General features: G+C 41.5%; 1 long non-coding RNA gene across 2 annotated transcripts; it reads right to left on the bottom strand.

The window, feature by feature from the left end:
* Positions 1–17,009: 17,009 nt before the first annotated feature.
* On the bottom strand, positions 17,010–59,873 carry LOC131480324 (uncharacterized). Of its 2 annotated transcripts, XR_009245414.1 has the most exons (5): positions 59,810–59,873; positions 59,235–59,421; positions 25,481–25,596; positions 23,534–23,667; positions 17,010–17,045 (listed from the first exon to the last, which is right to left on the bottom strand). It is a non-coding gene; the product is annotated as an uncharacterized LOC131480324 (long non-coding RNA). The 2 variants fall into 2 exon arrangements; XR_009245413.1 differs by lacking the exon at positions 25,481–25,596.
* Positions 59,874–72,089: the final 12,216 nt, after the last annotated feature.

Below are 72,089 nucleotides of genomic sequence, written 5' to 3'. Positions count from 1 at the left end.
ACTTATTTGTGGGAGCCATCCTGCAGAGTGTAAACTGGAACGTGGGAAGGGATTGAACAGATACTTTGTTGACATTAGAATGAACAAAATTTCAGCCCCTGAATGTATGAAGAACTTATGACCCCAAAATGTAAACAATAGAAAAATAGATAAATTGTTTGAATGAGCATCTCCCAAAGTGGAGGTGAAAGTATCAGATAAACATATATAAAATGCTTGGTGTTACTAATATTCATAAAAATAAAAAACGGGTTCAAAATAAAATAAACGTTTATAGCTCCTAAATGTCAATGTCAAGACATCTGATTGGTGAAGGAATAGGTTAATGGAATTCAAAAATTACTGATAAGGGTCTAAATTAAAAAATGATTTTGGAAGGTAATTTGTCATTCTTTATAAAATGGAGTATTTATAAAATAGAGTATTTTCATACTTGAAGAACACAATATTTTACTTTTAGATGTGAATTCAACAACAATACTTGTGTATGTGAGCTAGGAGACATGTAAAAATGCTGCGTGAACTCTTATGCATGATAGTAGAAACTGGAAATGCTTTTGGTGTATGTTAATAGATGCTTTCTCATGCCGTCTGTGCACTATGGAAGTGTCTGAAAGTGATTGACCAACAGCTCTATGAAGCAGTAGGAATCAATTTTAAGAATGTAATGTTCTGTGGAAAAAGTGAATTGCAGAAAAATTTGTGGTATGTTATGCCATTTTTATATCATTCAGAAGTTCACAAAATAAATTGCACAAACTTTTTAAAGATCTAAATATGTGTGCAATGAAATTACCAAAAAGGAAAGATTACAGCAATTGAATAATTAGTCTTTTCCTGAAAGTTAGGAAATAAGGCAGGAAGAAGTTCCCACAGGTATAAACTGAAGGATACTTTTTAAACAGTGTTTTGAAACTGAAGTGAGCACAGGATTTCGTTTTCTGCATGCACTTCACCACTTGCAAACCTTTGGAATGCATCAGACATCCGAGAGGACTTCACAAGCTTAACAAAAATTCAGGTTAGAAAAGAAAACCACACAATGGCTCTCAGACATTTTTGTGCTGAATTAAACTTACTTGCTAATATTTAGAGGTTGATATTTATTTGAAAGACAGCGTTCCAGACAGAGAGAAGGAAAGACGCAGTGAGAGATCCTCTGTCTGCTGGGTCCATGCCCAATATGGCTGCAAGAACCAGGGCTGAGACAGGTTGAAACCAACTTCTTCCAGGTCTCCTGCCTGGGTGGCAAGTGCCTAGGTACTTCTGCCATCTTGTTTTGCTTTGCTAAGCATATTAGCAAGGAGCTGGATAGAAAATCAGACAGCTGAACCTTGAACCAGCACCCATATGGAAGTCAGAGTGCAGTAGTGGCTTAGCCGCTGTGCCAGAGCACCAGGCCCTAAACTTACATTTTAATTCTATTTTTCTGTAAACTTGGCGTTTTTTTTTTTTTTGAGACTTGTTTATTTTTATTTGAAAAGCAGATTTTACAGAGAGAAGGAGAAACAGAAAAAGATCTTCCATCCACTGAATCATTCCCCAAGTGGCTACAACAGCTGGAGCTGAGCCAATCCAAAGGCAGGACTCAGGAGCTCTTCCAGATCTTCCAAGCAGGTGCAGGGTTCCAAGGTTTTGTGTTGTTCTCTATTGCTTTCCCAGGCCACAAGCAGGGAGCTGGATGGGAGGTGGTACAGTCTGAGCATGAAACGGTACCCATATGGGATCCTGGCACATTGGGCTATCAACTCTTGATTCAGTTACACTATTTGGTAAAGATTGCGGTATGTGAATCCCCTGATTATGTTGAATCGTTATGCGTCTCTGATTTACCAAACTGGAGACAGAAATTCTCGTGCTGGCCAAGAAACAGCAAAAACCATATGCTGTCAGCTGCATGAGGAATGTCAAGTTGTAGAAACTATGAGCAACCTCAAAGACTTGAGGACCATAAGCCACCAAAGACCTGGAGCTTCACTCCTGCTAACTCAAGCAAGGAATTCTGCCAGAACTCTGAGCAATCTTGAAAGTGTACTTTTTTTTTCTCTAGTTACGTACTTGGATGAAAAGGCAGCCATGGCAGAGACTCAGAGAGATGGTGCTAGAGCTCTTGACCTAGACACTGTGAAACAAAAATGTGTATTTTTTCAAAACCATTAGATTTGGAGCAGTTTGTTACATAGCAAAAGAAAACAAATACCTAGATATATCTATTTGTCTTTGTATTCCTACAACATAATGCTACTTAGAGAGAATGCAGTGAGAGTGATGTTTTGTGATTGGATAGTTGACTCGTCCCTTGGGATGCTGACCAGGTGTTCCTTGCAACAAGGGGAGCCTACTGTTTTGGGAGATTGGTAGGGAGGAAGTTAGACTCATGTTACACCCGGGGGGTGACAGGCAGGGAGGAAGTAGCATCTAGATCAGGGCTGATACCTGGTGAAGAAGCACAAATGGTAGAGCCTTATCCACAGCCGATGAACTGATGTTTCTACACTTGTCACTTGAATCTACTTCTTTTAGGATACTGGGGGGAAAAACCAAGTTTTCTACATACATTTTTCTATTTTGTAAAAGTTTCTGCAGAAGTGGAGTAGGGAGTGCTTTGTAGACCCCATAAGCTGAAATCTTGACAAAACCCAAATCCAAATCTGACAAATGATGGAGGAAGGGGATCACAGGAGTTAGCTGGTAGAGAATCCACAGGGAAGTTTGCAAAACAGGGGTGTTTTGTATTACATTCGTTGAATTGCTGAATGCCTGGGGTGTCACAGAAAATTGTTTCAGGTTTACATGTTTTTTTTTTTCATTCACTCCTTCATTCCTGCATTCATGCTTAACAGTTGTGAACAACTTGTATATTTCTGCCTGTGTGGTTAAACCTTCTCTATCAAATAAGCAATGTGAAATATTCATGGTTTCCTGTTTGTATTTTGTTCCATGGCTGCCTTGGGTTTGGTAATTCTTCCACGGATGCAGTACCGAGCCAGGGACTTCGACCATAGCATACGCTGAGATCCTTTCCAGGTTCAGAAGCATTTTATGGTTGTTTCCAAGATTTCTCAGTGGATAATTTTTTTGTGGCGGAAAAATATCTCTTGTTTGCCATGTTGGCATAATTTGATGACTAGAACAAGTTCAAGTAAAAGACAGAGAAGAAATCTGAGTCGTGAAGCTAGATAGAACTGTTAATAATGTTTTACTTGCTCCATAGTATTATTGGTAGGCTTCTTCCCTTCATTGCTTTGATTGAACTATTTTGACAGATTTGGGGGTCATAGGGAGTAGAGATTGTTTCAGTAGTTCTCATAAATACTGTTGGAAGTGATACCCAATTAAAGCCACCATTTCCTGACAATAATTTAGTGAAAACATGCGAGTAATATTGATTCTATGAAAACTATCCATCATTCCCTCCACTTTCCTTTTCAATCTGGAAGGACTGGAGAAAACAGACATATATGCATGGACTAGTTAAAGTTCCTTTGTTACTTATGTAAATGGAACACTTTCACGTGTTTCATACATGCAACTTGAAGAGCATAATGGTACTTCCTCCCTGACTCCCCCTTTCCCTCCCTTGCTCCCCACCCCTCCTCTTTCCTCTTACATGTTTCTTTTATTTTGACAATGTCATACTCTCCATATATTTTATAATTGAAAGTCTACCCTTTGCTAAATAAGGAATTCAACTAGTAGTAAGTAGAAATGACACTGTTCCTCAAGAATATAGAGGGCTATAAACACTAATCAAACCTGAAAATGTGGATTTACCTCATATACATTTCATATAAACATCTATACACATCCATACATATATTTAGTGAGTTTGTATATTATATAGTCTGTATATTAGTTGCCACAAATCAGAAAAAGTGTATGACATTTGTCTTTTTCAGACTAGCTTATTCCACTAACCCTGATGAGCTCTGATTACATACATTTCGTTATGGAAGACAGGATATGACTTCATTTGTTCACTAAGTCCTTTGTGCTGTAAATCACTCAGGATCTTAGATTTTTACCAGTCTATACTGTAGGCACTTGGGCTTTTGTTTTTCATGACTGCAGATATTTCTAACATGAAAAATTTGGCCACTACTGGCCTTCCTGTAATAGAAATGAATAGGTGCTGTTGTAATGTGGGGAAGCGGATTGGTAACATCCTGATAGGCGAGAGCTCTGCTTCCATCAGCACTGCCAGGATCCATCGGATTTTCTCTAAATGAATGGACATCACCATGGCCACTCAATTGTCATTATACATTCTTGATGTCCAGAGATGTTAACGTTCCAGTTACTGCTTTTTACATGCTCTAGACTTGGGGTGGAAAATGTCCTATCCATGCTACTTCAGTCTTGTTATTTGTAGTACACAGCAATTTTCAAATAAATCACATCATTGTAGAAATATCCTTTCTTGTTACAATACCACCCCTTCAGGGTATGCACTGATGCTCATAAGATCTTAAAATCTTCACTTGGCTCTTCCACCACTCTTGACCTGTATCAGAAATCATGATAGTGATTCACATCATCGTTGGGATCATGTTCACCATACTTGTGCCCTCCCTGTGCAAGCATATCAGAGGACTTCATTGTGCTAATTTCATCTATTCTTAGCTTCTTCCAAGCCTTTTGCTCAACAGGGCTATTTCTAAAAATGCAGCTGTGCCCACATGTCTGGGACTGCTGCTTTGTCTGCTTTGCAGGGAGAGGCTGAAAAGTTCAATACAGCAGTGGGATTTGACATTGCCAAATCCCCCACCCCAAATCTGCTAATGTACCCTAGAGCTGAAAGTCATAGGCCACAACTGCTCCACAGAGAATAGATAAACAAACCATAAATAACTCTGTGGGCACATCGTAAATGTGGGGCCAACATGTCTCTTCCAGCCCATTTGTCTCTAAAGACTAAAAGAGTAATGCAGGAGTCTTCCTCCTTCCCAAGGACTGTAGGCAATGTGAAGAAATCAAAACAAACCAGAGGTCCTTATGGTTGGAGTGCAGCAGCTGGTCTTCTTCTTTGCTAAACCTACGGCAGGAGGAAAGAAGCTGGTATATGTGAAGGAGGAAAAAACTATAGATCTGGGAAGAAGTGAATCAAGAGACCAGATTCTAAATTCTCTACCCTTAATACGGTATACATTAACATAAGGTTTTGGAGACCAAACCCCCTAACACATGGTCCTTTGGAGGGCATGTGCAAATTAATATCCAGCATGTCCTATAGGGGATCTTCTGTCTGTACAGAAAAGCTCAAAAAATGTTGTTTTTCAATATCAGAAGCCAGTACGAGGCTCTCAGCTACACAGATGTGCACATGCATTTCTGCAAAGTCTCTAGAGCCACTGAGTGTGTAAATCTCACATAGATCCTCCACTCTCTGCCAAGTGCCTTCTGGACACTAAAGATTTCAAGATGGATAGTGTCCAATTCCTAGACCAAATTTAGTTTTGCATCTCCTCATCTTTCTGTTATATTTCCATTATCTTAGTCTGTTGCTCATTACTTGTGGCTTAGACTATTGAAGAAATTTCTGCGACAGCACACAGACCTACTGTTGTAGGTCAAGACACAATTCCTCTCTGACAAGCCCCAGGGAAGTTAGCCTGTTGCACTTTTTATTTATTTAACTATGACCACTCCAATTCTTAGGATTATCCCCCTCCCCCTTTTTTAAGACTGTCTGTGAACCAGCACACAGATAACTCAGTTCTTTTTTCTTTCAGTTTTTTAGAAGGGATATGCATTGTGTTCTTGTAAGGGTTTCAGGCTCATTCTAAGGGTTTTAAATCTAAATGTTGTGCTGCAAGCAGGAAGGAGTAATATAACTTAGGAAACAGAGACTTTTATGTACCTTTCTTAAGATGCTTATACCATCTTTGAAAACCAATCTGATTTGGTTTATCTAGTGTGTGTTAAACAGAGGAGTTTTAATTTTAGGTTAGCAGTTGGCTCTTCTTTTAAGATACTCAGTCATTCTTAGAGCTTGCATTCCAATCAGCTGGCTGAGCAGTCCTAGAACTGTGCTCTGAGTTTGCTTTTTAGAATGAGATACCATTCTCTTTCGTCCCGTGAAATTCTTCCCCTACAGTGTCTCTTGTTCGGTTTCAGTAATTACACAGATCACTCTGCCAATTCCAATCTCTGACTGTTTTGTCTCTCCTGATTATCTCCAAGGGCCTTTGTCTGATTAACTGACTCAAATTCTGGAGGACAATTTTGCCAAGGTCCAAATGAATGTGTGTGGAAAAAGACAACTCAGTGGCACATCTGGCTTTTGCATATGAAGGACACATTTCCTGTGTGGGGCTGTAAACACCAGGATGACTGGGTGCCTGAATGGAAATTCAGCTGCAGAGCAAACTTTTTAATATGGACTCAATTTGTCATCTACAAGAATGAGCATCCGTCTCTTTAGAACTGCGTTTAGAACCAGTTCTTTTTGCTTCACTCTTGGTTCACACAATTAATGGAGTTTATTAAGTACCTTACAAGATTCAAAGCTTTCAGAGTACTTTTCAATATAAGTGCTAAAAAAAAAGAAGCATCTGACTCTCAGTTGTCATTCCAGAAATAATGACATTACTTTAATATTAGTAAACAGTGATACTGTCCCAGTCTTATCTTTTGTAAAGAGGGCAGTGATTGGGTTTCAATGAAAATATTAGAAATTCTTAGTTTCCCTGAACCTGTAAAACAGTGTATGTCTTCTGTTTTTGTCATTGCTTGCCCATTTGTAGCCTTCAAGTTCCCAGGTTTTGGGATTCTTACTATACTTCATTCGCGTATTCACCTGTAGATCTTCAGAACTAAGTCACTATTTAACTTCTGTCATATTTTTTGTTTTTTTCTTTTTTTTTCTTTTATTAATTACATTGCATTATGTGGTACATTTTTATATGCACTGGGATTCCCCCTTCCCCTCTCCAAACCCTCCCCCACCCCGGTGGATTGCTCCACCTTATGGCATTTCCATAGTTCAAATTCAGTTGAGATTCTTTCATTGGAGGTATTTACCAAGCATACAGTCCATAACTTCTGTCATATTTTTGTTTCCTCTTGTTTTCATAATCAGTATCTTCAATTTCTAAAATTACTCAGGCAAATCTTAATTCTATCATAATAGTGGAGGTTTATGCCAAGAGACTTAGCACCTAAAGCTATCAGGTAAGGATGGGGCTATTGCAAAACTGAGGTAGGTGAGTGACACACACCCCAGTTTCTGTTTCTGTGTAATGTATTTTCTGAGCACTCACAAAGCGCTTCTGAGTAGTACAAACTTGTTTAGACTTTGCCTTTAACCTTAATAACCATGGTCCAGGAGGACAAGAATGTCCATCTTTTGTTCCTCACCATCCAATGTTCAAAACACTTCACTTTCCCATTTGATTTAGTTTAATCTTTATATGTCTATTTATTTATTATTCATTTGGAAGGCAGAGTGTCAGACACACACACACACACACACACACACACACACACACGCACTTTTCCCATATGCTCTTTGAACGCTTGCAATAGCTGGGGCTCGGCCAGGCTGAAGTCAGGAGCTGGTAACTCACTCCAGCTCTCTCACCTAGATGACAGAGATGTAGGAGGTTCGAGAGCTGTCATTCACTGCCCCCAAGGATCATGCTGGCAGAACGTAGTAACCAGAAAGGCAGTCAAAACTGCAATTCAGGCAGAGATATCATATAGAGGCACCCAAGTGATATCATAGCCATTGTATCAAACACCTGAACCATCACTTATCTCCTTTCAGGTAGAAACCAGATTCCTCGTCCTTGTCACTTTCAGCCACAGCCACACATGTCTTTTATTTAAGCATAGCCAAAAACAGTTGGACTATGTCAAGAAAACGTTCACAAGGTTTTACCTTTATGGGATAATAAAAGAGAAAGGACTAATAAAGGCCACCACCTGTTCATGTAGCATATTTTGTCTATCATCCTCCCAATAGCAATGCTTTTTTGCTCTTCCGTCTGTGTCTGAAATCCTGCTCTCCTGAGATTTTGGTTCATTCAAGCCTGTGGAGTATTCAGTGTAGGTCTCGTGTGACCTGGATTTCACAACCAAGAGTGGATAGGTGAATCTCTACACAAAATCCTCTCCTCTCAAGAATGGACCTGTTCTAATTTTTTTTTAATTTCCAGTAATTGAGGTAACCAAAGTAAATCAAACTGACCCACTATTTAATAAAGAAGAGGAAGTCATACAGGACTCTAGAGGGCTTCTCCCTGCCATGAGGCATTTTGCAAACCCATTTGCACAGTGTTTATAGTTTAAATTCTATATAGTCTTTCAGAACAACATGGGATGCCAACTATTCCATGTGGCTTCTTTCCCTTTCCCTATACCATTCATATCACACTGTGGGTTTCCATTCTTTATCTACAGTATTCTCATGGTTCATTGTGATGAAGTTCAAGGTCAATGAAACACCATGTACCACTGCTATATATCCCCCCTAACAAGATGTATATTCCTTGGCACTAAGCACAGAACTTTGTTCATGTCATGCCCGATTCCAGCTTATGTCCCATAATGGAACCATTGATTCCATTTTACAACTGTTTGAAGTGAGCATGATAAATTAGCCTTATAGGAGTCTCACATCATTTTTTATTAGACTTACTGCACCCACGTGTATAAATACAGCAGTAAAATAAGGAATCAACATTCAACTTTCAAATAAAACTGCAGTTTCTTTTTTGCATGGGTTACTAACATTTTTCTTTTTTTCACAAAAATCTATTTGGAAGGATAATTCCTTTTAACTGTCTATAAAAGTCAGAATTTCAATGAAATCAGGAATCTTAAATAGTTCTAATTTGTGCTTTGCTTAGATCCCCTTTTTGTCTATAATTATTATTTTCAAATTATAAACACGTCATGGTTTTTTGTCATGAAAAAAATTGACAGAGACACTGTGGAAGGCCTGTGAGACATGAAATCACACTGTTAATTTATCTTATAAAATGTCCTCTGTGAGGTATGTGTCATGGGCTATACCTGGGGCTGCACATATTAAGCCAGGTTAAATGAATATGATAATTCATTCATGCATATACTTATTTTTCACTTTTAAAAAGTTTATAACAATAGTTCTAACTTAGAATCAGTTTATGAGATAGGAACCTATGAATGTATTTAACCCACAGATTAGTATGACCCTGAAGTGGTCTGCATCAGGCAGATGACACCTGGAAGAAGAGATTCTTCGCTGTATAGAGCATTATAGGAGGATTTTTGGGAGTGCAAAATGGAAAAGTGAGTATAGGTCAGTGCAGAACTGAAAGCCTTTGTAAGAGTTTAAGGGCCCAGGGATATGACCATTTTGAGAAGTAAAACATGGGAGCAAATTTGAGAAATGCTCACTAATGTTCAGAAGTCAAAAACTTTCAGAAGGGCTTTCATTTGGAGCAGGCTGTACTACTTTTTAAGACTAAATCAGGATGGCTGCACAAAAGCAGTGATGAGGCTAAAAGTAAAAATTTCTAAACAATTTTGTAGTGATTTATTTATTTACTAAAAGACACAGTTGTAGAGAAAGATAGACTTATATCTTCCTTCTGCTGGTTTACTCCCCAAATGGTCAGAATGGCTGTAACTGGGCTGTTCTGAAGCCAGGAGCCAGAATCCAGAAGCTTCTTCTAGTTCTTCTACATGTGTATAGGAGTCAAGACACTTGGGAATTTTTTCTGCTTTCCCAGGCACATTAGTAAGAAGCTGGATCAGAAGTAGAGCTGCTGAAACTTGAACTGGTTGATATGTTATACCGGTTTTGTGGACAGCCGACTTACCTGCTATACCACATGATGACTGCTAAACAAAGATCTCTACCTGGGTCCAAAGTGTGTCATGAGCCAGAAAGCTCCCCACTAACAGCAATGCTCCTGTAAAGGTTCTTTCGGACACTGCAGAAATGTGGTGCAAGGAGTTTGCTCTTTAGTGCTCAGGCGGGGGAGCGAGTGAAGCCTGGGGCTAAGTCAGCCCAAGTGGTACCTGTGACTGGGCTAGTAGTCCAGTTAGGCCCTGTACCAAGAACAGGAATGCAGGTAGTAACATGAGAAATGATGTGGATGGATGAAGATCCAGGTGTGTTGTGAGAGGATCATCAAACAAGAAGCACAGAATAGCTGGGAAGCAGCATGAGTACAGAGATGGAAATGAATGAGATCTTATTTCACGAACTGGACAGTGGCATTCTATTAGCATTCTATTAGCAACTTGAGTTGATGAAGGATTGCAGTATAATGGCAACCCTCTGCTCAAGCGAACCCCTCCTCCACTCTGTCACTCTGTCCACTATGTAGAAGAAGTGTTGTGGGATTATCACAGGCTTCTTCTCACTCTGTGACCCCAGCAAGCTTCAGGGCCTGAAGTAAGAAGTTGAGGAGCCACAGGTGATCTACAGTTGAGACTTGCTAACATCTTTAGGGAACTGCTTGTCATAGCCATGGAGGAATAAGAGGTGAGATGGGCTTTGCAGTACTACAAAAGAGTTGCTTCAAATACACTAATAACACATATTTTCTCTATTTCATACTTCAGCATATGCACAGAGTGACCTCAAAGCCCCTGTCTCTTCCTGGCACCCCAACACTGTACTTCCAGTAGATAATTACATGCTTTCTTTACTAAGTCTGATCAGTTTTCATGGGTTCATTGGAACCCCCTCTCCCTACCACCCCTTCTCCTGTTGTTGTTTCTCCCGGGGATTGCTGATTCCTTTCAGTATTGTCAATTCTGCTGGCACTACTTCTTCTCCTGCAAAGAATTGTCAGCTCTGCTCCTGGATGGCGTATTGCATTTAAGATCCTTTATGGCCTTTAATTTCAGGGCTGGGTCATTTGGCCAGACTTCTTGTTCCAACTCATCCATTTTGACGAGTTCTTTCTAGGGTGACTTTTTAGTACCTCCTGGAAATAGACTCTTGGTGAGCACAGCTTAATTTAATGTTGGGACTCAACCTAGATAAATATTATTTTCAACATGTATTATGCACATAAAATAAATGTGGCTAGGAATGAGGTGAGAGGAGGGAAGAGTAGGAGGGGAAGAGGGAGAGTTAAAGGGAAAGAGAAAGAGACCCATATCTTGGGGCTGAAGCCAAGAACCAAGAACTCAATCCAGATTTCCCACAAGGGAGACAGGACCCCAACCACTTGAGGGATCACCCACTGTACATTAGGAAGATACACATTAGCTGGTGTCGGTAGTGATGTCAGATATCAAGCTTGGGCCCTTTGACATAGGATATGATCTTAATTGGCAGACCAAGTGTCCACCTCAAGAAACAATCTTGATGCTCAATTAGAAAACAAGAATAGTGTGTGTTTTGTCTCCTGCATTTCCCTTACACTAATTCGTATGACCACATGGTACATGGAAAATGTGTTGGGAAATGGTGGATTATACTGAATTTGTTTCTTACAGTAATTGATGTATTGCCCTAATTTGATTACATTCTGTTTGAATTTCTATTCTGTTATTTTCCAGGATAGGTTATTTCAGTGACTTTTATTTTTTATTGAATGCTGCTAAATTTGATGCTATTATTTAGAATTCCTCACAAATTTTTACTCTCATGTCTCATGATGTATCCTGAACTCATTTCCTAATGAAAACCCAGTGAAAATGAAGAGTATCTGTTCCATGCCATGGACCCCGTGGACTTTCTAAATGTGTTTTTACCAATTAATTGGCTGGTTGTTATCCCCTGCATCTCAGCTGCTCCTACTTGGGAAAGTGAGGAATTAGTGTTACTAACACATTGCTTCCTAAATTGATTCCAGGAATTGATTCCAGTGCTAATAGAATATACAAAGAAAAAAGAAAAGCATTTACTAGCCCTTTAGCCTGAACGTGTTTCTTCCCTGGGCACTGTCCAATCTCTCATTTAAAATGTTCCAAGATGGTAGGCCTCCACAGAGGCTTGAGACAGCTCAACTCCTCCATATTTTGTTGGAGGATGTAAGTTGGAGAACGTAAGTGAGATAGAGAGAAGGACAAGGGCAGGGAGCTGTGAAAAAGCATCTTTAGTGTCAGGAAAAAAAAAACAATTGTGAAAAGGATGACAGAATACAGAACACTGGAGGATGGGATCAAGTCTCTAAGTATGCTTTTTCTTCTTTTTTTGTTGTTGTTGGTGAGGGAGGTAGACACTGATAGAAATGGATCTGAGACATCCATGGTTTGATGTCTCCAAATACCCTTAAGACACTTTACATAAACACAGAAGAGAGGGGAGAAATAGAAGTTGTAAAAGGGGACTTTCAAAATATGTGGAAAATGTGGTGGAAAGATAAATTAATTTTAGCTTTTTCATAATACATATTATGCAAGAACTTTTAAAAAAGATCTCCTTTTATGTATGGATTTCAAGTGCTCTCATACAATACGAATAGTTGACTTTTATTGTGCACTTACTACATGACAGGCTGTTGCTTGTTTGATCTCTTAATCCTATTACATTTGTCTGGGCCTGTACAAATGATAGAAACATAAGCTAGCTTAAACATATGTCTGGCTTTGGATAGTCTATGTCCCAATTCATGTATCAGTCAGTCTTGGTCTTCCTTTCCTTCCCTAGATTTAGCTTTCCCTGGGCCTCCTTTACTAGGTGGCACAGTGGACACCATTTTCCTGGGAAAGAAGTATAACTTTGCATGATTCTGACAAATTTCTGTCACAGAGCAGCATTAGCTATGACTTCATTCTGAGTCCAATCCTTGAACTCATTGATAAGCACAAGTGTGACATTCTATGTACCAGACCTTGGAGCTGGGAGAAGGAGGAAATGGTGGTGAAGTGAGCTTTCCTCAAATCACAGGGATCCGAGGGCTGCTTTCCACAGCAATGTGCAGTAGCAGAAAAAGAAGGAGGTGTCTACTGACATTTGTTCACTTTGTCTAAGGCTGGAGACCAAGTGTTCAAGAACCCATTTCCTATAGGGCACTGCTTTAGAGTTAGCCTAAATCAGAGGTGAACCTATAGGAACTTGGAGAAGGAGTATTGAGAGAAGTTGTAACTCTCTCCGGGTTGTCGTGGCCAGATAGTTTCCCAGCTTGGGCGTTATTTGTCCAGCTTGCCTTCCAGGTGACCAGCAGCCACCACCAGCTGACCCTTCCTACTACCAAACACTTGGACTGAGGATCAAACAACTCCATGGCTTCCAGGATTCCCCTCCTCAGGATCTGCCTATGGGTCTCCCTTCTGGTGCTCAGTGTGCTTGGCTTGCAATTCCTCTGGAAGCTCTGTATCTGGATTTTCCACTGACTCAGCCAGACACTGCTTAGTGACCTCTGCTTAGTGATCCATGCTCTATACTCTGGCATGAGCCATTATACTTCAGCTCCTCCTATGTTTCCAGATGAAAGAAATCCTTATTTACATACTGTTTACAGTGGCTCTATTTTCCTGCTGGAACCCAAGTGACACATTGGAGAAGTAAAAATGACATGCTCAGCATCCACTGTTCTCATTTTATACATGAGGAAACAAACTAAAGATGAAGATAATTACATTTCCCCCAACCAGTTACCAAATGAGAGGCCTGGGGCTTAAAGCCATGATTTAACCCAAGGTCTGTCTGGCCCCAAAGCTCCAGCTCTTAACTCCCAGCTTAACTGAACGGCCACATACTTTTTCTTGTTTGTTTGTTTCTGAATCATAGCAGATTCCAATTTGGCCTTTTAAAGGCCATAGGTACTCAGTGAGGTAGATTCCTTTGGTGTTCTGAGAAGGAAACTAAACAAGAGACTACAGATTTTGGTAAACAACTATTAAAAGATAACAAATGTGCAGGCATATATCACTGCTTAAGAGCTGTATAAAGAAAACAGTCACTCATTGGTTCTCATTTGCCAGAGTAATCCTTGGTATATGCCTTTTTGGGTTGTCCACCCTTTTGCAGCCTGTTTCTAACTCTGGATGGGGTTATCCCTAGAAATTTGCTGTAACAACTAGCCAAGCCATCATACATGTCTGTTCTGTACTTCCTCCATATCCATTTATATTTACTTTTTGTGCAGCTAACCAAACATGCACCTTATACTGAATTTTTTTTATAATTTGGGTTTTAAAAGTGAGAAAAACCCTATTCCCTTAGACATGCAGAGGAGGCACTCCAATTTTCCACAAGAATGGTTAGAATTGCTTCTTCCCACAATGCTTAATCAATTAGTATTAGGAGATTTTAATAGGAGGAAGAAAATTAAAGTGTACACATTTTAAAAAACATAGTTTTAATAAGATATTCATAAAATGAAAGAATGAATGGAGTTCCTTGGGAGATAACGAACCCCCTTGTTATATCAGCTGCAGAAGAATGCGGTTTCCATTACTTAGCAGGTGATCCTGGGTGGGCAAGGGCTATCCTTGGTGTGCCCATTCCCAGAAAGGTGCCTGAGAACAGTGTGTACTGAATGCAGGAGGGGGCTGAGAGAGTCTCGGATCTCATGGACCCAGTGAAACTAAGAATAATTATCAAAAGCATGATTGTGAATAGGTGGGAGTTGGAATGCTCTCTACTAATACTGTACCCTTGTCAGGAAAGCATAGCAAAAATAGCACGTGGAAGAACTGAAACTTCATACTCTAACTCCTAGGCTTTGACTGACTCAGTGGGATCCCAGGGATTTCACTACTTCTCTTCTCTGGCCCTCAGTTCTCCTCTTCAGTGAAATGGGATTGAATGGGGTGGTCTCTGAGAACCACTGAGCTGTGTAGGTAAGAGTTGGAAAAACCTGGAAAAGCTCAGTATCTGTGTGGGTGTTGGTGGTGGTTTGAGGATGTGTGAAGAAGGATGAAGCACTTGGGAATGACTCCCATCTGAGGCCTCCAACCTGCCCACCATTTTTCCTCTGCTCTCTACCCTCAAAAGCCTCTTTCTCTGGCTTCCGTGTTCCCGTGTCTTTGTACACCTTCTCCCTGGTGCCTGCCTTTCCTGGCGGTGCATTAGCAGGCTTGCATAGCAGCAGCACAGAGGGTCATCTCTGAGATCAGATGAGGACAAAGGGGCATGGACCTTGACATGGTACAGTGCTGTGCCAGTTCAGAGTCAGAGGGCAATCCATGTCCCAGCCAGAGTAAGGAGGTGGCAGAGCATGCCGACTGCACACCCTGGGTCATTCTGGACTCCAACCAGCACTGGAAATTTTCACAAATGCTCAGTTCACTTGCCACTTTACAGGAAAGGCTGAACCTCAAGCCATCTTTCCTTCAACAGCTCCAGTTTATTTTTCCAGTTGCTTCCTGCCTTAACCATCAAACCCAACTACGTTGGAGCCTGCAGGTCTTGTTAAATACTCAGAGAATCACAGTTCAGTTACACACATACACACAGACACACATACATGAAATCATGTGATCATAAACACCCATACTCACCCATAGGCCAAAACATATTTGTGTACTTCCTGGCTTGTTCTAAAAAAATAAATATTTGGCCCTTGAAATTTTAGAACCTGAAAAATTTCAAGGTGGAGTCCCTTGCAGTATAAATACCTAAATTCAAGCCTAATATTCCTTTCAGTTCATTTCTACCTTGATTCACTGTATAGAATAAATTCAGTAAATATCTGATAAGATCGTTTGAGCATTTTGGATTTCATTTTTCAAGGGATCCAGTCACTGAATGAGATTACCCAGCTGCCAGATCATCAGTTGTGATAAATACCAAGACTGAGGATCAATGAGAGAAGTGTAGAAGGAACACTGCACTGATTCCGAAAGCTCTTTCCCAAGTCCTTCTTTCCAGCAGGATGACCTTGAAACAGAAGAGGTAACCCCCAGACCTTCAGGGACCTCCTTGGGAAGACTCAGATTCCAAAATCTACCTGAGAGTCCATGGTATTGGAAAGGCTTATCATATGTCATAGTACCTAGAACATGTGCATATTCAGTCCACATCATTGAGAGTTGGTTAATCAGAAAGTTTTGAACCCTTCACTAACCACATTTTCCTGTTCAGGACTGTTGATGACTTGTTCCAAATGGCATCTGTGAGGCATTGCAAGCTTTTGTTGTGTTCTCTGAATCACCAAATAAAGTTGAAACCATGTGGTTTTATGTTACAGGGGTTTCTGATTTTCAGGAAATTAGCATACAATGCGATAATTTGTGTGTGAGGCAATGCTCAGATTTCAGATAACAAATACAGCCAATTAACTAGAATAATCCAGTCATACTGACACAATCATTTCCATGTAAGGAGCCACACCTGCCAAACTCAGGAAAAAAACTAGATGCTTTGTGATTTTTCCTGGACCTCTTGCACTGAGGAGCTGCCAGAGAGTAAATGAATGCCCTTTCAATCCTCTTTAATTCCTGAGACCTGTATTCATTAGGACACTGGTCATTCCCTCAAGAGGCAGGCCTCTCCTCCTGTACTGAGGGCATTGTGCTCCCTTACAGGTTAGTTAATGAGACATGATTATGTTCAGTTTTCCTTGAGCCACCAGCTAGGCTTTTCTTCAACACCCAAAAACATTTGTAGCCTTGGTTCTTTAGCCTCATGTTTAAAGTGATCGTTGAAACATGTTTTAAGGGTGTCTTGTCCTGGCTGCTGAGGTTTCTGATCATGCAGCCAACAAGGCACTTTGTGGCTGCCTCTTTGCCCTCCATGCAATATGGTTCCTTGTGGGATGAGGCTTTGACTTGGACCGACCACGGGTTGCCTAGAAGAATATGAGTGCGAAGCTTCTTCACAGTGTAAGGACAGTTTATACCTGAAGAATGGGGGGGGGTTGCTTTACCCTCCCAAGTCAGCAAAAAAGAGCTAGGTTTCTTGCTTCTTCCCCGTGGGCCCATTGTGGAAGACATGCACACACTCCTCATTCTCTCTCAGAGCTGTGTCTTAGTAGGAATCAGCAAGGGAGAACACATGAATTAGCTCTCAATCACTGAAGTTCTTTTCAAGGAAGTTCTTGAGTCTTTGCAGATAGACAAGAGATTGTAGCCTTCCAACAGAATTTTTAAAAATATTTTCAAGTTGCTATAGACAGTTTTAATCAGTATGCATTTTGTCCAGTTTCCTAGAAAATAATATGTTTTATCTAAAGTTGTTAAATTCGTGATTAATTTCTCTGCTTATGAAACACTACCCTACTATATTAGAGTAATTTTTTAAAAATGCAAGCATAAGGTATATTCAGACATCTTGGCAATGGCAAAATGGAGAGCTGGAAATTCAATACAGATTTCAGCCTGGCTGGCAAGCACCCAACCATTGGAGCCAGTACCTGGTACCTCCCAGCGTGTATACCAGCAGGAAGTTAGACTCCAAAGTAGAGCAGGACTCTGGCACTCCAGTGTGGCATGTAAGCTTTCACTGGGCCCCAGCCTGATCCTTCACTATATACATTTTTAAAAGCATCAGTTAGGGGTGAGTGTTTGGCATAGCAGTACAGATGCCTCTTGGGATGCCTATATCCTGTATCGCAATGCCTGGTTCAAATTCCAATTTCATCACCTCTTATTTAGCATCGTGCTAATAATGTGTACCCTAAGAGGCAGCCGATAATGGTGCAAGTGATTCACTTCCTGCCAACCATATGGAACACCTGGATTGAATTTTAAGCTTCAGTATGGTCCAATCTGGTTATTGTGAGCGTTTGGAGGGAAAACTATTTTAGAAAATGGATTTCTCTCTGTCTCAGTGAAATAAAATCAAAATTCTATAATCCAGCATAAGCAAATATAAATATTCAAACAGTATTTATTTTTAAATAAGTAAATATCTTACACAAATTGAAAGATTAATTTTACTCACTTTAGAAAAGATTATTTATGAAGAGCAACATTACAGACTGAGAGAGAAAGAGAAAGAATGAATCTTCCATCTTTTGTTTCACTTTCTGCAAGGGCCAGGGATGGGCCGATCCAAGAGCTTCATTCAGGTCTCCCATATAAGTGCAGGAACCCAAACATTTGGGCCATCTTCTACTGCTTTTTTAACAGGGAGGTGGATCCAAAGTAAGACATTAAGGAAATAAACTGGTGCTCATATAGAAAGCTGGCACACAGATGGCAGGCTTTATCTACCACAATGCTGGCCTCAATTTTTTTTTCTCTTTTTTTTGTTAATTCATTAATTACATTGTATTATGTGACACAGTTTCATAGGTACTGGGATTCTCCCCACCCCTCCCCAAACCCTCCCACCATGGTGGATTCCTCCACCTTGTTGCATAACCACAGTTCAAGTTCAGTTGAGATTCCCTCATTGCAAGCATATACCAAACATAGAGTCCAGCATCTTATTGTCCAGTCAAGTTCAATGGCTTCTTAGGTATACCCTTTCTGGTTTGAAGACAGAGCCAGCAGAGTATCATCCCGATCAATTAAAAGCTCCAACATACTATCAGCAAAAATTTACATCATTATGGAATTAATTGACATAGTAATGAGTAGCCAATATGTTACAAATAAATGCGAGTTCTTAACCATCTTCTGTGACCACCTCATTGACATTTCAATTTTAGTTTATACACAACATATAACATACATAACATAACATGTTATACATAACATCATATCATCTTAAATTAAGGCAAACATGTGGTATTTAACCTTTTGGGTTTGGCTCATTTCCCTTAGCATTATGGTTTCCAGTTTGGCCCATTTGGCCACAAAGAACTGTATTTTTTTTAATAGCTGAGTAGTATTCCATGGAGTAGATGAACCATAGCTTTCTTATCCAATCGTCTGCTGATGGGCATTTTGGCTGCTTCCATGTTTTTGCAATTACTGATTGTGCTGCTATGAACATAGGAGTGCATGTTGGTTTCTCATAAAACAAGTGTTCTGGATATATTCCTAGGAGTGCTATTGCTGGATCATACGGTATGTTGATTTTGAGTTGTTTGAATGTTCTCCATACTGATTTCCATAGAGGCTGTACCAGCCTGCAGCCCCACCAGCAGTGGAGTAGGGTTCCCTTTTCCCCGCAACCTCGCCAGCAAGTGTTGTTGGTGCTTTTATTCATGTGGGCCAGTCTTACTGGCGTTAGGTGGTACCTCATGTGGTACCTCATTGATGTTTTAATTTGGATTTCCCTTATTGCCAGGGAATTTGAGCATTTTTTCATATGTTTATTTGCCATTTAGGTTTGTTCCTTTGTGAAGTGTCTGCCCATTTCTTGAGTGGCTTGTTTGTTTTGACATTTTGGTTGTTTTGTAGCTCTTTGTATATTCTGGAGATTAGCCCTCTATCACCTACGTAGTGCGCAAAGATCTTCTCCCATTCTGTGGGTTGCCTTTTTACTTTGTTGATTATTTCCCTTGCTGTACAGAAGCTTCTTAGTTTGATGAGGTCCCATTTGTTTATTCTGGTCTTGATTGCTATTGCCTTGGGGTCCTTTTTAGGATGTCGGGACCTACCCCTGATCTTGCAGAATATTTCCAACATTTTCTTCCAAAAGTTTGAAGGTTTCTGGATGTAGTTTAGATCTGTTATCCATTTAGATTTGATCTTAGTGTATGGTGAGAGATGTGGGTCTATCTTTTTGTTTCTGCAGGCTATTAACCAGTTGTCCCAACAGCATTTATTGAACAGACCTTCCCATTTGCCTGGATTGTTGTTTGTCTTTTTGTCAAAGATTATTTGGCTGTATCTGTGTGGGTTCCCTTCTGGTGTTTGTATTCTGCTCCATTGATCTTCCTCTTTATCTTTGTGCCAGTACCAGGCTGTTTTGATAACCACTGCCCTATAGTATGTCCAGAGGTCCGGAACTGTGATTCCCCCTGCTAACCTCCTGTTCTTCAGGATGGTTCTAGCTATCCGTGGTTTTTTGTGTTTCCAGATGAACTTTTGAATCATTGTTTCCAGTTCCATGAAGAATGTTTTTGGCAATTTGATTGGGATTGCGTTAAATGTATATATTGCTTTTGGCAGTATAGACATTTTAATGATATTGATTTTACCTATCCAGGAGCATGGGATGTTACTCCATCTTTTGAGGTCTTGTTCAATTTCTTTTTTAAGTAGTTTGTAGTTTTCTTCAAATAGGTCTCCTACATTTTTGGTTAGATTTATTCCCAGATACTTCATACTTTTCTCTGTTATTTTGAATGGTATCTTGCTGGTTAAGTCTTTTTCCCTCTTGGGGCTGTTCGCATACACTATGGCTGTTGATTTTTGTTCATTAATTTTGTACCCTGCCACTCTACCAAACTCTCGTATAAGTTCTAGCAGTCTCTGTTTTGAGTCTCTTGGCTCTTCTACATAAAGAATCATGTCATCTGCGTATAGTGAAAGCTTGACTTCTTCGTTTCCCATTTGGATTCCTCTGATTTCTTTTTCTTGTCTTATGGCCTCAGCGAGTACCTCTAGGACTATGTTGAATAGTAGTGGAGAAAGTGGACATCCCTGTCTTGTTCCAGATCTCAGTGGGAAGGGTTCCAGTTTTTCTCCATTCAGTATGATGCTGGCGTTGGGCTTTTCATATATTGCTTTGATTATGTTGTGGATTTTTCCATCTATGCCTACCTTGGTTAGTGTTTTTAGCAGGAAGTGGTGTTGGATTTTGTAGAAAGCTTTTTCTGCGTCTATTGATACTATCATGTGATTCTTATTTTTCAGTTTTTGTATGTGATGTATCACATTTATGGATTTCCTTATGTTGAACCATCCCTGCATTCCAGGGATGAATCCTACTTGATCCGGATGAATGATCTGTCTGATGTGTTTTTGAATTCTATTGGCTAGGATTTTGTTGAGAATCTTAGCATCAATGTTCATCAAAGAGATAGGTCTGTAGTTTTCCTTCTCTGTTGGTTCTCTGTCTGGTTTTGGGATTAAGGTAATGTTGGTTTCATAGAATGAGTTTGGAAGGGTTGCTTCCTTTTCAATTGTTTTGAAGAGTTTGTAGAGGATTGGGGTTAGCTCTGTTCGGAATGTTTTTGTAGAATTCTGGAGTGAAGCCGTCTGGGCCTGGGCTTTTTTTGTTGGGAGATCTTTAATCACTGATTCAATCTCTGCTTTAGTTATGGGTTGGTTCAGGTCGTATGTTGCCTCTGGGCTAAGTTTTGGCAGGTGGTAGAAGTGTAAGAACTTTTCCATTTCTTGGTGGTCTTCTGATTTGTTGGAGTACAGTGCTTTGTAGTAATTTCTAATTGTGGCCTTAATGGATGCGGTGTCTGTTGTTATGTTGCCTTTTTCATCTTTCATGCTGTTAATTCTTGCTTTCTCTTGTTTTTTCTTTGTCAGTCGGGCCAGTCGGGTGTCTATTTTGTTTATCTTCTCAAAAAACCAGCTTTTTGATTCATTGATTTTGTGTATCTTTTTTTTTTATTTCTATCTGATTAATTTCCTGCCTTGTTTTGATGATTTCTTGTTTCCTATTGTGTGTGGGGCTCTTCTGCTGCTGTTTTTCCAATTCCTGGAGGTGTGTGTTTAGTTCCTGTGTTTGGCGCCTCTCTTGGGCCTTGACATGAGCTCTACTTGCAATGAGTTTACCCCGTAGCACTGCTTTGGCAGTGTCCCACAAGTTTTGGAATGTTGTGTCAGAGTTTTCATTGGTTTCCATAAATTTTTTTGATCTCATCTTTAATTTCTTCCCTGACCCATTGTTCGTTTAATAGCATATTGTTCAGCCTCCAAGAGTTTCTGTATTTCTGGGGCATTTTGAATTGCTGATTTCCAGTTTCATTCCGTGGTGGTCTGAGAGGGTACACGGTATTATTCCTATCTTTTTGAAGTTATTTAGATTTGCTTTGTGTCCTATCATGTGGTAGATCCTGGAGAAGGTGCCATGCACTGCTGAAAAAAATGTATAATCTGTGGCCTTAGGGTAAAAAGTTCTATAAATGTCTACCAAGTCCAGTTGTTCTATGGTTTGTATGAGCTCTGTTGTTTCTTTGTCGAGTTTTTGTTTTGTTGATCTGTCTATTGTTGTTAGTGGAGTGTTAAGATCACCCACAATTATTGTGTGCATATCTATGTCTCCCCTTAAGTCTGTAAGTAACTGCTTCACGTAGCTAGGCGCGTTGGGATTCGGTGCATATACGTTCACGATGGTAATTACTTCCTGATAGATCAGTCCCTTCACCAATATAATGACCTTCCCTGTCCTTTTTGATGCTTGTTAGATTGAAGTCTATATCATCTGAAATCAAGACAGCTACCCCTGCCTTTTTTTCTCGTCCATTGGCGTGATATATCGTTTTCCACCCCTTCACTTTCAGCTTCTTGGAGTCTCAAAATCTCTTTAGAATTATAAAAGTGCTTGCAATTTGTTGGACTTTTAAATCTGTGTTGGATCTGTAATATGTAACATATATGGAGCAAACTATTTAATGAGAACATACATGGCATTTTTCATATTGAATCCACAACTCTGAATGTACCTTAACACTACTATAAAAATATATGTTTGGTAAAATTATTTGACAAATTATAGATTTGAGAACTCTAATCTGGATCACGACCTATTTTTAGCTTGTGATTTCACTAAGTGAAATCATTGTTAGGTGAGCAAATTGTATGTGCTCATGCAACAAAGACTGGAAGGTAACGCAGGATTCTACAGACTGATAATTGGTCTTGTCATCACAAATCAGAGATGATCTCAACAGTTATATCCACTTCAAAACCAAAATAATTATTGTTGGCCAACCTTCCAGATTTCAATTAATTTTTATCAATCTGCTCTAAATTACAAAGTAGATTTTTATCTCTGGATTTTGTGGAACATTTTATAGCTATTTCAACCAGCTGAATTCCTCAGGAGTGCAGATACTCTGTATCAGTCAATTAATAGGAACGATATTAAGGCTTTCATTATGTTTTTAGTGTATAGACAGGTTGAGCAACTGGAATATTTTTCAAAGCTAAATCATGTTGGCAAAACTTCATAATGGGGCACTTTGAAAAATCCACTGACTCCTTTTGTGAGGTAGAATACGACCCACAATGCCTACTGGGGAGGCCACTATTTTGCAGATGGCAGGCAGCATGCCTGGGGGATAGAACTCAACTTCACATTTCCATGAAGATTTGGAGCTTATGGATCTACTCTTAAAAACTTCTGTAAACACCAACTATTCAGTACTCATCAGGGAATTCGTCTTTGGACTGTCTGCTATTCAACATTTTTCAATAACTTGGCTGACAAGGGAGATTTCAAATCCTATGTTTGCTTCAGGTTTTCTTGTCTGAAAAAAAGGCATTATCTGGCTTTCTTTGCTGTTTGCTTAGTTCGTAAGCATTATGTCCCTCTTAGAAACCCAGGAGCAAATTTGAACTCTTTTATATTTATGCTGGCCTTCATGGTCTGTCGATCTGTTTTCTTCCTTCTTAATGGTGTATATTTTCTAATTCTCTCTCCATGTAGCTTTGTTGTTAGTTATTCTTGATTTACCTGTATTTTTGCTGTAAATTGTATGAGTGTGGTGAAACATTTATTATCATCATAGTCAATGCTAAATAGATTCATAAACTAAATGTCAATTTCCTTGAGTCTGTTTGTAATCTCTTTGATCTCAAATAAATTAACACCATTTTTATTTATGTTAATACATACATGGAAATTCCTCTTGTGAGTGATTAAGAAGAAGTTCTGCAATTCTTATAGACCTTTAGCTCTCCTCATTCTTCTTTTTCCCTTTCTGATACAATTTGGTGTATATGTTCTGTGGTTTCTGCATCTGTTTATAACTGAAGAATAAGTTAGTTTAATTCCACTATTAGTCACAAAATTTGTGCTAATAACTTTATTTCTAAGATAGATATGTCAAAATGAATTAGATATTTGGGGTTAATTTTACTCCTAGTGTCCAGAGGTGTAAAGATTTCTGTTGATGATTGCAGAGGAAGAACAAAAAATAAAGGCAAAATTCTAGAACCTATAAGCCTTCTTTCCCCTGTGAATCTCTTAGACAAAGACTCTGCAGATGGGCGGGTAGGATACGGGTCAGCAGAAATTGAAGATGCTGTTCTGGTTGAGCCATTTTTCATGATGAAATATGGAGCATAAAATGTGATCCTTTGAACCCAGGTGTCAAAATAGACACGAGGAAAAGCTTTCCATTTCTTCTCAGTGTTCAACCACAGAGTGAAGGAGGGAGACCCATGGTGGTCTAGCAGGAGACCTGAGGAGTGCCATTCCCATGAGAGCACCTGTGGTGGCGATGGAGAGATACTTCCTGCAGACTCATGGTTCTCACTGCTCATGAGGAGACTGCAGTTGAGAAGGACTAGTTTCTGAGCATCAGTAAGATGCTGCCAATGCCTCAGAGAAAGTTGTGTGGGAAGGCTTTGTGAAGAGGTTGCTTTCTGGAATCTACTCTAGGTGTAGAGTCCATGTCATGTCAAATTTGAAGGTTCCTGGTATCCTACTGTTTTTCAGGGCTCTGGCCAATCATATACAATACACAATGGCTTGAATCAGATATACAAGATGGCCACTTGGGTTAGAAAATAGGTAAAATGGGAAGGAAATATTGGAATCCCTACTAGTCACTCTTTGAATGATAATGATTGGCCCCAGTGTGACATACAGCTCTGCTTTTTTTACCCAGGCACTTGTGGGAAGGCCAAGAGAGAGCCAAGAGCAGCTTGTCTACTCAAGTTGGAGAATAGACAGTACTAAAATTGAAATATCAATGAAGTAGTCAAAGGATGTGGTTAAGAACTTGCATTTTTTTTTTAACATACTGGTTACTCAATACTATGTCAACTAATTCCATAACGTTATAAATTGTTACTGATGTTATGTTGGGGATTTTAATTGATTGGGATGATACTCTGCCGGCTCTACCTTCAGACCAGAGATGGTCTCCCCAACAAGCCGTTGAACTTATCTGGACAATAGGATACTGGACTCTATGCTTGGTATATACTTGCAATGAAAGAATCTCAACTGAACTTGAACTGTGGCAATGCAGCAAGGTGGAGGAATCCACCATAGGTGGAGAGTTTGGGGAGGGGTGGGGGGAATCCCAGTACCTATAAAACTGTGCCACATAATGCAATGTAATTAATTTTAAAAAAGGAAAAACAAACAAACAAGCCTACCTCAGACCAAGAAAGTCCACAGAGACAGTTTATTGTTTTTGAAGCAAAGAGATCCTAACAAGTGGCCTTCATCAGTAAGATAAATCACTTCAGTTTAAACAGGAGTGCTGGTAAGAAGTGGAAGAGGCCATTAGGGCTAACAAACATTTATCTTTCCACAGGTTAAGGCATTAATTGGTTTGGAAAAAGAAGAATCTTACCTCATGTTTTTCAACCCATTGGCTGGTGGGACCTGGTAATAATGCCTAGGCAAAGGTAAGGCTTGTGCATAGATTGCCTACAAGTAAGTCTATGGAGGTGGTGTTCACCAGGTAAGTAAAGGGTCCAGGGCATGGTGGCTCGCTTAACCTTGAACAATGACCTCTGGGTGCCACAGCGCTAATCTGCTATTTTCAAGGTCACGGTGCTCACAACTGCATTGTTTGACATTAGCTCACCTTCTGTGAGTTGTCACCTTTCAGACTGAATCATCCCTCATGATGTAAGCTCTCTTAGTCATCAACACAGATATCTAAGGATTGCTTGTTACCCTGTTGAATTGATGATGAAGAAAAGTCTTCTGAGGTAACTCTGTCAACAAAAAGACGCAGAGGTATAAAGAAGCCAGTGATTGTGGATTGGGGAAAGGCTACATGTACAATAAAGTAGGCTCTGGATGGTTTTGAGATATACATGGAATCTTCTGAAAATTACCCAGTCTAAGTCAATGGATATGCATTTATTGTTCTCCAGAAGTTATGTAATGAAACCCTATTGATAAGTTTGTACCCTAGAGCTGATTCAAATATAATACCACAACAACACGCGAAAATTATCCTGAGTTGTTTGTGGGTGTCTAGTGAGTAGACATCACCTGACATTACAGATCTATGAATGAAAAGAATGGCCTATTAAATCTCCTTGTTAGAATAAAGAAATATAACAGGGGAAAAAGGGTAGCATGGAAGGATCAGCCAAAAGGATGTGTGAAGAAGTGGGCACGGAAAAGACATTAATTAATTCCTTTTTCCTGAGCAGTGACTTTATTCTGGAGACAGGGTGGAGTTAGCAGAGATCTTGAAACAGAGCTTGGAGAGGAATTAGTAGATCACCTGGTTGGCAGTGTGAGCAGAGTTCAACAGGAGTAAGTAAGGAGGAGAACTCAACAGGAAGAAGTGAAACACTTTAGGTATCTTAATGACTTAAATATATATCCTTCTTTCTCTTAAATGATGTACTATCCTTGTATATATACCAAGACAGTTGCTTGTGAAAAAATTAAATATAACAAACCAGCTAGTTGTTTTGCATGCTTGAAACCCAGGATAAACCTGGCTAAAATGGATCAGGTATTTATGTGACTGTTACTTTCATGGGCTGATCTTATTTCTGGTTTGTATTTATTTTTTGCCTGCTTTGGTTTTGTTTGGTTTGATTTTGTTTGCTGTTGGTGTTCAGGTTCAGAGATCATTTTCTGCAGTCTACTCCCTCCACCCATGGAATCTGTCCTGCCTAGGCCTGTTCCAGTTGCCAGTACAGGCCTGGCGCCCTGTCTCTGCACCTTGTACAACCTGTCTGCTCTTCAGGAGAGCTAAGCGTTAACATTGTCCTGAACATAATTTGCCTTTCAGGAAGATTAATGGAGTTCTCTGTGCAGCAGATAAGCCTGTCTGGGAGGAGCAGGCAAGAGCTAAGCTGTGTCAACATGGCCTAAGGGCAGGAGAAAACTCAATTGATTACTAAGATAATCTCCACCCTCCCCCCCATCCTTCTCCCATTTTCACTGCTAATACCATTTGAGATCTGTATAGTACATAAATGCAGAGATAGATAAAGATGAAAGTTTATGATGTGCCTGCTTGAAGTGCTAAGCCATGGAAAATGCTAAAAAGGACCCAGAAATGTAGCAAAAACAGTATAAAATTGCATTTCCCAGGGAGAGCACTCCAGGGAGCTGTCATGGATCCCCGTAACAGGCTGCACTCAGGGAAGGGATGCAGGTGCAGACTGTCAATGAGAGACACCCAAGGCGCCTTCCTGAGTACTAATAACTGCAAAAATGCCTTTCCAAGGAGGGGGAATCTATTGACATTGTCATTCATTTCCCTAAGAGAAGAGCAAGAAATTATTTTGCAAGGTCAGAGGCAAAGGGCCATCCTCCTCCATTTATTCTGAACCTACCAAGGAATATCACCTCTGAATACTTTAGAAAATAAGACTTTGAAGGAGGACACTGAAGTCCTAGCACGCCAGGGGTATGACTACTGAAGTGTATCTCCAGTGTCTTTTCCTCCTGGAGACCTTGTTGATTCTGAAGTGGATGGGGACAGCTTTCGCCTAGATCTGCTTTCACCTTCCCCATAGCAATGGCCTCTGAATAGTTATCAGGGATTCAGAACTTCTCCTTCCCCAGTTCTGGCTTTGGAAAAGGTTCTTCTCAATCATTTCCTGAAGGTTTTTACTTCATCTCAAGAGTCTTTTAAAATTACTCAGATGTATGGCAGGCTTCAGGGAGATTTCTTTCTCTGATGTAATAAAAATGAAAATAGCCATGTGCTAGTTGTGTGAATTGAAAGCAGTGCCTGAAGTCTTGAGGCTCCATGTTCACTGTTGCAAACACATCACTGCTGTGAGTTGTTAACCGCTAGTTTGTCAGTTGCTCAGTTTTGCAGGGTTGTCAAAAATAGAAATGTCAACTACTAATAGATGTTAGCCATTGTTAATCCCACTGCCACTACTAATATTGATAATGGGAAGAATAACAGCAGTCAGTTCTATTACGAGAGTTGTCAAACTTACACAGGACAACGATTACTAGCACATGATAGACTTCATCAGAAAATGGTTAAAAACGGATTTAATTAACTCATATCACGGTGCTTGGGCAAGAAAAAGGTACACCAGATGAAAGAATTTTTTGCTATTTTAGAAGAGAAATTTGTGCAAGATGAACTTGCAGCACAACCAAGGGTTTATCCTCTTGACAGCCTCATAGTTTGAATGACCGCCATAGATCAAATGTTTGTGTAGCTTCCCAAGATTTTACATTCCCAATGTGATGGATGGTTTGGGAGATGGACCCCTGCAGATGATAATCAGGTCATGAATGAGGAGCCCTCTTGATGAGATTTATGTCATTATAAGAAACAACCTGAGAGACTTGCTTCCTTGCTCTGCTTTCTGCCACCTGAGGATATGACGAGTTCTACCTGCAAAGTGGAAAGTGAGTCTTTGCCAGATACTGCATTTGCTGACCCCGATCTGAGTCTCCAGCCTCTGAAACTGTGAGGATAAACATTCGTGTTTGAGTCATTCCATGCTAGTTTTTTTAATAGTAGCCCAGATATACCAAATAGCAGCTCTATGCTATAAACATGCCACACAGACAGATATTCAGGCAGGTCTTGGGACCTGCAGCATGGGAGACTCAAAGAATCTCTTTCTCTCACTTCGCCTTCTCTCTGTCAGATATTCTGGGATCCAGATGCTCCTGGAAAGCAGATGTATGCAATTTGGCTTCTCTTTCTGTATATGAAGCCATGGGTATATGAGGGAAGATGAGGGATTGAGTGTTGTCACTTGTCAGATCTAGTGGACTGGGGTGTCCCCAGAGGATGGGAAAATCGGGCTCCCGAGGAAGAACTTACTGCAAGGGAAGGGTGAATCTAGATTTACTAACTGGGATCTCCCCTGTATTAGGATGAAGTGGTGAAAAGCAAACTCAAGTTGCCATCTAAGATAGAGGTTGCCCATACACAGATCATATAGTCACCTCAATACAGACACTGTCACATTTCAACTGAATCAGTGATGTGAAACACATAGAGAGGGCATTTTTCTTTTCACTGCTCCATACAAATGTGAGAGAGGCACATCTGGCTTTGTCATCTCAAGCTCACCATCATTCAACATAGTGGATCTCCTTGAAAACCCAGGCAGATTGCCTTAGGAAGTGGCACTCACATCTTTGCTTCAGTCGTGTCCTGAAGGGAGTATCTGAGATCTTTCTTTGCTTATTGGAGGTTGGGCAGAATGGACTCATAGCCATGGAGCATTGTCTGAAATGTTAGGGCAAATGAGCCCTGGAAAGACTCTGGAATTCTATCTGATAAAGAAGATGGTTCCAGGGCATTTTTTTTCTGGGGGTATAACTATACTTATGATGTAATTACTACTTGATGTTTGTGAAAGACTAGGTAGAGGATAACTACCTACCATGGATTACTCAGGACATAGGGTTTTCTGGGATACGAATTATTCATTTTAAGACTGAGAAAATAGCATCACTGCAACATAACATCTCTCTCAGTGTATACACGTAGATCAAATCACAACCATAAAAGCAACAAGACCACATAGAAAACCATATAATACCCAGGCCAGTCAGGCAATGTTCAACCCACTCTTTACACTGTCTTCTCTTGAACCCTATATGAGGACTTGATAAGGAAATACTCACCCCAATTCTCAAGTAGGTTGGTCCAGAGAATCATGCACAAAGAGAGGGACAGTTTGTGAGCCAACTCTGAAGAAAGATGCTTGCCAGCAGTAAAGAGCAAAGTGCATTTGCAAAGTTGCCAGCCCCTGGAGTGCTCCTCCCAGACTCCACACTGTTCCTTTTTCTCTAACCAGGATGTGGCAGAGTGGCTTCTGTCCAAAAAGAAGACAGAGCCCCCTAAAGAAACAGGTCTCCATTCAGGCAAATCTATGTGTTTAAAAATTTTCTACATTGCCCCATTCAGAAGCTCTTAAGAGGTTGGCTGATTCTCACCCTTGGGGAAGACAGAATCTAAAACACACACACACACACACACACACACACACACACTCCATTTCCAAATTGAACAGTTTGTCTTAAAGGAGGGATTTTGTTTTCTTTTCATGCTGGACCTAAATTTGGCAACCTATGGAAGCTTTATTGTGTAGCCTTACCTGAAAACTCTGCCAAATCTCCTAATTTCAGGAATGGCAGCTGGGGAAAGTTGAATGAATGGCTTATTTTTCCACCTTTCTTTAACTCCATATGTTTCTCAATTCTTGGCTCATAAATTTAATTAAATAAATATTTTTAACTTTAAAGATGGATAATGTGAGAACTTGATAAATATGAAACAAGCATCTAAATCTATGAGCATGACGTTTGTGGGCTTATGCTCTGTGTTTGAAGAGAGCTGCATTGCAAAGTCTTTGTAGGGATGATGCATTTGGATTTTTCTGGAAGAAAAGAAAAGTTTAATCTAGACATGAGAGGAGAGAAGCCGTGGGTATGGATGGTTCTAGGGGATAATAATACTCTTGCCATAAGCTATTAAATGTGTTTGTGGGATTGGGTATTCATATATTCTACAACTATTGGTTGGGTTAACTGCAGGGAAGGGAGACAAAACAAACTGGCAATGAGATTTTGGTCACAATTATATGTAGACATGTGTGGGCTCCAGTGGCAATAGTGGAGAAAACACCAGTAAAGAAACATTAGCCTATTTTGGAGATGGGTAAGATAGCGTTTAGGGCTGTGTCTCAAAGTACACCCAAGAAGGGGAAAAGGCTAGTGCTCTCATCATGTGCTAAAGGAAGAACCATCCCAAGTATTCTTTGACTATTTAGTTTCAAGCTAAATAATCCAAGTCACAATAATTATTATGCTGTGGAATGAGGCTTCCTTTCCCCAGAAGCATGGGGTATGGGTGGGGGCAGATTGCAACTTTGAAACTCTTCTGTGAATTTTAGTTTGAGTACATAAATACATTCCAGATAACAAATTTCAGAAAAGGCAGTTATAAACAAGGCAAGGAGAAAAGATAGACTGAAAGGTATAGCGAAAGATCAGTGTCTGTGGACGTACGTATAGAACTGAATGTAGGTGGCCCTGGCTTTGTACTCTGAGAAGGATTAAAACCATTGAACTCTAGTTGACAATAGGCATGGCTGGTATTCATATCGTGGTGTCTAAACACTATTCCCTGTTAAAGGGAACTAGGGATATTTAAAGAGGTTGGTTCTGTCATTGGGGGATGGAAAATAAAAGATGAACCTGGAATATAGAGTTTTGTTTTCCAAAGTAAGAAGATGTCCAAAAAATTATTGGGATATGTCAAAAAGACATGGAATTCAGCTCCTGGCAGCTTGCCTTGGCCAACCTTGGGATAGTTTGGACAACAGAATAAATCATGATTATAAAATATTGCAGCCCAGTTGTATAAAAAAGGAGTCCAATGATTTGACTAAATGAGGAGACAGGCCAGCTCTTCCTTACATGATCAGTCCAGCTGATAAATGTGGAAGGGATGACAGGATTGGAAATCACCCCTGGAGAACAAACTCAGGTCAGAATGTCGAGCATATCTCTGTTAGTAAGCCCTTTCATAGTAATTTCTAATGTCTTGTTGAGCTTGCTGACTGCTCTTTCAGAGGGAAAGTATATGGATCTTACAACACTAATTATATAAATCCAGATAGACACAAACATCTCATGATTTAATAGGACTGTATCAAAAGCCTGTCATCCAGGATGCTGTGCTGGGTGTGGGATAGAATCTGTTCCTATCCAGAATTTCACGCTGGTGATTTCACTCTGGGTTCACACTGGTCTTTGAAATAGAAGACAGACAGAAGAGCTCTTCTGCAGCTTAGTCAATTGTGAGGCAACAAACTGCATCATCAAATCTTCTACAAAAGGTTGAGCACTGTAAAAGACAAACTTGGTTCAAGTGTGGTGGCCTAGCAGCTAAAATCCTTGCCTTGAATGCGCTGGGGTATCATATGGGCGCCAGTTCTAATCCCAGCAGCCCTGCTTTCCATCCAGCTCCCTGATTGTGGCCTGGGAAAGCAGGATGGCCCAAAGCCTTGGGACCCTGCATCTGTGTGGGAGACCTGGAAAAGGCTCCTGGCTCCTACCTTCAAATTGGCTCAGCTCCAGCCATTGTGGCTACTTGTGGAGTGAACCATCAGATGGAAGATCTTCCTCTCTGTCTCTTCTCCTTTCTGTATATTCTGTATACGTCTAATAAAACTAAAATAAATCTTAAAAAAGAAGACAAACTTAATAAATATTTGTTGAATGAGTCTGTGAACAGATGGATGGGTAAAACTAGGAGTGTTACATTTGTCACAGGAAGATTAAAAAAGGAGAAAGGGTCTGTTTCAAGAAGATGACTATCTAAGTTTATTGTAAAAGTGAGTTTGCTTTCATAATCTGGAGGAATTCCTAAGTCTTGCATCTCAATTCTTCAATTCTGTGTTCTTTTGCATTTATGAATGACAGAAAACATTCTCTATGAAATGTGACCTGAAGTTGACTATTCTGTCGCTTTTTGTTTTGTGATTTCTTCCATTTGAGATTCTGAGTGACTCCAAGTGGATTTTCTGGGGATCTTAGGTAGCTGGAAAACTGAGGAAATGGGGCACGTGTGGCTCACAAGCACATGTACACCAACAACATAGATGGTTACATCTAACCAGAACCAGCTGTGCAGAGCTATTTGATAAAAGTTTGAGTAGCTGGAACCATCAGGAGATGATTGGAATGACTTCAGGTTCTGCCTATGAGGCCTTCCAAAGGCTTGGCATGGGCACAAGGACAAGTTCTGGACAGTGGGGAAATGGAATAGCTCATCCTGTCCTTAGCATCTTGATCCCAGTTGACTTTCTTCTTCTTCACACTTGCAAGGTTACACAGTTTTATTTATGTAAGATTCAGGCACAAAGCAGCTAGGAGCAATCTGGGAGTATTAACCAAACAGAAATACAAGCCAGATGAATAAACCTCAGACATCTGTACAAGAGGGATATTGTGTGCTCATTTACCTGGTTTCTTCTCTGCTTCAGAAACTCAATGTATAAATTAGTACATGCAGCATTCAAGTATGAGTTCTTGTCCTGAATTTATTGATTCTCCCCCGCCTCTTTGAATTATTCATTTTCAAAAGAGTCTGGTCTATGGCTAAAGAATAGCTACTGTCACTCCTATATCATTTCTCTTACCTGAAGGTGAGAAATTGAGTTTTTAGGTGAAATTGTCACTTCTAAGAAATAATATATTGCAAAATGATAGATTTCTACAACTTAAATGATCCTTGAAACCAGATGTTCCAAGCCCCCTCATTACGCAGAGGGAAAACCCAATTTGTGAACAGAGGAGATAATTTTTATCAAGGTCTCAGAAAGGCTAAGTAGAGTTATACTGTGAACAAGATTGAAAAATCCTTTAATAAAATGATAGGTGGCATGCATCACTTTGCCATTTGGCACATGTTCTTTTTGTTTCCTCAGATTTTACTTGTCACTCAAAATCATACAGCTTGTTTCCCACCTTATTTTGCCTGAAACATCCAAGGCAAATTCAATGCCCATGCAGCTGCCACTGGTAGAAGCTGTGCCTGTTTTAGCCAGTTGTCTCAGTGTTGCCAGAAAGTTATGGGCTCAACAAAAGGTGCTCCAGTGAAGCTTGGAACAATGGTGAAACTGTTGAAAGAGGTGTGGCGCTCCCAAAGTGCATGGACTGTAGTAGTATATTCTGGTGGTTTGAGTTTGGCGTTTGAATATTGTTTCTGTGACTGTGGAGCAAGATGAATTTGAACCAGTTGCTTACCGCATATTCCATGGGAGTCCATGAGATAAATACATAGTATATTTTTTTGCTTTCACTTAAAATGCACTGTTGCTTTTGTATCACTTCTGTTTCTAGAGGAAGTCTAAGGCAAATGTTGTTAACTTTTAATACTCATTATGCATGGCAGTTTGCCGTTCCTTGCTGCCTTCGCATCCTCTTCTCCAAGCCAAGTGGAAAAACTTTGGCTTGTCTGATCGGTACTGAGTCTGGATTCCATGTCTCTTACTGTCCTGATGCTGGTAGGACAGTACCTGCTAGATTATGTGAGTGGGACCATCCATTCTGAGTCAGCTGGTCCCAAACTGACCCTCTACTGATTCTAGATGTATCACCAAGCACAAGAAGTATAAGCTAGGCTGGACCAGAAGAACTGGTCAGCTGTTTCAAGAGAATTTGGAGTTGAGTAAATTATTGATGATTGAAGCCATCAGGTTTTGAGCCTGTTTTGTTGTTGTTGTTATATGCAGCCAAACTTAACTAATACATATATCCCTATGTGATCATATTCCAAGTGGATTTGAGAAATAGAATACATGGAAAAGATGTCAAGAACCCTTTTTAAAAGAATTCTTTTTTCAGAAGAGAGGATAGATTTGCCTGGACTTTATCCCCACACCCTCTCTTGACCCCTTCTTTTGTGACCAGGAGTTCAATTTGTGACCCTGGCAAGGAGACCTTTGGTTGGGTGTGGTGGGGAATCAGGATAGGAACCAGCCTCATTAACACCAGGATCTCTGCAGCTCAGCCAATTATCCTGTTTCTGACCTGGAAACTGTTACCACCAGCTGTCTCCCAGACAAGGGCACCCCACCCATCAATCTTTGAAACAAAGATGCATGTAAGCATGAAGTGGAAATGCCAGGCCATGCATCTGGCAGAAGCTTGTTCTCTGCCATGTGTGTTGGAGTTCCATGATGACAAGAGTCACAGGTGCCAGGAAGTTCTAAATCTACTCCAGTAGAAAGTCTTCTTCTCCTTTCTTGGAGGGAGTAAGGGATGGGAATGTTCATAATCCTGCTGTTGTTTCTTCCAATCTTCTCAGTCTGAGGCCATATCAGGTGCCAAAGAAATGCTCTTGCAATTTGAAGATGCAAGTCAAATTCTCTAATTCCATTCTTTTTTTTTTTTCAACATATGTTGGTAAGAGGACAGGTGTTACATGGTTTTGATTCCTTGCTGTGCATCCACCTACTTCTGCTCCCACTTCTCATGAGATACACAGCTCTTGCCTTCTTAAATGAAATGGTGTGCATCAATGAGGAAAGTTTGGAAATCCTCCCAGGATTGTATTTTCTGCCCTAACATTTTGGTGCCCACCTGGCTAACAATTACCCTTTTGGCTTTATTGGTTTTAGTTTTCTAACTGCTTCTAACCTCTGTTCTTCTCTCTTGTTTTAGTATTTTCCCTGAGCCAGATAAAAACCAAAATCCCATCATTAGTGTTTATACTTATTATATTAAATTGTCTTTGCTTTAAGTCAGGGACCAGAAAGCTTTCAATAAAGGGCCAGATAACAAATATTTTGAAATCTATATGCCACATATAATCTCTTATGTATTCTTCATTATTATTTCCTTTTTGTTTCAACTTTAAAAAGTACTAATGTCATTCTTTGCTTCTGAGAATGGGCATAAATAAATGAGGGTTGTGTTTGGGCACCATGTTTGATCATCTCTCTTTTAACGGGAAAGGAAAGTCTGTACAAAAACACAAATATCCCTGGAAATGAAAATGGAGGAACCAGTGTGATTAGCCACTTTTGTTTTATTCTAATTGGAGGAAACCAGGTTTTAGGGAAATGAAGAAGATGAGGGTGCTTCAAGTAAATTGAGTTGTACAATCAAAAGGAAGAATGCAAATTTGGGACAAGGAGGAAAGTAAATAGAGTATTCCACCCTGTGTTCATGACTGTGGCTTGGAACGATAGTCAAAGTACTTATCAATGGATAAGGGCTAGTTATGGACCGAGTCAAAAGGATACCAGGCAGCCTGCATATTGGATCAGAGTCTGGAGGTCACGGCTACACCAGGCATTTAATGCTTTTGTTACTGGATCATAGCGAGGCCTAGACTCAAGCTGGGGTTGGACTGTGAAGGAAGACATCAGTTACGATAAAGCCTAAAATTTGGTCTGGTGTAATGGCTCAGCAGCTAAATCCTCACCTTATAAGCCCTAGGATCCCATATGAGTGCCAGTTCCTGTTCTGGATGCTACACTTCCTATCCAGCTCCCTGCTTGTGACCTGGGAAGGCAGTTGAGGACAGCCCAAAGCCTTGGAACCCTGCACCCACATAAAAGACCTAGAAGAAGCTCTTGACTACTGGCTCCTGGCTTCGGATTGGCTCAGCTCCAGCTGTTATACGTGGGTAGTGAGCCAGCCCCTCTCTCTCCTTCTCTCTGTAAATCTGCATTTCCAATAAAAATAAATGAATAAATATTTTAAATTTCATGTATCACTTTGACATTGTTGAACTCCTCAGGGCCCCAGAAAGCCAACTGTGTATTCATCTGTCCTTGCTAGATATACTCCGCCCTACCAGGAGAGGCACTGCATGTGGTTATTTCTTCTATCAGGTATTCAAGTTGGTGGACTCCGGTTCCCTGTGCAGCCCATAAAAATGTTTAAATACATCAAGGGATTCTTTCTGTGGGAACTGGGGTCACCCCAGCCTCTTAAGTCAAAGTCTGCCTGCCCCCACCACCAAGTCCCTGCTTGTGTACCCTATTCCTAAATGAAACTTTCGAGCATTTTTCTGTGAGGCAAAAGGGATCTTCCTCCCTTGGACTGTGGGTCTTTGTGCCAAGTAAACTGTTGTCAGTGTCATCTTCTCAGTGCTGGGTGTGGTGTGTTCAGCCATCTGTTACTGTTAGGTGGAGAATCTCTATCAAAAATGGGATGAGGACCTGGCGCAATAGCGTAGTGGTTAAAGTTCTTGCCTTGCACACCCCGGGATCCCATATGGGTGCTGGGTTCTAATCCTGGCAGCCCTGCTTTCCCATCCAGCTCCCTGCTTGTGGCCTGGGAAAGCAGTCGAGGATGGCCCAAAAACCTGGGGACCCTGTACCCCCATGGGAGACCCAGAAGAGCTCCTGGATCTTGGCTTCTGATTGGCTCAGCTCTGGCTGTTGCGGCCGCTTGGAGAGTGAACCATTGGATGGAAGATCTTCCTCTCTGTCTCTCCTCCTCTCTGAATATCGGCCTTTCCAATAAAAATAAATAAATATTTAAAATAAATGAGATGAAGGGGAAGTGATCAGAAGGGAGGGGTACTCTGGATCCTTAGGACAGCGACTATTTATCAAGCAGCAGTGAAGTAGTTTAATGTTTTCTCCTACAGTTCACCTGCTTCTGACCAACTGGTATGATTGTGATGTAACTTGGATCCCTGCCACTCATGTGGTCTAGATTTCTCTTATCAGATGCCTCACTTGACAGTTAGGGAACCTGCAATAATCTCAGTATTTTGGCAGTTACCTGGATGGAACGGACTAGGGAGGCTATCACAGTTTGTTAAAAAGTGTACTGCTCTAGACATCTCTGCAAGGAAGAAACATTGAGGCTCACAACTCATTACAATGATAGTCCTTGTATTACTGGGGATGGGAGGGAATATCAAATTAATGATGCATAAGTTCATCATGGAATGTTAGGGTCAGAAGTAAACTTGCAAGTATTCCAGCACAGTCTCTTCATTATGCAAAAAACAATGGGGCCTAGGGGAGGGGAAGTGATTTGATCAAGGTCATATAGGAGCAAAGGTGCTAGAAAGAAACATCAAGGAGAAAGGGGAGAAGAGGGAAGTTATGAAGGAGCATGCGGGGAAAGTTGTATGATGCTTAGTTTGTCCAAGAATGTGGAAGTGAAGTCAAAGCCTTTAGAATGCAAGTTTTGAAATCCTTTAGCTTGTAGTTTAACCCAGAAGTAATTGCTTCAGTGGAAATGGGTGTAAATTATGAATAAGACACATTGATATTATTTCATAATTTTAAATGTACTCATATTAACCTGCCTGGCATTTCTGCCTATTCTGTATGGAAGGCAGCTGCAACTCTGCTTTTCATTGAGATGCCAACATCCTGCACCCTGTGACTTTCCTAAGGCCACAGAAGGAAGATTCTGACTCTAGGTCTTCCATTAAGTTCATTCAGCAAGGAGAACTTCATCTCTACTGGAGGGATCTTACATTAAGACCATTAGGCTTTTATAATGTAATTTTCATGTCTCTTTTTCGATACTGAAAGCATGTGCTGGATTCTAAGTAAAGACAGGCAGCAAACGAAATTGAAATAAGTGATGGCTGGCACAGGCATCAACACCAGCCATCTGGGTGACCTTGGGCACGTCAGGACTTTTGCTGTAAAACAGGGAGTCTGCACTAGATGATGTCAGTAGGGCCATCCGCTCTGTCATCCTGAGGTTAGAATGCTCAGCTGGGGCTTGACCTGGTGCTGACCTCCTCTCTCAGGCAGTTGGTGGATGGGACATGAGCTCACAGGGAGGAACGTGCAGGAAGGCTGCAGGAGGTGATGCTCTTGCGAAGGCACATCAGAATATAGATAAGTTTCACATGAGTGACCATGACAGTTTATGATGCATTTTTTTCTGTGGAATCTTCCAAAGCACAGACTAGTTAAGGGCTGCAGAATGTCAAAATATTTCATTGTACACCATATTAGAAACACTATGTGCAATAGGTACCACCTCGATTCCATGTGGATATGTATGCTGGGGACACTTCACTGACACAAACCTTTGGAAATGTCTATCAGAAAGAAAAGCATACATCACAATGGAATGAATATTTATGCCATACCTTCTCTTCCCCACCAAATTCATGTTCTGAAATATTAACCCCTAGGGTGACGGAATTAGGAGGCAGAGGCTTTGGTGTGTGATTACATCATGAAGACAGATCTCATACATTGAATGTGTGGCCTTCTAAGAAAGGCCATGTGAGGATACAGTGAGAAGATGTCATCTTTGAACACAAAACAAGCTGTCAGGACATCTAGCCTCCACAGTTATGAAAAAATAAGTTTAGCTTGTTTATCAGCCTTTCAGTTCATGGTATTTTGTTCTAACAACCCACATGGATTAAGACACCCATGAAGAAAGTTAGCTGATGTAATATCAGCATGTACTTCATGGCACTCACAGCTGTATAGATTCTCATAGCAAAAGGATAAACAGCCTATGTGTTCATTAAGAGACTGGATAGCCTAAATGACTTCACTGAAACCTAAAGGTCTTCAGTTGCAAATTAAATCAGGAAGATTTTAATAGTATGGGAATGATTTCTAAGAAGTATTATTAAATGAGGAAAAAAAAACAAAGTACAAAATAAGGAAATGTTTAAACAATAACAAAAATAACAACCACCACCACCACCAGAAGGTTATAATAAAGGATTCTCAAAGCAGCTGAACATGGCCCAACCTGAAACTATTTGAACAACAAAATAATCAAGTACTAAATTGTGTCTCCCCATCAAAGTTCATAAGGTTTGAAGTTTTAAGCTCCCCATAAGACTGTGTCTGGAGCCTGGGTGTTCAGGAGGTAATTAAGTAAGGTCATAGAACAGAGTTTCTATCCCATACGATTAGTGTTCTAATTGGAGACAGGAGAGAGCTCCTTCTTGATCTCTGCTTGGTGAAGACACTGATGTGGAGTCCGCCTGGAAACCAGGAAGAGAGCTGGCAGCGGAGATTGTACTGGCTATCACCTTGATCATGGGCCGCAGAGTTTCCAGGAGAGTGAGAACATAAATTTCTGATGTCTATGATGTTTTGTTAAAGGAATCAAGGCAGACTAATAAAGATTATCATACAAAGTATAAAAATCAGTGCTATCAATTAATGATTAGTGGGAGAAGAAAAGACATTTTCATGCACAAGAAGTCTAAGTAATTGTACAGATGTCTGCAGAGGGGTGGAGCACAAATGACATTACTTAGGTGCAGGCTGTGTAGAGTAGCATCCTCCTGAAGTGTGCATTTTGCAAAAAGACAGAAAAAGGGAGCTTCACAGTGGAGGAACCGCATCAAAACCAGTGACCCCAATACATATCAAGGAGCAAGAAGTTTTATCATTATGCATCTTGGATGTGAACATGAAAGTTTACTTCTGTGATCTTCCCAAAACCCATAATTAAAACCATGAGCAGAACATCACATTGAGGGACACTCCACAAAACACCTCACAGGCATTCCTCACATTGATCAAGGTTGTCAAATGTGAGAAAAGTCTGAGTAATTGTTGTGGCCAATAAGAGCCTGAAGCAATGCCTTCTCCTGGATGGGATCCTGCAGCTCGAAAAGGACATTAGTAAAAACTGAGCAAATCTGAGTAAGATAAGGATTTCTGTTAACCATAGCTGTTAATCCATTGACTCATTAATTGTATCAGAGGTGCCTCACCCACTTTAGTATGTTCTTAGCAGGAGAAAATGTGTGGGATGCTGGAGAACTCCCTGTACTGCTTTGACGACTTTTCCATATGTTTCAAATGACTATAAAATAAAAGTGCCTATTCAAAAAAAAGTACTATAGAGCAATAGGTTTTGTATATTCCTTCGTGTGTTTCTGAAGAGGAATTTGGGGATGGATATGTGAAAAAGATGTATTACAGTATTCCCTCTTGTGCATTTTGAACATTTTCCACAGTAGTATATTGCATATTCAAAATTAAATATTAAAATAAGATAGACCTCAATATCAGTCATCCCCTAGAGTGGTCAGTAGAAAAGTAACCATTTTGAAGGATCTCTACTGACTGGATGTTCTGAAACCAATTTTGTGATGCTCCATGTGCATTACATGGGTGCATTATTCCAAAGAAGTTCAAGACTGGAAGAGTATCTGCCAGAACAGGTGGTGGAGATACAGTGACTTCACAAGATGAAGATGCACCTGTCTCCACATCGGGAGAAGAGAGTCAGGGCCAAATGGGAAGGAGCAACGCGAGATTTAAAACAATCAGGCAAGGTCAGTGCAGCTGATCCAGATGGCCCCTCATGGTTTCCAAGCTTCCTCTTGCTCCTGTCCCCAGGAGATGATGTGACAAGAGTGTTAATTGGACATAATGCAGGACAAGAAAATGCCTCAAACCTTTACTTTCCCACTTCATTAAGCCGTAGGAGGCATTAAGGGAGTTTCATGGGTTTCATTTGTGTATTGGCTCCTGGACATGTAACTGGCTCTTATTCTTTTGGTCTAACAGTTCTCATTGTTCTGTACGCTATGTTCCAAGATTTTTTTCTGCTTCAGCCCAGATGCCTTCATTTAGAGAATTTGGTGAACAAAATCATATTTATTGCCCCATCCACACCATATATTTGGACCCTGATTAATTAAATACTCAGCTCCATCTGTGCTTCTTCCTGTAGAGCTCTCTAGAGACAGGGAAGTGTGAGTCTTGTGCCCTGCACATAATCAGCCAACTCCTTGGAGAGGAAGCCTGTCTGCATATTCTGCAGCCAGCACCAGGCTGAGTAACAGCTATGTCATTGTTTTAGACTAGAGTAACCCCATCGTGGTCTGTCCCCCAGTTTCTGTGTGATTTTATTTTATATTTCTTAGCTGTGGACACTTTGGGGAGTGAAAATGTGGTGGGGTTAATGACTGCACAAGACAACAGGCATAATCTAGGGGATTGGCCCAGGGCAACCGGGGACATCAAGTGAGCCCCTCCATTACATTTACTAAGATTAGGGACAGAGAGAAAGAGGGGACCCCCTCTATGATGTCTAAGCGTGCTTCACTTTCTTAGTTATACATAGAGCTAAGAAAGCATTCAACAAATGTATACCATTCCCTGCCACAGTATGGAGCTTGTGGTAAGCTGGCCCTGAACCCCATCCCCTGCTCACTGGGTCCTGGCTATCCTGTTTCTCTTCCCTCCCTGGGCAGCCTTCTGTCTCATGAGGGAGTGTTGAGACACTTGGGTCAATACAACAGCTCAATTCTCAGCTGTGTTCCTGGTCCCCATAAATAGCTGCCCTGTGGGATGCAAATGGATTTCCTGGTCCTTCCTTGGGATGGCAGCTGGGTTCTCCATTGCTTGAACTGTGGTCTGGAAAGTGGGGCTCCACTTGTGGGCTCCACTTGTGGGATTCCTCTTGCTCTGAGGAGAGGCTCAGTCAAAGGAGGGCCAGATCAGTGCCCTCTAGAGTGGCATCCAGACAGTGATCCTTTGGCCTAGTGTTAAGGACTGAGTTGTATCCCTTTAAGTTCATAGGTTAAGGTTATTGCATTTGGATGCAGGATCTTTAAAGAGGTAGTTAAAGTTAAATGAGTTCACACATAGTGAAGCACTGATTCCATAGGACTGGCATTTACATAAAGAATGAAAAGAGCAGGAGCTCATGCTGTCTGTCTACCCATCCATCCATCCATCATCTGTCTATCCATCCATCTGTTATCTACTTATTATTATTATTATTATTACTATTATTATATATCTCAGGCTTCACATGCACAGAAGTGAGGTGAGAGATATAAACAGAACCTAACCTGGCTGACATGTTGCCTCTGTTTTCCTGGACTCCACATCGTGAGAACATAAATGCCAGGTGTCTGGGTCTCCCAGCCTGTGGAGTTGGCCACAGCATCCTGAGGGGTCTGATAACACCAGAAATCACTATAAGCCAGTGCAACATTAGCACTACCTTAAACATGGTCTCCATCTTCTGCCACTGAGAGGATGGGCCCTAGCAGAGGAAGGTTTCGATCAGGCAAAGAGGAATGAGATGGGAGGGAGAGAGCTAATCAATCCTAGACAGGGAGATTTGGTCCCTGGGAGCAGTACTTTTCACCACTGTGCTCATCTGACGAGTTGGTGTTACATTCTCACATGGAACAGGCACTGAAAGTACAGTTTGACAAAGACAGAATGGATATAACTGGGTCATGATGTCCCAGTGGTTCCTTAAAACCTTAAGGGATAGAGAAGCGGCATTCTTTGGATAAAGTTTTATGGCCTCAGATTCTTCAACTTCACTCTCCATGTACTGTTCATCTGAGAGAGAGAGAGAGAGAGAGAGAACACCTAGAGGGAGGGACAGCCTCTTGCCTTTATGATGACATCTCCTCTGACACCTCCTGTAATTATAGAAGGAAAGATGTGATAAGCCCTTCCAGAATGCAAGCTCAGCTGGGCTCCAGATGTGGCTATGGACAGTGGGCAGAGTTGGGAGGCCACAAGGACATACACTCCCATGGAATAGATTACTTAACTCCTGTCTGGGTGTGCAATGGCCAGTCCTTGCAGCTACTGTAGGTCTTGGGGTGGGCAAAGCGAGCTTAACCAACCCCCTTAACTCTGGTAGACATTTCCAGGCATCCCAGGCTGCTTAATCCACCTGAGGTTAGCCCTGATTTTCACAGCCCAAGAGGGCTGTCCCAGCACTTCCTAAGAAAAAATTGGACTTCCCCCGTCTCTTCTTTGTGCCCCACCTCCACCCCATGATGAGGAGCTAATATCAGAGTGTTCTGATATCTCAAGCCAGCTTGCTGTCCTGCATGTGGCAGGATATGGCAAAGCTTCAAAGTATTGTGTGATTTTCAAGGCTTCTATGTAAAGTCAGTTTGATCAGCATCACTCATGGAAACATTTTTTCAAAAGTATTTGTTTATTTTTTCATGAAGGAATTTTCTTTATGTCCCTCTTTCCACATCTTTTTAATTGTCAGTTGTTTTCAGAGTTATAAACATAGCAGTTGGTCCTGCACTAGAGCATGGCTTTGGATTTTCATGGTGTGGAAAGTAGGAGAAAAAGAACCCAGAGATTCTCAACTGCCACTTTCAAGTGAGGGGATGAAGGGATAGTTCTGGTGGGGCCTGGGCCTAGTGGTCAGGATGCTCACTGCCCATGTTCTATGTTGGAATGCCTGGGTTTGACCTATGTCTCTGCTTCTGACTCCAGCATCCTGCTAATGCTGATCGTGGCGCAGCAATGGCACAAGGGATTGGGTTCCCATCTGGGAGATGTGAATTGAGTATCAAGCTCTTGGTTTCAGTCCTAACTGTAGGCTGTTACTGGCTTCTGGGATGTAAACTAGTGGATAGATGCTGTTTCTGTTTCTCTGCCACTTTGTCTTTCTGTTTTTGTTTGTCTCTCTGACTCTTAAATAATAGTAATAATAATAATTTGCTTTCATTGCTTTCATATTCAGCTTACACTTTGACCATGAGATGAACTTGCAAAATTTGCTGTATATTATTTTAATTTTTTCTATCTAGAATTTTTTTTAAAGATTTATTTATTTATTTTTGTTACAAAGTCAAATATACAGAGAGGAGAGACAGAGAGGAAGATCTTCCATCCACTGATTCACTCCCCAAGTGAGCGCAACGGCCGGTGCTGTGCTAATCCGAAGCTGGGAACCAGGAACCTCTTCTGGGTCTCCCACGCGGGTGCAGGGTCCCAAAGCTTTGGGCCATGCTCTACTGCTTTCCCAGGCTTCAAGCAGGGAGCTGGATGGGAAGTTGTGTTGCCGGGATTAGAACTGGTGCCCATATGGGATCCTGGCGCTTTCAAGGCGAGGACTTTAGCTGCTAGGCCACTGCACCGGGCCCTCTATCTAGAAATTTTAAGCAAATGAACCTCCTTATTAAGGTTTGAAAAAAGTTCAAACTACTAAAAGGAGGACCAGATCTCATCTTTTTATAATAGGCTTTAACTGGAGAGAGTATATGTTCATCCGTGGTTCCTAAAGGCATGGTCAGTTATTTGAGTTTGTATCCTTTATGTCTCTTCCTTCCATTCTGAAGGGTCTAAGTTGTGGCCATTTTTCATTCCTAAAAGGTTGTGAATAAGGGTTGTGCAAACAGAGCAGAATGTTTGATTCTGTAAAGAAGAGAGAGGTATCAGAGTAAGTTAATGTTTCGATTGACCAGACTTAGAAGATCTTGTGTACTTTTTTCCAGGATGCATTGCAGCCTCTGTTTGTGTCTCCTCCCTGGGACCCACTAAATCATTTGTGCACATATTTGGACAGTCTTAGGACTCAGCATTTGGTCTTGAACCTTCAAATGGCCCTCTTCCAAGTTCCCTACCCTCAAAGCTGATCTCCACCCAGTCATTATATCTAAAATTAGTTTATTTGCCAGTGTGCATCAGTTTGGGTGCCCCGGTTCTTCACATGCTCATGGGGCTGGTGTTTTGGCTGAGGATGTAGGAAGCCTACAGGGCACAAGTGATCATGGCAAATAGGCTTCAGTGCTCCCTAAATCCCTACAGAGTCCAAGGACAGAACAAGTGTGTAAGTTGCTGCTGCAACCAAGATATTTTCATATTCTGATTTATCTGGGGAGCCCTCACCCAGACGAAATAACTCCCCAAATCCTCAAATTTCTCCTCTTCTAAAGAGTCCTCACAAAAGATCCCAGGAAGAATGGAGACTGCAGGACCCTCGTTATTCAATGTGCATGTTCTCAAAATATCCGGCATGTATCATTGTTGGTCATCTACCCAATTGGCAAGACTGAGCATGTGCTGCAGGCACCAGGTTAGGCAGGAAACAAACAGAAAACAGAAGTTTGTCTCTAACGAACTTCTGCAGAATTTTGCAATCCAAATAGCTAGAGGGAAAGCTATTTTCATTTTGGTAAAACTTGTAAGTCTTGTCTTTCTAAGTGTAGTGTTGTGTTTATTTTGAACACCATATTAATTTTTTCCTGTGTCTAGGCCTCCCACTTGTCTTTCTCTGACCCTGTAACTCACAGAAACAGCACAAGGTCAGAGGTCCTTGCAGAGAAAATAGTAGGATCCAGGTGTCCTGTCTGGTTAAGTGATCTGGCTCACATCGTTTAACTTCTCTGATCACTTTCTTTTTATGTTAGATAACAATGGTCCTTAATGTTTGAAATCCCTTTCAGCTGTGAAATTTCAAGATGCTATAACTTTCCATCACCACTACCTATATAAATGTACGTAAACCAGGGATTGAAAGTTATGGTGAAACAATTAGCACACTCATGACTGCAAGTCTTGGAAGCACAGAGACCCAAGAAGTGCAAATGAGACTGAGCATATGGACATGTGGCTTTGCATGACTGCTGCTCCATTGGAGACATAATACATTTGTCTGTGACTTGAAGTGGGATGGAAAGTGCATGCTCCCTAACAGGAAGGACTTTCTAGGGGCCTGGATACTTGATAAAAGCTAAAAGCCCCACAAGTCACTTGAAAGGTCCAATGAAATGGGTTGATGGAAAACAGATGTCAGGCCCACATCTGTACATTTCATGAAATGCCCAGCTCCTGGCTAGGCTTTGCCAATCATATAGAAAAATCTAAAAGAACTTTGCTGGCATCTTTTCCACGTGCAGTCTGCCCATCCCTCCCCCCAAGGAAATCCTAAGCAGAGCCTGCCTGTGCAGTGACCCCTTGGGGAATGCAGTAATCCCATCCAGCAGGTAATCTCTAAGGGGCCTTCAAGCTTTGGTGCCTTGTGACTTCTGTTAAAATCCAGGGACCTGGGCTAGGATGATAATCTCCAGGGAATGGACGATTTTCCTCCTTGCAACCACAGTGTCTTTCCTCTGCCTGGGGTGGGGAAGTTGGGCCATCCACAGCACATGCTCCTGGCCACAGGAAAGGGCAGTGACTTCACAGTGCTGATTTTCTCTATGTGGCTGGGAAGACAGAATATGCACTTTCTATAACGATGATCCAAGAGAGCTTCTTGAAGGAAGTGGAGGTTAGAAGAGTATTGAGGAAGGGGGAAGGCAATTTGTTAGTCTTGAGATTAAAGAAGAGGCTCTCTATGGGAAAAACCAAAGTGATTAAATATCTAAGTGCTAGGGTCCAAGAACTCTGTGTGCTGCCTCAGCAGGTGGTCCATCTGCTAGGCAAATAATGCAGTGAATCCCAGGAGAAAGCTGTGGCTTTTCTGCTTTGGTTTGCTGAGGTTGCTAAAGCTCCCAGGTCAAAGCTAGGAGCACTGGCACAGGGGAAGCTGGAAATATCTTGGGGAATGGATGGGGTTTCAGGTTTGCAAGGCAGGCAGTTCATCCAGAAGCTTCTGTGCTGCTCCCACCTGCCCCCTCTTGGTCTCACTCCATTCCCCAAGACCCTGAAGGATGAACACTTTTCTGCCAGATGCTTTAGTCCCCACTTCCCTTCCTAATTGAAAACAGCTTTTCTTTCCGCTTGAGAGGGAAGAGGAGGCAGAGGTCCTGCAGGTCTCCCCTCCTTCCCCTCTACTTTCCTTTTCCTGATCTGGAAAAGCTCTCCATTAGTAAGCAGAAGGTGGGGCTGGGTGGCTCACCAAGGCCCTTCCCAGCAGAGAGCATTTCTCAGAAGGGGGCCAGCCCTCTCTACCCGGTAGAAGAAATATGGTCCTCACTGCTGCTCTCCCACTCCCCTCCCCAGCAGGGGGGCACCTCCAGGAGACAGCTGCAAACCAGGTTCCTACAGAGAAACTGTACTTTCCCACACTTATGGGAAACAACATCACTTACTGCAAATTGGACAGCTGTCCCGAGAGAGCCCCACAGACAGTTACAGAAATTCTCTTTTGTGCCCAAGTAGCACTGGGACAACTAAGTTAAAGCTTACAGTCCTGAGGGCAACAAATTAGCACCAGAAATCCTTTCACTTCACAAGTGGATCTATATTGGCCAGTCCTGTGGCTTCTGTGCCTGAAACTCGATGTTCTACCATTCTAGAGATTATGGGGCAGAGGCTGGTGAAATAGCATAGCACCTTGCTTTCCATCAGTAGCTCTCCCAGAGCATCAAAGCCAAAGGCCAAAAATGGAAGCCAAAGCAAATGACTCCCCCCAAGGAAACACATTCCCATCCTGTAGAAGCTGGAACCCTCATTCAGATTTCTTTCAAGTAGTCCTGCAATTCTATCTCCCATGGTGTCCCATCAATAGCTCGGGAGGGTGTCTCGCCTGCTCTGTGTACCAGTTTTCAGGATACAGCCTGACTTGCAGTGTTTTACCATCTTCCAGCATAAATCATTTAAGATTATGAATTCAGTCACTGCCGAAACTCTGTCACTGATGTCTGCCAAAGACAATCAGTTCCTGCCAGTGACCAGCATCAAGACTGTTGATGTCCATGATGGAGCATCCACATCAATTACTGCTGAAACTTGTTTCCACTTTGTTTTCTTGATGGACCACAAAATCACAGTAACTGGCATCCAAGTGAGATAGAGCCTCCCTGCCTCCAGAACTGGTGGTTCCGTATCCTGGAAGCAAACACATGTATCCTGGCACCAGCTTCACTCTGTGGTTCCTTGTATAACCGAATAACTGATGCCTCCAGGTTACGTACATGCACATCACTTCCAGATTCCAGCTCCCAGAGAGTTCCAGCTCAAGCTGCAATGGAATCAGATTTTGTACAACTGTAGTAAAGTCCTTGGGTTTAAATCCTGGCTCCATTACTCTCCAGCTCTGAGCCTTCTTTTCTCCATCTTCTAAAACTCTTACAGGCAGTGCATGCTGTTTGTTAAACCTAGTGTTAAGAACATAGTCATCTGTGGAGCAGTGATGCCAAAAACCCATATCAAAGTGCTGATTTGAGTCTTTGCTGCTCTGCTTCTGATCCAGCTTGTTGCTAACACATCTGGGAAAGCAGCAGAAGGTGACCCTGGTGTTAGAGTCCCTACCACCCACATGGAATACCTGAATGAGGTTTCTGGATCCCCCTTGAGCCTGGTGCAGCCTCAGTCATTGTAGCCATTTGGGGGTAAAGCTGTAAACAAAAAACTCTCCTTTTTCTTCCCTCTCTCCCTTGCTTTCAAACAAATTAAATAAATGTATAAACAATTATAGAAAGGGGCCCAGCAGTAGTGGCTAAAGTCTTCACCTTGGACATGGCAGGATTCCATATATGTACTGGTTCATGTCCTGCTGTCCCCACATCCCACCCAGCTTCCTGCTTGTGGCCTGGGAAAGCAGTAGAGGATGACCAAAGGCCTTTGGACCCTGCATCCCTGTGGGAGACCCAGAAGAAGCTCCTAGTTCCTAGTTTCAGATCGGCTCAGCTCTGGCCTTTGCAGCCAAAGTTGGGAGTGAATAAGTGGATGGAAGATATTCCTTTCTGTCTCTCCTCTTCTTTGTATATTTGACTTTCCAATAAAAATAAATAAATCTGTTTTAAAAAAAGTAAAAATTATGAAAAGATTATAGCCAAGAAATGTCTTATGATTGTAATTATTTTATGTATACTTTTTCCTTAAATAAGCAGGAGATTTTGACAAGATGGGTTAGATGATTTATCCAAGATGCAAAACCAGTGAATGGTAAAGCCAAGATAGCCAATCTCTAGTAGTTTGGCTTATACTGCAAGTCTCAGAGTGATGTCACCTTCCCATAACTCCACAGGTGAGCTTCTGCCAGAACTGTAACTGCCTTCCTAAATAATACCATGGACAAATACCAAGTGGAGGACTCAGTGGACAGATTGAGCCAAAGAAAGGTAACAAACAGAAGACAGCATACACTGCTAATCCATGAAGCCAAGGAGATTTCCCATCAGATGTCTCTGGTTTCTTCTTTTATTATGGAACTTAGAGTGTTCTCTGTTAATACAAGACAACATTATACAAAACAAACAGATATATAGGTAAACATGTGTGTACATATATTGTTATAGATGAACTATGTAATGGAGATTAGCATGCCAGGAATTGAAGTTATGTTGCAGTACGTATCTCTACTCCCAAATAAGAGCAGGACTCCCAGTGAAGCAGTTAAATATACCTTGACAATATTATGGTAGATTTTTCTACCTTTGGCTATACTTACAATGAGTTGAAGCACTTAAACAGCAGAATGTTAAACTTTTATAATATGTAATATAATATGTAACTTTTATAATATGTAATAATATGGGAGGAATGGTGGGAAGGGAAGTGTGGAGGAAGAAAAGGGAGGGAAAGGGCCTGGTGCAGTGGCCTAGCAGCTAAGGTCCTCGCCTTGAATGCACCAGGATCCCATATGGGCGCCACTTCTAATCCCAGCAGCTCCACTTCCCATCCAGCTCCCTGCTTGTGGCCTGGGGAAGCAGTCGAGGATGGACCAATGCTTTGGGACTCTACACCCACGTGGGAGACCCAGAAGAGGTTCCAGGTTCCCGGCTTCGGATCAGCACAGCACCGGCCATTGCGTTCACTTGGGGAGTGAATCAGTGGATTCCTCTCTGTCTCTCCCCTCTGAATATCTGACTTTGTAATGAAAAATAAACAAATCTGTTAAAAAAAAAAGAAAAGGGAGGGAAAGAAAAGGGTAACTATATCTACAAAATTATGTCATGGGAAATAACAACAACAATGAAAATATTAAGAAAAATGAAGCAAAGCTGAACATGGTCAAATGGAAATGGACTTTGCCAAGTGGAAAATCACCCAGATCTGGGCAGAAGTAAGGCTAAAAATCAGGTTTCCTACCTCTTTTAGTGTGGTCCCATCTAGAATGTAATGTTCCCCTTACTCCAGAGTCATGTGTTGAAAAGTGACACTTGTCCCAAGATGCCAGTGTCACTTAAAGTGATCTGACAAAGCATCCTAGGATCATCAGGCTGCAGGCTCTCCCAGCCAGGACATCACCATTCTTTTATACTTCATGTTGTAGAATCTATTGCCAAGGTTATTTCCACTCTTTAATGAAATAAGCTGCTATTTTTGTGGTGGACGTTTAAGGGAGTATGGCTAACTGACCAGCTGGCTATTGTTGTATGTTACGTTATTCTAAAACTCAGTGTCCTTTATTGTCTTAATTTCTTTGGGTTAGAGTTTGATATTAGCTTGCCTATTGTTCTTCTGATTTAGGGTCCTTTATGGATTTGTAGTCGAGATACCAGCTGAGACCTCAGTCCTCCAAAAACTTAACTAGGCCTGGGATATCTCCCTTCAGTTGGTCCTAGGCAGGAGCGTGGATGCTTTGTATATGACAGAGAAACCAAAGAACAAACGCTGATGCCTACCTAGTCCCAGGAAAAAATATTGATATTTCTACCAGCTTTCTATCTTCAGCGTAGGTTACTAAATCTAGCGTACATCTAATAAAATGAAGATTAAGCTGTACATGGAGACATTTATTTATTCATTCATTTTTATTTTCCACTTTATTTGAACAAAAGAGGTATAGATGTAGAAAATTTCTGTCTGCTGGTTCACTCCCTAGATTTTGACAACTATCAAATCTGGGCTAGGCTAAAGCCAAAAGTCAAGAACTCAAACTGGTTCCCCAGTGTGTGTGGCAAGGATGTGACCTCTTGTACCACTACTTGCTGCCTTCCAGAATGCGCCTTAGCAGCAAGCTAGATCAGAAGTGGAGGTATGGGGGTTTGAATCATGAATGCTAATAATGGATGTAAGCATTCAAATTTTTACTAACTACTCACCAAACACCAGCTGCAAAGCCCACCTCTTGAGGGAAAAAATACCAAAGCATTTGTGATATATTCTATCATGTGCTCTATAACAGAGTGTTATCCATTTGTTTGAAATAATATCTTAGATGTATAGGAAAATAAATCATAACACTTTACAAGCAATTTTTAAAAATTACGGTAAGTTTTAGTGTGAGGGACAGCACTGTCCTGGAGTCAGAGATTCAGTTTGTGTTTTGCACTGCACATCTGAGACAACATAAGTCTTGGATGTTCCACTTCTCATTTTGGACCTTAGTTTTCTCTTTAGAAAACAAATGCTTCTGTTTCAACAAAAGGTCAAGGGATAGCCACATTCAAAAAAAAAAAAAAAGTTGGAACCTAGCCTACACCAAATATAAAAATCAACTCAACGTGCATCAAAAATGAAAAACTGTAGAAGTCTTAGAAGAAAATATAGTGCCTGCTTTAAAATTTATAAGTAAATTTCAACATTGTTTTATTTGATCATTGTTTAAAGTTCTTGTCTGTTTTTTCTGCTCAGCTATGGTCTTTATAACTATTTAGTGAGTCATTAAGACTTTGAGTATAGGGTCAATTAAAATTCTGTTACCTCAATGATTTTTTAAAGAAAAAAAATCACATGACATTGTATTTGGCAATGATTTCTTGACTGTGAAACCAAAGACACAGATGGCAATAGAAAAAGTAGAAAATTTAGGCTTTGGGTTTCATGAAATTAAAAAAAAATGTGTATATCATGTCATGCCAGCAGTGTAAAATGCCAACCCAGAAGATAAAATTGATTATTTGCAAGTTGTGTCTCTGAAAAGGATCACTATTTTAAAATGTAGATCATTACAACCCAGAATCAGCCAAAAGTTGAATTGTCACTTCTCCAAAGAAGATACATAAATGGTGCACAAGCAGGTAAACCGATGCCCAACATTACACATGATTAGGGAATCACATCAAAGCTCCTGTTAGGGATCATCTCAACTCATCAGAAAGACTATGGTGACAGCAAAACAAAACAGTTGGAATGTGGGAAAACTGAAGCTAAAATGGAACAGATGCTGTGGAAAGCAGTTGTTTCTCGAAGTGTGAGAAAACAGAATGACCGCAGGGCCCAGCAGTTTCAATTCTTAGGATACATGGACATAGGATCTTGAAGAGATATTGTACAGATAAGGTTACAGCAGCATTATTCACAATAGCAACCCAAGGATCTAATGGTGGGTGATTGGAAAAGCAAAATGTGCTGCCTGTGTACTATAGGATAGTGTTCAGCTTTGAAAAGGAAGAAAACTCTGGTTTATGACATGGATGAATCTTGACGGGACTATGATCAGTGAAATGTGCCAGCCCTAAAAAAAAAAAAATACTGTAAAATTCCACTTACATAAGGCACTTAAAGTTGTCAAAACCATAGGGACACAAACAGGATGGTGGTTTCTAGGGGCTGGAGTTAGCAGGGAATTGGAAATTGCTGTTTCATGAATCAGAGTTTGGTTTTGTAAGAATGTGGATGAGATGGTTTGATGGGTGCACAACAGTATGAATGTAGGTAATGTCACTGAACTGTCAGTTAGAAATGGTGAAGATTGGCAAGTTTCTGCCATGTGTGTTTTACCATAATGTAAAAGCGGAGATGTGTGTGTGTGCCTGCCTGCCTGTACTGAAAGATTTTTAATACCCCCTCTGCCTCTGATAGTCTGTCTTCCAACATTGGCTTTTAGAGTCCATTTGTGATGGTATCACTTCTGTGATCTAGCTATCTGTTCAGCTATCATCTATCATTATCTATCTAGCAATCCTTCCTAGGCATATACATATACTTAAGTTTTTCCATGTTTCTATATCTTTTTTTTTAATTATTTATTATTTAACTTCAGTAATTACATTGTATTATGTGACACAGTTACATAGATACTTGGGTTCTCCCCACCCCTCCCCAAACCCTCCCACCATGGTGGATTCCTCCACCTTGCTGCATAACCACAGCTCAAGTTCAGTTGAGATTTCCCCATTGCAAGCGTATACCAAACATAGAGTCCAGCATCTTATTGTCCCGTCAAGTTCAACGGCTTCTTAGGTATACCCTCTCTGGTCTGATGACAGAGCCAGCAGAGTAAATAAATCTTTCATGGACCTTTAATCTTTAGAAGGAAAGCACGACTGTTTATGTTACAAGAACATATTTTATTTGCCCACAGCAGCCTGAGCACAGCATGCTATTACTATAAATGGGGCATGGTGGTGTTTTGTTATGAAACGCCTTTTGATGTAGGACAGCCATAGTCCAGTGACTTCCAAATATATCGCTGCCTATTATAAAAATAAAATGACAGATATTATCATAGCCTTGGGGTCTCTGTACACATTTCCAGGAACTTGAGGCCATTTACTAAAGCCAAACAGAGAAACATTGTTTTAATGGTTATAAATGTGTCCACTCTCCTTTGAACCGGTCCTTCCCACTCCTACGCTGGCCCCTTGTGTCTGAAGCTCAGCATGTAGCAGTCAGTATGGGCAATAGAAGACTGATGTCACTCGGTGTCTTTTCAAGACCAGGCACCAACTCTTCAACTTTGTTCCATAGACAAATTCTGATTTTTCTTTAATCTACCATCCCATGTCTAAGATATCATTAATCAGATGATCTACTTCCCCCCAAAGGAGTGCCTACTTTTAGAACAAAATGCTTAGGGAAAAGCATCTCCCTTTAAAAGTAGCAACATGATAAATTTCCTCATTTCCAACATTTCAGTGTGTCCCTAGTCTTTAGGACTTCCCTAATAGTCCTGTTGTACTTGCATATCCCAGAGAACTGCTCTCACGGATCTGTAAGAAGTCTTGCTCAAGGTTGTCAAGGTGCTGATATTAGCAGCAATAGTGGGAAGGAGAAACAGGGATTCAGCTGCAGGGAGAAGATATGAAACCTGTGGTAGACACATGCTATAGGAACTGCAGCACAGTGAGCATGTAAGGTATTTATAATTGTGCCAGATTACTTCAAATTTAGCCTTTCAAAACAGCAAAATTTTACCATGTTATGATCTCCATGGATGAGCCCTTTGATTATAGCTAACTTTAGTCTTCACTGAGACAGAGGAGATGTGTCTTCAAAGCTCACTCATCAGCTGTGTTGAGGCTAAGGGGATTTCTGAACATGGAAATTAGAAGACTAAAACTTGGATGAATTAGAACTTACTAAAAATGTTTGTTCATAGGACATTCTGATTGCAGGAGTAAGAGTCTTCCTTTAAGGAAAAAGCCAAAAGTCCTTCTAATGTAAATGGGCCAGGGATTACCCTGTGTATACTCCATTGAGGATGGATAGTTTTCAGTGGTGCTATTGGTGGCATCAAGACGGCAGCCATTCTCAAGTTTCTGATCAGAAGTCTTGTGTAGTCACCTGACAGTATTCATTATTTGCTGTAGGCCCTGGTTCACAGTTCATCTATTCTAGAATGTGTCTTCCACACCATACAGGCCTCAAGATGTAGGAGGAAAAGTTCAGGAAGAGGTCAAGGCAGCAGTTAGGGGAAGAAGATTTTCCTGATGGGCTGTTACAAGAAACCCCACCTATGGCTGGAATTAGCTACGTACAGAAAAGGCCCTCAGAAGTTTACCACACCTCACTGTCATCTGGAGAATGTGTTAATAAGATTAAAATGAGGATCTCTAAATCTTCAGGAAGTAGCCTGCCCCAAATGTAGTCTTTGTAAAATATTTTCCATATTTGGACAATATAAAAAACTACACAAGTAGATTGAAAAGAGAATGTAGCAGTGACACTGTGGCAAACATTTCTTGGGATTCAGCTGAAGGAGGATGAGTAGACATCAAGGGCTTCAGGTGGGTACTTGGTAGATCTACCCTTGGGGAAGGGTGTGTCAGACTGCAGAAGGTTATCAAATATTTTTAGCGACAAATACATGACCCTTTCTTAAAAATATTCACTTAGTTGCCTTTTAAAAAATTATTTTTGATGATTTTACATAACTTATTAGGGTGATAAGGGTCAAGGGATCATAGGAAAGTGGATAGGATCACCATTTCCACATTCCCCTCCTTTTTTCTTGTATCTGGGAGAAGGGGTAAGACTAGGAAAAAAGCCACACCCAGCCTCCCACACGCCTCTGCACCCTGGGATGGAGGACAACCACCTGATACCACACCAAGGTCCCCAGTGTGGAGCAATGTGAACCAAAGGACTAATAGTTTATTTAGGAGGTGAAACCAGAAGCAGGTAATAGACTAGGGACTAAGGGAAGGGAAAGAAATTGGTAAAGGGGCCTTAATAAGCTAGTGACAAGACTGCATCTGTTATGAGGACTTGTTGGGAAACTCTGAGGCAATAAAAATCTTACAGGTTTTTTGTATAAGGGCTTTCTAGTTATGCCACACCTTTCCTCATCCAGTACCTTTCCAAGTGTCCTTGTTGGATGGCCATTACCTGAAGAATCAGTGTTAGACACTTCTGGTCTATGCTACTTAGGAGCTCAATCAGCATATTTGTGTATCTATGTGTTGTTACAAACATTTTCCATAAGGAGTGTTGAAATGGTAGAAATGACTACCAAGGGAATGTTGGTAGGTTAGCAACAGCATGTGCTGCAATATTTCAAATTCACTGCATGCTTAGAGGTTTCCAAGCACACGGATAAATATGTATCATCTCATTTAATGCTTGATTAATAATCCTTCTTGTCTCAGCTGGGAAACAGATGTAGAGTAAAATGCCACCTGAATATGATCTCACAGCTCAAGATATAGATAGGTTTGAACCTGGGCTGTTGTTTATTTTTGTAGCCAAAACATTTTGTGTTTTGCTCAAGGCTTCTAGAAGGTTTATCCAGTTGAGGGAATAGAAAGAATAATTCAAGACATGGATGCAAAATCAGTTACTTCATGAAATATAGCCCTGATTTCAGCTTTGGATTCTGCACTGGTAGAGAATTGCACATGCAATGGAGTTCAGGAACCATCATGGGTACTCTTTGGGTGCCACATGAAGCTCAGGTCATTGATTGTAAACAAATCTGAGGTGGTATCAGACCTTGTCTGCAGTACTTTACGTGTATTCCCTCCTTGAACGTGCACAAAACATTGTTGGATGCATACAATTACAGGCCACATTTTACTGACAAGTAAACTGAGGCCCAGAAGAACTAAGTGACCCTTTCATAATAACCTATTAAGTCATGGCAGCTGAATTTGAACCCCAGCCTCTTCCTCTCCTAATAATTAAATGACACAGTTTTGCTTATGTCATTTTTTTTCTGGACTGTAAACTACTTGGGATTGTTGGGACAGGGGTGTTGTTCTGTGTGAGTCTTGCACAGTGATTTACTCATAGCTAGAATGAATACAATTCATTCTTGATGGTAGATTTCAGGAGACTATGAAACCAGAAGTTGTTTGAGTTTGCTATTCATGTAGAAGGGAGTCTATGTTCAATTGTGAAGATTATAAACTTTAACCAAATCAGACCATTTAATTGACTATGTGTAGGTAGAAATCACAGAAGAGAAATTAAGCATTAGTATATGTGAAAATAGACATCAGAATCAAAAAGCATGTGCCAAGTCCTGTCTCTCCCTTCGTTCATATTTCTGATGGACTTTTATTTGTTGTTGCATACCTACAAATGCACAATCTCTTAACCTAGCAAAAGGAGGATCATATTCAAGACTTAAAAATGCACATAGTGCAAAGCCAAAGAGTGTTTGCAAATGTGGGTGGGAGAGGCATGATGCAATTACTTTTTTGGCAGAATGATCCTGCAGACCTCGTCTCCAGTCCGAGTAAAGCTGTTCCCACCTCTACTGTAGGCATTTTCTCTCTGAAAAGTCAACGGCCCAAGAGAGCAGGTGGTGTGGAGAAGGGGTATCCCTGAGTTAATGCTTGATGCTGAGGAAGAAACAGGACTCTGTTAGACTAAGTATGTGGAGATGACGGGGAAGCATGACTGTAGTATTTGGAGAGTCTGGTCTTCAATTAGCACCATTCCAAGCACTCAAGTTCTCTGTCAATAAGCAGATTAAAAGGGAGATAAATGGTTGGGTGTGAAGTGTTCAGGAAAGAATGAACACATTATCTGGGCAAGCCCAATTCACTGGAGTATTTCAGGAGTCAGACTGGATAAGAAGGAGGGAAACTTTACCCCCTTTAGACTGAGGCAGGCTGCAAGCTTTGATCTAACACTAATAGAGGACCAGATCTCTGCAATTTGTGTCATCCAATGGGCATCCAGGTTCTGTGCTAACTGATTTTCAAATGACAGCATAGCCACCCTCCTGACAATGAAACTAGACACAACTGGCTCTTAAAAGAGAAAATGTGAGCATTCATTCTAAAGGGGTGTTGCTGGAATGTTCTAGTAAATTTGTACCACATTATGGAAAGTGATGGGACACTCCTCAGAAAGTTGGCAACAGAACTAGTCTGTGATCAGCAGTTCCATTACTGTATATCTTACAGAAGTGAAATCTATTTGTGGAAGAGATACCTGTGCTCTTACATTCAATGCAGCATTATTCATAATATCCAAGATATGGAAACAATCTTAGCTTCCAGCAACAGATAAATGGGGGAAAAAAGATGTAATACATACTCACAATGGAATACTATTCAGCCTTAAGGAAAGAAGGAATATTGTCAGTTGCCACAACTGTCCTAAATGAACCTGGAGGACATTATGTTAAGTGAAAGAGGCCAGATTCACACAGACAAATCCTGCATGGCATCATTTATAGGTAGCATTTTAAAAGGATGCACGCACAATGCAGAGAATAGAATGGTGAGTATCAGGGTATTGGGGAGCGGGGGTGGGTCATAAGATTGGAAAGATGTTGACCTAAGAGCAAACAGCAAGCACATCAGTTAAAAGGGAAGATTGGACAATGACAACTAAACTTGTTTAATTAAGATGCACTTAATCTTCTGTCTTCTCTTTGCCATAACATATGAGTTACAGACTCAGAGTGGGAAGGGGAAGAGTGGATGTGGGGAAGGCCATTATCCCACAGCCACCTGTGGAATAGGGAAGAGAAGTGAAAAAGTGGATGCCCCACATATAAAGTTTTTGGTCCCTCTAACCTCAAACAAGGAAGAGAAAAATCCTGAATGAATCAAGATGATATCTCTTTTAATAGCTTAAATGATCGAAAATGGGATACAAGCAAGCTGAATTTAAAATGCAGTAAGGCAAGAAAGGCATGGCTGAAGGCCGTGACTTGGGAGTAAGAGGAAGAATCCTTCAAGTGACTTAACATTTATAGCAGTGCAGCATAGGATGTTCAGTAACTGAGTTGTCAAAATGATATGCAAGACCTGCTAATTACTCTGCATGCCCCATGCCCTGAATGACTCCCATGGCTTTTGTGATGGAGCACCTATGCCATTATGATGTAATCTCTTTCTCAATTCTAGACTTTGATTTTGACACTCGCATTGATCCCAACATAGCAGGTTATCTCCATTGTTTCAGGTGTTTGTGAGCAGTTTTTGCCACCATAAAAGCACCTCACCCATCTAATCTACAAGGAGAATTCCATCAAGCCATGATAAATGAGATGTCTTCTGTAAATCATTCCTTAATGTTCGCAGGCTGAAATACTTATTTCATTTACCATATTCCTCATCTCTACCTTACTGAGTCACTACTCAGTGCACAGGTTGTATGTCTGTCTTCTCACTAGATGGTAATATCCTTGAAGGCATCAGCTATGCTCCCCTTGTAATTCCATGCCTGGGACTGGGGGAGAGAGTACATGAAGAACAGGACCGGTGCTTGAGCCAACAACACAACCAGAGGTACATGAGACTCAGCTTCTGAAAGGCTATGTTACATCTGTGCTGATGAAGTTTCTGAAACAAAATCTGATTTCATCTGCCATGGTTCTGTTTGATGTATTTTCTTCTCAAAGTCTAAATGAATTTGATCCCACCCAACCTCAACTTCAGTAATTCTGAAAGACCTGTACTCACTCTGTGTTCATCTTCCTATCCTACCATCCAAAGTCTCAGTTACCTGGGGAAAGACACTTTTTCTATGTCTTTAATTGGGGTTGGTAATATTAGGATAAAATGTATAAACTTCCTCATTCATTGCGTACTATCTTTTATTCCATCTTTCTGAGTATAAACTCAGTTTCATTGCGATTGCAGATTGGTAGAAGACAGGCCTTTGATGTATTCTGCATGCCACACAGCAGAAGTGAATTTAATTCTGTAAATGGTCCCTGGGACTCTTACCTGGAACAGATAGAATGGCAGATGGTGACTTTATCATGATGTCTGCTCTTGCGGATTTCACAGAAGCTGGTCCTTTCACATTCTGTAAGGCTGGTCTTTGACCATCTGAGATGCTTCAGAGGCAGTCAGAAGGCAGTAAAGGCAGAGACAGAAACGAGCATATTGCCAGACTATTAGGGAAATCCATCTGCAATGAGCAAAGTGACACACATTCCATCCAATTTCTTCTCGTAACATAGAGACCCTTTTCATTTGTCACACTTGGATTAAATTACATAGGAACTGCCACAATGATTTGATATAGAATGAAGATATGGGTCTTGGAATCAGAAGCAGCTGAATTCAAATTTGACTGAGCCTAATCTGACCTGGATTGACTCAGGCATGTATCTTACCTGTTGAAGTTTAATTGATTGAGCTCATTCTATAGTTCTAATGTATTTATAAAATGCCTGTTTGGAGCCAGGTATGACCCAGATCTTTTCCTTGGTTTCTCTTTTTCCCTAAAATGACTGCTGCCTCACTACACACACACACACACACACACACACACTTTGGATAGACCTATTTCTTACCTCATTCTCACTTAAATCCAATCTCTCTCTGAAATGAATCTTCTGCCATCTCTATCTCTGAAACAGCACGCAAAGCTTTGTTTTGTTCTCATTAATGAGGTATTTCAGGTTTATGAGGTCTTTCATCTCAATAACACGTATTTAGGGAAATTTAAATATAAATAAGTAGCTGTGTTCATAGTTCTTCAGTCTGGGAAATAAAGAAGTATACAGTCAGTCTACAAATAGACTGCATGTATGTGTAGCTGTGTACATGATATATGTTAGTTTGTAAGTACATACACACATGCATATAGAAATGTGTAGAAATACATTTTCATTTATTCCTCACTTTTCTGCTCTTGTCTCTAAAACAGAAGCTCCCTTCCTGCTCACATCTACCCGTCCTGACTCCCCACTTCATGGTTTAAGCCAATTTTATCTGTATCCTCACAAGAAATCACACTGTGGTAAAGAGAGTGCAGAGACCTGGCCTCCAGGCTAAATTCTGGTGTGTCTTTTAGTTAGTAAGAACGTAAATCTTCGTTTAATTCTCTCTGAGGGCTTATTTAAATTGATCAGATTGAGAATTCACCTATTTCTTTAAGCCCAGCCCAAGAAGAGCTGTTAACACAATGCAAGAGTTCAAGGCATTAAGCATGTACCTGCAAGTACTTTGCAGTTCTTCATAGCCTCCCCCCCGGGAGTGCTTTCCAGTGGAAGGGGAGAGAGCTGAATCTAGGTAAGCTGATTTATCTGGAAAAGCACTCCTCTCCATCTTTGCCATTTTAATAAAGCTTAGCTCAGAGAGAGACTTGGAGCCCTTCAAGAGCAGGCCCGTTAAAACAATTGAGCAGAGTGTCAAACCCAGGCCTGGCTTTGCATCCACAGCTTTAAACTGACGTCACCTCATAAATCCACTGGCACAGCCTGGACCCATCAGCAAGCTGCTTTTTCTGGAGATTAAGTATTTGTTCAGACAGGGGTCAGGTGCAGGGTCTTTGAGAGATTCCTTTAGTGTTCTTCTCTACTCACTCTGAGTGGGAGAAAAAAAAAAAAGGAATTCCTTGTGCATCTAGCATACAGAAAGGCACATTAGGTCCAGAGACCACAGACTGACCCCATCAGAAGGATCAGAGGCATTGTTTGTCCCCCATACTCAGAGAAGTGAGGGGCAAATTCAGGCCAAGAAAGACAGGAAGGTGCTATTCATTTGGTTCTTACTTTACTGCCTCAATGTTACCAATTTTTGTCCCTCTCTAGCACAGTCTACAACCAGATTGCAAACACTACAGACTGAGATAAGCGCAAGGTTGGGGGAAGGCAGCTGACAGAGCAGCAATCTAGTCTGCACTCCAAGGGAGCATGATGGCTGCTGTTGGAAGCCCCAGTCAACCATAGGACAGTGCTTTCCCTCCAGAAAATGCTGGATTTACACATCAGCCACTTGGGTCTCTCTCTGGGGAATCACTTAACATACCCACAGAGCAGTGATTGCTGGAAGCAAGGCAGAAGTGATATGTGCGGCAGCTGTCAAATGTGAGGGGCTCCATAGGGGGGAGTACAAAGCCAGTGCACAGTGTGGGCAGGATAATGAGAAGTGAGGTTTTCTTTTTCTTTGTTTTTCTGAGAAAGGGAACATGGTTGAGGGGAAGGATTGGTGAGGATCTTGTATATGTTTAATTAGTAGAGAGTTGGAAGCAGTTGTTTTGTTGGTGATGTCTGTTCGTGGGGGACTACGTACTGTACTCATCATCCACTGAGTTCTCTGTGTAGATGCTCCCATTGAGCCTGATTTCAAGTACCATGGGTGGGCCCTGAAAGGAGGACTGGGAAGGGCTGTGATAAATGGATTCTGCTGAGCTGGTGCCAGTGGCTTTGGTACACCATGTGCTATGTTCCATATACATTACAGGATACCCAGCAGTACTCTTTTTTTTTTTTTTTTACTCCATTTTTCTTTATTTTTGACAATCTTTACATCATTACTTAGGGCAAAAAGGTTCAAGAGCTACAGGAAAGTGGGTAAGACTATCATTTCCACATTTTTTTTCCCTGTATCTGGGGTAAAGGGAGATGTAAAGGGAGAAGCCTAACCCAGTATCCCACCCATCCCAGGTCCCTGATGTGGGGCATGCTCCGAGGGTCCTGCTCAAGTGGTTTTGATAGTTCAACAGTTCTGAATTGCTGCCAATCTCGCCATTTCAAGCATGATGAGGTAGCTGAAGAATCCACTGATTGACATAGTCCATCTTAGAGTCTCTGTCTGCCCAGTTTTTCACTGCCAACATATGGCTAGGGTAGTTGATTGGTTTGTTCTGTCCTCTGTCTTCATGGTTAGGATTCTGAGTCCGGCAATTCGATTGGGGTGATCCCCAAAGAGACTGTCTGAGGTGATCCCAGACCAGATTCTTGTGTGTACTTGCAAGTACAGGGCCCAGCACAGTTCATTGCCCCAATCAGCTGGTGGTTGCAATTGCTGGGTTGATTCTGTTTCCATCCCTGTCTTCCACTGGAACCAGTGGGTGTTGCAGTCCAACCTGGTTCTGCCCAGCAAACACTTGGCCCTCACATAAACCAGTGGGAGTTGCAGTCTAGTCGGAGTGACTCACAATAACCCCCACCAGGCCCGCCCCCTGCCCTGGTTCCCGTGCTTGCCAGTACGTGCAGCAGACTAGTCCAATCTATCTCACATCCCATTCAGCTCTCATACATGTCAATGGGCATTGCAGCCTAGTTCAACCTAACCAGCTCCACTATCCAGCCCACACATACATACTGGTGCCAGCCATTCTGTCCAGCCACCCCTGCCACAGTCCTGATTTTCGTGCTCTCCAGTGGGAGTGGTAACCCAAGAGGGAGGTGCCTACTATTTCCCTTCTAGGTCACTCTCACACCCAGATTATGCACTCTCCAGGTGGTTCTGGGATTCAACTTGACAGATTAATCTCCAGTGCCAGTCTCTGCCAGCTGATGCTGCGTCAAAGCCCAACCATCCCTCAACCACTACAATTTATGCTTGCACCAATCGGAACAGTCAGCCCAACCTGGTTCTTCCCTGATCTGGTACACATGAGGCCCACAGGTGCTGTAGCCCTGCCTGGCCTGGTCTGCTGCCATCCCAACCTATGCTCCCCAGTGGGAGTGGCTGTCCAGCAGGGGAGCCTGCCGGTTCTGCCCTCTCCCTCCCTTGTTCTCACTTGTGCTGTTGGGCGCTGCGGCCACATCCGGTACAGTTCACCTCACCTTGGCATTCTGTAATGTGCACTGTTTTTTGTCACGACCGAACCTGGCCCAACCCACACTCTGTTCCGGTACTCGGATTCGCCAGCAGGTGATGTGAACTGGTTCAACCTGGTCTTTGCCCCCGACCTGTGGCAAATGTATGCCAGTGGGTAACTTTCCATGGCCTATTCTGGGCTATTTCCTATCATGCTTCTTGCGCTTACCTGTAGGGACTGTGTCCTGCCAGAGGAGTTGTTGAGGCTCTTCCATCAGAACCTCTCCCAATGCCAGTTTTCATGCATACCAGTGGATCCATGAGTCAGGCCTACTCAGTTCACCTCCTGTCCTAGCAGGAACAGTGGCCTTACTGACTGGCCTTCAACCCAATCTGATTCTTACTATTGGATATTTCAGCCCAGCTAAGGCTTGTCGATATCCACACACAGTTTACACATGGCTCGGTAGTGGCTGAGACCTAGCCTAGTCCGTCCCACATCTACCCTGGTCCTCCAGAGCACCAGATAGTGTTGAAGTCTAGCCAGGCTTAGTGCGTCCAGTCCCATCCAAGGAAGACTTGTGCCAAGAGAGACTACAGCCATATCCAGATCAGAATGCAGCCCCCATTCTAGCCGCCACGCTCCATGGTGGGAACCTCAATCCAGCTAGGGTATCCCCTTAGCTCCCCAACCGGAAACCATAGATCGTGCGCATGCCAGTGGTTGCTCTGACTCAGCTTGGCACAGCCCCTCACCTGTCCCAGCCCCTGCCTTAGGTGCTGTGGTTTAGCATCCCTGGCTCATGCAGACCAGCAGGTGCAAGAGCCTAGCTCGGCATGACCTGCGCTCCATCCTGATTTCTAATTTTGCTTGTGGGCTAAGGTTTGCTTGATCCTGCCTGGTCCACATCATTCCATTAACAACCCACACATTAGCCAGCCATTGTAGCTACTTTGCCTAGCTTGTCTGACCCCCAGGTCTGGACCATGTGTTCACCAGCAGGAGCTATGACCCACCAGGGGAGTCTCCCAAGTTCCTCCACTTGACCCACTCTCAGACTCAGTTCTCATACATGCCAGTGGATGTTAGGCCAGTGTCCAGCATAGTCTGACCTTCCATTTGGCCTTGTATGAGCTGGTGAACGTTGCAGCCTGACCAACCCCACCACTATTTAGATACACATTCAGGTGCTGCTGCCTTGACCAGTCCAGACTGTTATCAGTTCCTTTACCCATTAGTGATGGCAGGCTCCTTGGTCACACCTAGGTTAGTCCATCACCGCTCCAACTCTTGAGTTAACCAGTGGGACTCGTATTTCCACAGGATTTGACCCACATATCCCCCACAGATCTACCCCTGGAAATGGTTCTCTCGTGTGGTAGCCAATGTCATGTCCCTGCCTGATGTGACCTGTCTCTATGTCAGGTAATAGGATATGGTCCTGCTAGACAAGTGCCCAGCCTTAGCTTTTGTATGGACTGGTGTTCAGTGGTCAGCATTGTTCAGTGATAACAAGTTCTACATAGGACTCAAAGGAGACTGGTGTATCAGTCTTGTCCATAAAGATCATCTGGTCTCTCTCCTCTAACCTACCAGGTCTCACTACCCTTGCTTACCTTCAAAGGAAAAAGTTACTCTATCATTGGGAATCTTCAGGATTGATTCAAAAAACCAGAAGCACAGTGGGCTCAACATGGAGATACCTAAGCAGCAATCCAAAGCCCCCAAACCCCAGAGCTTGCAGCCAGGTGGCCAGCAGGCAGAGCCTGGCACCAAATGGTGCACTGGCCACCTGGGGACAGCTCACTGCATGCACGCGGTGGCTGGAATCAGGGCTCTGAGCATGAAGATGATCCCGGCCTGGCACCTGCTAGAAGTTTTAACTCCCAGACCCCAAGGTCACCCCCTCCCCAACCCCATCCACTGTGCAATGTTGGTGGTGAGTGAATCTTATTCTCCAGACTTCCCCTCTCAGTGTACGCACCATGAAGGGAGCAGCCTCTGGAGCTCGGGCAAGCCTGGGGACAACTCACCACGCACACAGCTGGAATCGGGCTGTGAGCTGTCCATGCAGCAGTACTCTTAATTCTCACATCACAAGAACTTGCATTGTGTGACTGAAGAGGTTGGATCCCAGTTCTTGTGCCAGTTTTCCCCTGCTATCCACTCTAAGCCATGAATTTGCAATTTGTACACTTTTCTATGTCTTACAGTATATGCTCTATCTAGTATCTTCCATAAAATGTTGAAATATTAAGCAGGATCAATTAAACAAATTGTTCCATCTCTTGCCACCCTAAATATGTAAGATTGTGCATCTCTGACTGTCCTCATGGTGTCTCTGACAGTGCTAAGGTGAAGGATATGACTCTACCACTAGAGGGTGAAGAGATGAGCTTCAGATTTCAGCTCTTACATGGGCCTCTATTTGAGAAATTGGAGAGGGAAAGCTTAGATGCCCTTCCAGGTGGATGGCCTCAACAGCACAGAACTCATCACAAGTTCAGGAGCACAACTCCTGCCATTGCTCCTCCATGAGCTACAAACCAAGGCAAATTGTCAGTGATGATTACAGATCACACCACAAAGCTGAGGCAGCTGTGGGAAGGGAGCTGGGAGCAGGAGTGCCATGTGGAGGATGGAACTGACTGAGTAGAGGGGAGGGGCTTCCTGAAAACCTATCACAGCATCTACTCAGCTTGGCAGGTGGCCTAGGAGCCTTGGGTCCTGCTGGAGGAGAGCCAGAAAGACAGGGTGGAGTGTGGGAAAAAGCAGGCTGGGTGGGCTGCACATACCAGTCAGGATCGGAGTTGCTGGAGTGACTTTCCCTATACAGAGTGTAGGAAAAGAAGTCCTGAAGGGCTGACCTAGGCACATTCATGATCTCTTTCAACCCCCCAACAGCTCCATAAGGCAGAATGTTCATTACCAGCCCTTAGATCATGAAACTGAGGCCCAGTGAATAGAAGGATTAGGCCCAAGCCACCCAAATAGGAGGATAAAGCAGGATTTGATCCCTCTGCTTTCTGTGTCCAAGTCCCTGCTGCCTTGTTGGTTATATGCTCCTTCTGGACATCTATAAATCACACCCTTTGAATCAACTGGCTGATCTAACTGAACACCTGCTTATCTATGTTTCGTGTATGTCATACTGTCTCATCAACCAGCCCCTTGGTTAAAAGGGTAATTGGCTGAGCTGGCAGTGATGGCCTGCTGTGACAATGAGGGAAGGGAGTTTGAGTCTACAGCCTGTCTGTCGGATAAAAGGTGCTCCCGAGACTGGCAACAAAGAATATTAGATGTCTGGGTACAGACAGGACACCACCACCAGAAGACTGCTAATAGCACCAAGTGATTTCATCAACTTCTGGCTTTGGATGCCAATAGTCAGTACTAAATTTACTACAAACCCTCACTAGAGCATTTGTGTTGCTCAATGGCTCAGTCACAAATCCAGGCCTGTCTTTCCTTCTGTCCATCAGTCCTTGAGCCTGTGGTGCCCTTCAGCTCCTCCCTGCACAAACATGAAACTCAATGTGGCTGCCTCACAAGAGCACCAAGCCCTTGGCTCTCACTCAGGACAAACCAGCAAGCTTCTAGAAGTTAAACTCTGCCCTGAAGCAAAGCTGAGGCAGCATGACCACTTGCTGACTCTCTTCCTGGCCTCACATCTCCTGTGTCCTTCCGCATGGCCATCTGATTTTCTCTATTAAATGCAGCTAAACTGTCCAGTTGCTTTCTTTTAAGAATTACTGCTTTTTTTGATCTCGAGGTAAGATTCCGTTTCCTCAGTGGTGGCTTGCTGGGTGAGAAGGTTGCAAGAGTTTTGCCATTTGAGCAGGTCTGCTTCTTTGTTTTGCAGATAGGATACCTATGCATGGCCTTTGCTTATGACCATGCCTCCAGGGAATAAGGGTGACTGTCACAGCAGCAGTAAGCATGCATGAGCCTTTACTGTGTGCTGGGCCCCATGTTCAATGCTTTATGAAGATTCAGTCTATGGCCTCATTGCAGTTCCAAGAAGCCGACTCCGTCTCCATTTTCCTGTTTCCCTTTTCCTGTAAGGAAAATGAGGTTTACTGAGTTAAGTAAATTAAAACTGGACCTGAGTTTTCAAAACTTAATACACCTGGTAACAAAGATGAACAACTATTGTCGGTTGCTGTGAACCCCTAAATATGCATGTATATGTGTGAAGGATACGAAGCTGAGCCATTTGCAGTGTACATTATTGTTGTTGGCATCATGGATTAGCAGGCTAATCCTCTACCTTCAAGTGCTGACATCCAATATGAGTGCTGGTTCTTTTCCCAAGTACTTTACTTCACATCCAGTTCCCTTCTTGTGGCCTGGGAAAGCAGTTGATGGATGGATGGGAGGTGGATGGGAAGCATGGCCACATGGATTAGAACCGGTGCCCATATGGAAGCCTGGGCATGCAAGGCAAGGACTTTAGCCAGTAGGCTACTATACCATGCCCAAGAAATAAAATTTTAAAATGTCCATTATGAAATGCTAGCACTGTTCACCATGAGCTCCAACCTGACACCACATTCAGGATCTCTTGAAGGTGTTCACCGAACTTGATGATCTTCATATGTACTGCCTTCTGTACCACAGCGTGACAATCAGTGCAAAGTGCTTGCAGGAAAAGGGAATAAAACACTACTTTGGTGTAAAACAATGAAATCTGTGTATGTTCCATGAACTGTGTGAAAGTTCCTCATATGCACAGATTTCAAAAATTTTTGTGCCAAAACAAGCTTATCTCCTAATTCCTTTTTTCACACATATTTTAATATTCCTTTTCCTAAATGTTTTCTGAGCTTAAGGAGATTCAATATGAAGACAGAAGAGAGTTATGTATTTCCATAAGTAAAAGCAGGCCTTAGTCTCAGTGGCAGTAAGCTGGGGGCAAGGCAATGGATGTAAAAAAGTGTGTATGCGTGTATACATGTATGCCTGTGTGCACACGAGGATGTTCATGTGTATATGTGTGTTAGCTGTGTTCACATGTGTGGGTGTGTGCCAGGATGTAAGTCATTGCTGGGTATGATACAAGCCTCTCAAAAAAGCTTTGCCCTGTCCTTATCTTCACCACACAACTTATCTGGCAGCTCACACCTCCAGACTGTTCTCACTGCTGTTTGAATCTCCTTATCTGTATATTAACATATCACCTACAAAGAAAATGACTAAACATGTGTGCTCTTGAAGAAGGTGCTGTGGCCTTTGTGAACCTGATGAATGCTTTCTCATAACCAATAACCTAGGCAAAGACTAGGTTAGTTTCTCTTCAGGAGAAACTGGGTCTAGAAGGGGTTGTCCTGCAGTCAGAACCCCTGGAATCAATTTCCCATCTCTTCAAATTTTTGTCTTCTTTTGCTTCCTGTCACCTGTTAGGATCCAAGTGGTAAGCATTTGATTCTGCTCTGTAACTTCCACAACCTCTGTGGGACCTTGTAGTGAAGAGATGGAGGGAGCACTGGAGAAGAGAGAGGGAGAGCCTGGTGTCTTGGGTGAGCAGAATGCTCTCTAGCAGGGGGCATGCAGGAATGACCAGAGGCAGTCACATCTTGCCAGAGTGGTAGCTGGAGGCAGCTGAGGAGCAAGGATGTTTTCTCTTGGTACTGCAGAATCCCAGAGGTAGGGAGCTAGGTAAAGCATATAGGGTTAATTTGGCTTATGGACTCAGAGGCTAAGAAGCCTAAACCATGACTATCATGCCTTTCAAGGGCCTTGTGCCAAATGACAACACAGTGGAGGGGGGAGTGGGCATGTGTGAATGGGACACAATCAAGATTGGACAAACCAAGTTGTTTGGCAACTACCTGCTCTCCCAGGAACCAGTCCTACTCCCTGTGAACTCCCACCCTGCCAAAGGCATTGGTCTCTCTTAAGGACCTGTTGCATCCTTGCAAGCCCCAGTGCCTCACAATAACATTATACTGGGAATTAAAATTCACCCTGGTGGGAACAAATCATGCCCACACCATAGCTGATCCAGAAACCAGGAAAAAGACAATCTTTAAGCTTTTTCTCTCCTTCCTGGGAAGCCTCGGGCATGTTTCAAAAGAAAAAGTGCATCAAGTCAGTGCAGAGCAGTGGAAAGAGCATCACATTCCCAGGAACACACAAAAAGAAGAAAACTGAGAGATAGGTCCATCTGTCATTCCCACAGAGCACAACCTTCTGTGTTCATCTGTCACACATCCCTCTTGGTAGAATGTGTTCAATGAAATATGTATATCTTGTATGTGTCATGCACAATGGCTACCATGCTAATGTATTCCATATGTTTTGAGAGTGACAGAATAATACTAATTAAAATGAATTCAATAAAAATGAATAATATAAAAATTATATTTTCTTCCCTCAGTCTTAAAGATTATGTTGTGGGATTCATTTTGGAGGTTTCTAGATTAGAGCTATGCTACCAATAGAAATATAATGCAAATACCAATGATATCTAATAATTTGATAAGTCTAATTTTTAGGATTGTATGAAAGTCAAAGAATTCTAACAATATTATCTCAGTATATTCCAATGTTATCACTTCAATTAATGACTGACACAAAATTTATTCATGATATATTTTAAATTATTTGTTTTGTAATTGAGTCTTTTTAACTGGCAATGGCTACAATAGTAATGTAGCGTGGAATTGGTGGATTATGCCATCTGAGACTTATGCATGCTAAGGGACACTGGGCAGGTTTCCATGGTCAAGACCCAGCATGATAAAACAGTTAGGATGGCAATCTACCATTGTTAGAAGGGTGAGCTATAATCTTCCTGTTCTTTTAACTAGGTCAACTAGCAAATAAGCTTATAAGGTTACTGAGCAACATGACCCCAATTTAAAGAGCATTATACATGAGTCATAAATATAAAGCTGTGATGTAGACACACTAGCAGCGAGCATTAGTCACTTGGAGGGCAGCAAGGAAGAAATTGTTAAGATATCCTTTATATGCATTTATACAGCTTACATTCCCAAAGCATATGCTTAAGTTAGAATATTTTTATGACAATAATATTTTCAAGCAAACATGCTCTATTTTCAGAATATACAGGATTAATCCTTATTAGTAAAATAGTGTATTTCTTCTGCTGGACTCACCTGCAGAGTTGGTGTGTTCCTGTTATTGGATCTAAGAGTCCATTCTCCCTCCGTCCCATCTTCCTCCCTTCCTCATTTTCTTTCCTCCTCCTTTCTTCCTTTCTCCCCTCTCCCCTTCCCTCTCTTCTTCCTTCCTTTCTTTTTTTTTCCTTTTCTTTGGAGAATTGTGGATAAGGCATCAGATTTAGGGTTCACTTTGACTTACACCAGCCTTTCAGATAACCAAACAACATAAAATTTATGTATTTGCATTTATCATGTTCACATTTTAAGATTTACCAGCCAACTTTTTTTGGTCATTTTCTTTCCTTTTTCTTTTATTATTTCATACATGCCTTCCTATGATTCAAGAATAACTAAAACCTCAAATATCTGATTTCTCAAAGAGAGAGGGAGAAAACAAAGAAGGAAAAAAGGAAGAGAAAGGAAGGAAGGAAGGAGAGAAGGAAGCAAGGAAGGAAAAAGAGAAAGAAAGAGAAAGAAAGAGAAAGAAAGAAAGAAAGAAAGAAAGAAAGAAAAAAGAAAAGAAAAGAAAAGAAAAGAAAAGAAAAGAAAAGAAAAGAAAAGAAAAGAAAAGAAAAGAAAAGAAAGAAGAAAAAGTGACTGGACGGAGAGAGGGAAGGAAGGAAGAAGGGAAGTATGATACTCTTAGAATTGTATCTATGAACTACATTAATTCTGTTTTGCTTTTGTTATTATCACTTCAGTATGATAATTGAGCTTGTATTGAGATCCTGAGGATCCAATGTATTAATAAATCCTTTAACAAATAACTAACTTGTATTTATTTTTAAAATATGATGATTGTTTTCATAGTACGCATTTTCCATGAACGTTTTGGAGATCTAACATATACAGGCATGAATTTCAGAAATTTTGGCACCAAAAGAAACTTCTTGGTGATTTTTTTTATCTGAGAGACAGAGGAAAAGAGAGACTGATTGATTGATTCTTCCTATGGATCAAGGCTGAATGTAGGAACTAGGAATTCCATCCTGGGCTTAACTTCCAGATCACACACCTTCCCCAGATTATCTTTTAACTCCATTTTGATGAACCATTCTGAGTTTCTCCATAAATGTCTTACAAAGCTAGTAAAATATTGATGTAGTTAAAGTGACCATGAAAGCTATTAATTTAATTAATACACACTGTTAAGTTAGGGCCCAGCGTGATAATGTGGCAACTAAAGTCCTCGTCTTGAATGCACCAGGATCCCATATGGGCACTAGTTCTAATCCCGGCAGCCCCACTTCCCATCCAGCTCCCTGCTCATGCCCTCTGAAAGCACTCGAGGATGTTGGGACCCTGCACCTGAATGGGAGTCTCGGAAGAAACTTCTGGCTCCTGGTTTCAGATTGGCTCAACTCCAGCCATTGTGGCCACTTGGGAAGTGAACCATCAAATGAAGAGTTTCTTCTCTGTCGCTCCTCCTCTCTGTATATCTGCATTTCCAATAAAAATAAATAAATCTTTAAAAAATATTTAAAGAATTCTGGACAGAAAGCCACAGATGTTAGTGAAGCCTCTAGGCTCTGACTATGGTTGAACCAGTTCTAGGCACATTTGCATCAGCAGAAGGAAATGCTAACAGTTTACTTTGGCAAGAATAAAGCTATTTAAAAATTGAATACAATTTCAAGTTCAGTTCCTCTGTTGCACTAGCCACATTTTATTTTTGACTGGCAGCTGCCATATTGGATGGTGCAGAAGAAAGAAAACTGTTAAGTTCTAAGTTAGGAAAATATATTTTCACTTAATACTCATAAACATGACCCACAACTTAGCAATGGTTCTTCCAGGAATTTTTTGCACTCATGTGGTGAGCATATATTCAGGATGAGAATATTTTGAGTTTTGAATGTGGTCTTTCTCTGAGCTGGTGACACATGGGACCCTGTTGTGATGCAGATGGGAAGCAGGAAGCTGCAGCCCCTAACTGATCATATAACAACG

This window comes from Ochotona princeps, chromosome 5, assembly GCF_030435755.1.
Source record: "Ochotona princeps isolate mOchPri1 chromosome 5, mOchPri1.hap1, whole genome shotgun sequence".
Lineage (NCBI taxonomy): Eukaryota > Metazoa > Chordata > Mammalia > Lagomorpha > Ochotonidae > Ochotona > Ochotona princeps.
Note: the sequence above shows the minus strand (reverse complement) of the source record. Positions and strands in the feature narration are given on the sequence as shown.